Source organism: Petaurus breviceps, unplaced genomic scaffold (genome assembly GCF_028583685.1).
Source record: "Petaurus breviceps papuanus isolate PSGF00001 unplaced genomic scaffold, PetGlider_PUasm1.0 186, whole genome shotgun sequence".
Lineage (NCBI taxonomy): Eukaryota > Metazoa > Chordata > Mammalia > Diprotodontia > Petauridae > Petaurus > Petaurus breviceps.
The window spans coordinates 23,067,685-23,139,558 of NW_027185798.1; the positions used below are offsets into that span (position 1 = coordinate 23,067,685).

The 71,874-nt window shown below is 43.6% G+C and overlaps 2 protein-coding genes across 2 annotated transcripts in view; one reads left to right on the forward strand and one right to left on the reverse strand.

The window, feature by feature from the left end:
• The first annotated feature begins 2,304 nt into the window (after positions 1-2,304).
• On the forward strand, positions 2,305-42,833 carry NOS2 (nitric oxide synthase 2). Its single transcript, XM_069089182.1, has 25 exons — positions 2,305-2,386; positions 3,081-3,203; positions 5,124-5,272; positions 10,306-10,468; positions 11,286-11,377; positions 13,643-13,784; positions 13,936-14,075; positions 16,200-16,374; positions 16,984-17,085; positions 22,417-22,611; positions 24,937-25,019; positions 25,438-25,582; positions 27,827-27,931; positions 29,180-29,229; positions 29,358-29,532; positions 30,935-31,067; positions 31,845-31,923; positions 32,741-32,922; positions 35,790-35,953; positions 37,020-37,227; positions 37,734-37,821; positions 38,221-38,342; positions 39,642-39,790; positions 41,710-41,904; positions 42,488-42,833. The coding sequence occupies exons 2-25, from the start codon at positions 3,165-3,167 to the stop codon at positions 42,602-42,604; spliced, it is 3,192 nt and encodes a 1,063-aa protein (XP_068945283.1). The 5' UTR covers positions 2,305-2,386; positions 3,081-3,164; the 3' UTR covers positions 42,605-42,833.
• A 23,585-nt stretch (positions 42,834-66,418) lies between these two features.
• Positions 66,419-71,874, reverse strand: part of LGALS9 (galectin 9) — a 24,928-nt gene continuing 19,472 nt past the window's right edge. The window contains exons 7-11 of the mRNA XM_069089853.1: positions 71,761-71,808; positions 70,384-70,425; positions 69,466-69,554; positions 67,856-68,018; positions 66,419-67,414 (exon numbers count right to left, since the gene is read on the reverse strand). Of these exons, the coding sequence (XP_068945954.1) occupies positions 67,265-67,414; positions 67,856-68,018; positions 69,466-69,554; positions 70,384-70,425; positions 71,761-71,808 (492 nt within the window). The 3' untranslated portion in view covers positions 66,419-67,264. The remainder of the gene's footprint in view (positions 67,415-67,855; positions 68,019-69,465; positions 69,555-70,383; positions 70,426-71,760; positions 71,809-71,874) is intronic.

A 71,874-nucleotide genomic window follows, 5' to 3' on the forward strand; every position in this document is an offset into this window, starting at 1 on the left:
TGAGTTGTTATGAGATAGGAACTTTGCAAGCCCTAAAGCAGTTTGGAAATGAGTCATTATTAAAGAAAAAAATATTCTGATGAATGACAAATCATCTCCCAATGCATCTGTCTGATCTCCGGCTGGATTTTCCTGTCTTGGCTTTTCCTGACATGGGCACACACCTAGATCCTATTGAAGGATAACACACACTCAGTCAACATCTGAGGTGGGATTTGAATCCAAGTGCTCAGACACTGGAGCCAATATTCATTCATTGTGCCATGCCACGTCCCAGATGATCACTTGCATGTTACTGGCAACCTGGTGAAACAAGTGAGAAATTTTAAGAGGCAGAGGTAAGGAAGGAGGGCATTCTAGGCATGGGGCGCAGCCTGTACAAAGCCAGGAGATAGGAGACCAAGTGCTCTGTGTGAGGAACAGCAAGAATCAGGCCAATTTGGCTGGACCAGACAGAGAGTGGAGAGTCATTTAGAATCCAATTGGAACAGTAGTTTGGGGCTGGGTCATGAAGGACTTTAAATGTCCAACAGAGCTCATTATCTAAGTCTTTGATACTCATGTCCGTGGTATGGTAACACCTCTGAAGAGGCTGCAGTATTATGTCAGACTCTTGTTGGGTTGGCCAGGGTGTGGCCAATGGCCAGAATTCACCTCTGCCAACACCGATTACAAGTCTATGATTTACTCTCCCGAGTTAGGTGAAACACAGAGGGGGTGGGGTCTTACAGCTACTAAGTATCCGAGGCAGGATTTGAACTGGGGTTTTCCTTATTCCCTGCATCACCGTTTCCTCTCTTTGCTAAGAAAGCTAGCTTGAAACCCCAAACCCAAACCAATCACATCCACAAAGATTTCAGGTAGCATTGACTTTCCTCTCCCTTCTCAAAAGGAACGTTTCCATTAAAAAACTCAAACGGGGTAACATTTCTAGCCTTAGAACCTCTCAAAACCCTGTTGAAAAGACAGGTTAGTGTCTGTGAAGAATCCCAAGGAGCACCAGCAGCCATAGGTGAAGTGATTTGAAGGGAAGGAAGCAAGACCAGAACAGGGGACAAAATGATTGCAGCAACATAAAGAGAAAGAATGACCAAAGGAAATTGAGTGCAATAGAATGGTGAGACGGAGAGATGAGAAAACACGCCTCCCTCCCTGCCTGCCTTCCGTTATTGCCCAGGTGGCAGATGATGGGTGTGCAATATTTTCTACAGTCAGTCTCAATTAATGTTGGTTGGTCTTGTAGAACTGTTCTTTCCTTAAAAAAAAAACCCCTTTATTCAAAAGGAAGTAGAGGAGAAGAAGGATTTTCCAAAATCAATATGACATTAAAAGCAAAATATATCATTTTAAAATATTTATTTTATTTTTAATTTATGGAATAAAACAAGAAATAAAATTTAAAAAATATATATCAATTTTTAAAAACAAAAACAGATCATGCCACACTAATTTTACTTCCTTCTTTGAAAAAGAAAAAAAAACCTGATTAAGACCAGACAATTTAGATTTCCTAGGGAGGAAGAATCTGTAAGTTGTATTTCCCTATATAAATCTGGGGTTCTTAACCCCTTGTGTGCTATGGTCCCCTTGATCAACAGTCTGGGGAAGACTATGGACCATTCTCTGAATCAAGTTTTTAAATACATAACATAAAAAATAGAACTGCAAAGGAAGATCATCACAATAAAGTGATCAAAAAGTTAAAAAAGAAAAAAGTTTATGAACCCCCGACTTATGAATTCCTCCAATTGATTACTGAATATCAGTTAATATTATTGTGATTATTCTGAAACTTCCACAGATCTCTGATTTCATTGGTCTAGGTTCTCTCTCAACAAGCCTGTTCACAGTCCCTGATATACCCCCCGCCATGGTCTTCATAAATCATCCAATCAGTCAATAAGCATGCTTACTATGTGCGAGGCATTGTTCTAGTCACTAAGGAAGCAGATACAAATACGGAAATATGTCCTACTTGTTTCAAACTTCAAGAAACTAACATTTTAATTGAAAAGACAAGAATATATCTCTCTATATAATACACACATATATGAAATATATACTGTATATATATGTGTGTGTATACACACACGTATATGTGAAATGGATGTGTGTATGTATAAAGAGACAGGATTTGAACCTGAGTCCTCTGACTCCAGAATTAGCACTATCTATTCTATCACTTGGTACTTTGTGATTGATGTTTCTGTCCATATATGAATGTCAGCTCCAATGATTATTATTAGCATAATTATTCTTTCTCTTGTTGTCTTCATTATTTTATTCTCATTGCTTTCACAGTTCATTGACGGAGGATGATATTAAAACTCACAACCTGAGCAAACCCTGGAATGAACAGCAACAACCCCCTGTGGCAGAGGCAAAGGTCAGTGGTGGGGTCACAACCCTTAACTCACTCCTGGTCCAGGTTATAGACCAGCCTCCCACACCCAAGGACCCCTGGACCATGATGACATGCCCTTTGGGATGCTAGATACAACATCTCTGGATGTGATGGTAGCCACCCATGGCCATCTCTTTCAGGAAAAACATTCCCCCGAGTGCATTTGATCTTGGCACTCCCAGAACATGGCATAAGGTACAGGGAAATAGTCCCCTAAGGTTTCCAGGGAAAGATCTTAGAATGTCTTTCTCAGTTCCAGTTTCAGTACTAAGCCACATTGGCTGTTAGGTTAATTCCTTTAATCTCTGCTACTATAGAAATATATAATGAAGAAACATTTGATATGGCCACTCTGGGTCCCAAGGGCCTGGAGCTCTTACTTGGGACTTTGTACAGATGGCCTAAAGTTTCAAGGGAAGAAATGACACATGAAACTTGACCCCCACTCTGTATGCATCCTCTATCCCTATTCCTATCAAGACCTATCAGTAAGAGGAAGAGGTTTCTTGAAATTTATTCATTAGTTTGATTGATAATCATTGACCATCTTCTATGTGCAAAGTCCAGTATTAAGTGCCAATTAATCCCACAAGTCCAAAACATTTAGACCTTATCATTAGATGGAATACACTTGGCAAACCCTGACTGACCTGTCTCCTTGTTTCCTCCTATCTAGAAGTCTCCTGAGAACCAAGTGAAGGGGACCCATACCATATCAGGCTGTCCAAGGCACGTGAGGATTAAAAACTGGGGCAATGGAATGACTTTCCAAGACACTCTACACCACAAAGCCAAATCAGTGAGTAGCTCCAGGCTTTAAAACCCTTCTTCTCAAAAAGGCCTCAAGGAGGCTCCCCTGCCTGGGTTCGCTACCACCCTAAAGGCAGCAAAAACAGATACAGTTCCTGACCTTCAGTAGCTTACAGCCTCATGCCATTTAACCTGTCACAAACAGAATATCAGTGGAGAATTACACCCTATAACCACCTAGAAGATGAAGCAGATGTTAGTCTTTTTTCTTGGAGGGGGGGAAGGCAAGGCAATTGGGGTTAAATGACTTGCCCAAGGTCACACAGCTAGTGAAGTGTCAAGTGTCTAAGGATGGATTTGAACTCAGGTCCTCCTGACTCTGGGCCAGTGCTCTATTTGCTGTACCACCTAGTGGCCCCTTAGCACATATTTTTTTTTGCCTTTTTGGAGGGCAATTGGGGTTAAGTAACTCACCCAGGGTTACACTGCTAGTTTTTGTGTGGGTGTTAAGTGTCTGAGGCTGGAACCAAACTCGAGTCCTCCTGACTCCGGGGCCGGTGCTTCACTCACTGCACCACCTGGCCACCCCTAATTAGCACATCTTAATGAACTGTAGTGATGGAGGATGAGCACCCCAGAGTTTGAGATAGTCTGCAGGTTATTGGATTGTGTTCAAAGATTTTTTTCCTTCCCAGTACATTTTCATTGCTAGTAAAGTTTGCTTTAGACTACTCCTCAGATCCTTCTGGATCCCACATATGCAAACAGGCTGGGAAGTAACGAGGAGATTGTGGGGTTGTCGACATGACCATTTGAACATGAGACAGTGGTTCAACTGTAGGCACTAAACAAGGAGTGGGCTCCTGTCTGTTCTGAGCCTGAGGCTGCACAGGAGGACAGACAAGGAACTTCAGAGGTCCCCTAGTACAACCCCCTTATTTTACAGATGAGGAAACCAAGGCTCAGATAAGTTAAAAGACTTACCCAAGGTCATACAGGTAGCTAGTAGAAGAACTGGGATTCGAACCCGGGTTCTCTAGCTCCAAAACCAACACCCTTTCCACTCTACCAAGGGCCCAGAGTGGATAGAGGTGATGACACCTTGCATCCTTTTAGTTATAGCAGCTAGGTTACAATGGGCAGAGATCTGGACCAAAGTTCAAATCCAGTCTAAGACACTTCCCAGCTGTGTGAGACCGTGGACAAGTCACTTAAGCAGTCTGCCTCAGTTTCCTCACCTGTAAAATGAAGAAAATATGCCTCCTTCTCAGGGTTATTGTGAGGATCAAATGAGATATTGTAAAGTGCTTCGCAAACCTTCCAGTGCTCTCTAAATGCTAGCTACTGTCACTCTTATTATTACCATCAGCTGGGGACAACCTGTGATTGGGAGGGAGGATATTCATTAGGAAGCAGGAGACTGGTGAACCAGATGGGGGGAGAGGTGTCCCTGGAGGCAACGAAGGAGAAAGCCTTGATATGTGGGGAAGGAGCAGAGAACCTGGAACAGGCAAAGCGGAGTGAATAAGCAAGGAAGGTGTGGATGTGGGAAAGTGGTGTCCAGGAGATGCCTGTAAGCAGAGCACAGACACCTTTGGGTCACTTCCCTGACCTCCTCTCACACTCTAGGTATAGTGGATAGGGCACTGGACCTGGAATCAGGAAGACGGGTTCCAATCCTGCCTCAGGGATTATCTTTTGCCTCTTTTTTGTATCCCTGGCACACAGTAGGTGTTTTAAAAATGTTTATTGATCGACTGATCGATCAGATGACTTTTTGTCTCCCTGGTACATAGTAGGTGCTTAATAAATGTTTATTGATTGACTGATTGATCAAACACTTATTAACTATGGGATCACTTCTGTGTGCTTCATTTTCCTCATCTCTAAAATGAAGGCACTGGATGGGATGGGTGCAAAGGTCTCTCCCAACTCTACATCTCTGATCTTCCATCAACTCTTTTTTCAGGCTATTGATTGCCAGTCCAAGACTTGCCGGGGGTCACTCATGACCCCCAAGAGTATGACGAGAGGGACTAGAGACAGCCCGATCCCTCCAGGAGAGCTTCTACCTCAAGCCATTGACTTCGTCAACCAGTATTATGGCTCCTTCAAAGAGTAAGATCATTCCCCTTTCTAGCTCTCTCTCTCTCTCTCTCTCTCTCTCTCTCTCTCTCTCTCTCTCTCTCTCTCTCCAGAAAAGAGCATTCACCAGGTTATTGACTATCTGGTGCCCACCATGTGCTTAGCCCAGAAGATGCCGAAGGCGCTCAGTGGTCCAAACAAGGCTGCATTTCTCTCCAAAACACAAAGCCCAGCTAGTGCTAAAAATGAGTGTGCCTGGGCTAAGTTAGAACTGCGAGAGGGAAGAACTACAAGGTCGTGGGATTACAGATTTAGAATTGGAAGAAACCTTAGAAATCATCGAGTCCAAACCTTTCCTTATTTGACAGATGAGGAAACTGAGGCCCAAATGAAGTGGTTTGTTGCCCAAGGTCACCCAGGAAGTAAAAGACAGTGCTAGAATTGGACAGAAGGCTCCCTGCTTTTCCCATTGTCCTACGCAGCTTCCCTGAGAATATTCTGCAGATTTTCAGTTCACTTGGTGACCAAAGGTCATTCTGAGTTTTAGACTTTCTTGCTTTTCTTGCTGTTGTTTAATCATTTCAGTCATCTCTGACCCTTTGTGACCTATTTGGGGTTTTCTTGTCAAAGATACTGGAATGGTTTGCCATTTCCTTCTTCAGCTCATTTTACAGGTGAGGAAACTGAGGCAAACAAGATTAAGCAACTTGCCCAGGGTCACACAGCTCAGTATCTGAGGCCAGATTTGAACTCAGGAAGGTGACTCTCCCTGACTACAGATCTGGAAATTTCTCCACCTCATCCACAAAGATCTTTCCTCCCTAGCCTTACTGTTCTCAGGGAAGTCCTGTTGCTTTTCCTTCAGCACAAGAAGTGGTAAATATTATGAAGCCCAGGGAGACCAGGTCATGGGACAGCACAATTCAGTGAGTTTGTCAGAGGAAAACTGTTAAGTGTCTGTAGATTACACATCTTGGATCCCCAGAAGGGGAATGGGTAAAGGCGTGTAATGAATGCAATTATATAATGCAAAAATATAATAGCTCATGCCTACTATTGCAAAAGCAACCCAAATGGAGCCATCCTGATGATGAGGAGTGGTGCCATCTTTCTTCTGTCTGGATGCTAGAAGCAGCACGTACCTTGGGATTCATTGTTTGACATTAGACAGCCTTAGTGTCTTTCTGGCCCTCAGTCTTCCCATCTATAAAATGAACATTAGAATCCCTTTCTCCAGAGCTATGACATCATAGGCTATCAGAACTGGAAGGGACCTTGGAGGGCATCTAGTCCACCTCTCTCATTGAACAGAGGAGGAAAACGAGAGCCAGAGATGGGTAATGACTTACTTAAGATCTCAGAGAAAGTAAGTGGCAGAGCCAGGACAAGAACCCACAAGTCTGAAGGAGATAAGAGGCATTGTTAACATTTTGAAGTCTTTAATAAGAAAAGATTAAATAAGATGGAGGCAGTAAGGTGCAGTGGAAAGAATGCTGTGTTTGGGGGTAGAAGGGTTCAGTCCTAATACTACCATTTACTCCCTGGGCAACATAACTTTGGGTCACTTTGGGTCTCAGTTTCCCCATCTGAAAATAAGGCTATTAGACTAGATGGCTTCGAGGTCCCTTCCAGCCCTAGGTCTGTGATCCTTTTGACCAAGATTTTGTGAATGTTAACATTCCGAAAAGCATAAAGCACTATGCTAATGGAGGACAGGACAATAACAGCTATTATTAATAACAATACTAATAATGATCGCAGTAAGAGATGATGGGTGGACAGGCAGAATCCTCAGGATATAAAAAGAAAATTTGAGGAAGGGGCCCCAGGATGGACTCCCTATGGTGAATTTATGGGGAGGGTCATAGAAAATGTCACTTAATATGAGCAGGCATGAAGACCTTGGGCAAGTCATTTTGTCTCTGTAGACCTCAGTTTCCTCATTTGTAAAAGGAGAGAGTTGGATTATAGGTGTTAACTCTGAGCTCTCTTCCAGGTCTACAGCCTAGATGCTGTGATTAGAGTGAGTTCCTTGGGAACATTGACTATTGTGCCTTTTTCTGGGGATGTAGAGGGAGGGTAGAATTTAGCTCAGTATTTGGCACATAGAAAGTGTTTAATAAATACTTTTTTATTCATTCATCCATACATCCCAGGTTTGGGTGATTAATAGAAGTGTTCTGTCAATCTTTAGTATCATTCCCATCATCCACTGGGTCTGACTTGGGGTGTGGGGGATGGGAGACAAGGAGAAGAGATATTATTAGTCCTCCAAGAGTCCTGTTTTGGAGTTGATTTCCTGTTGTATGCTCTTGTGAGCCTGTGTTCCACTTGTGTCCTTGGGGATAAATATTTTCAAGTGTTTTGTCTCTGGCCTCCTTTTTATCGAGGAAAAGGAGGGTTGTCAAGACCATCTTCATTGACTAAAAGACCATTTTGTTCTGATTTGTCCATCCTGTCTGTAATCAAGGCTGACTTTGTTCTTGAAATACTTTTCCTTGTTGCCATTTCAAGTGTCTGTGTGTGAGGATTGAAAACTTCAAGGTGTGTGTGTGTGTGTGTGTGTGTGTGTGTGTGTTTTGAAGCATTTGAGCTCTAAATCCTCTCTTTCATGATACTTACTGATGTCTGAATCAAGAAAGCAACCAAAAAAACCCTTTTCTAAGCACGTGTTGAAACTAAGGGACACCATAGTCTAGAGTGTAGACTTGGCATCCCAGATTGATGGATGAAAGGGATCTTAGAGTTCATCTCTTCATTTCATAGATGAGGACACTGAGGTCTGGGGGGGGGGAGTGCCATAGTTTTAGGGCTGGAAAAAATCTCAAAGGCCATTGCATTTAACTCTTTCTTTTACTGAAGACGAAACTGAGGACCAGAGGAGTTAAATGGCTTTTAAGGTCATAGCTCTAGAGCTAGAAGGGAACTCAGAGGTTATCCAGTTGACCTCCTTCCTCCCCTCACCCCTGCCAACACACACACCTGCTTTTGTTATAAATGAGGAAACTGAGACCCAGGAAATTTAACTTACCCAATGTCACATAAATGCTAAATGGTAAAGTCAGTATTTGAACTCAGGTCCTCTGATCCCAAACTTCTTTACCTGGCTTACAAAGTTATTGAGAGGTCCAGGTCTAGATTCAACACCAACAGGCATTTCTCAGTCAGTTGGCCATAGATTTAGGGCTGAAAAGGAGCTTAGAAATTAATTGGTCCAAACCCTAAGATGAGGAAACTGAGAATCAGACTGGGGGGGGGGGGACTTGCCCAGAGTCACATAGTTGGTATGGGGCAGAGTTAAGATTTGAATCCAGACCCTCTGACTCCAAAATTAGTCCTCTTCTCACTGCACTGTACAAACAGCAGGGATTTGTAGTTGCCCATTCTGCATCTTGTTGGAAGATGGCATAGAGGGAGGGGCGGCAGTTCCTCATCTCAAGAAGCTTACGATTCATATTTGGAGTTGAAAGTCAAGACCCTAGGATTGGGAATTTGGAGGAGCTTAGAGGAAGTGTAGCTCTGTAGCAAGAGTCCTGGGCTTGGACTCGGAGGAGCTCGGGTCCTTGGCTTTGCTCCTTTTTTCCTGTGTGACCAAAGGTGAGCCATTGACTTTTCCCAGACCTCAGTGTCTTCATCTGTAAAATGCAGAAGTTGGATTCCATGCCTAAGGTGCCTTCCAACTCAAAACCCTATGAAATTCATGATGGAAAGAGCCCTGACTGTCTCGTCAGAGAACCTGAGTTCAAATTCTGACTCTGATGCTTTACTACCTATGTGACATTGGGGAAGTCAGTTTATTCCCTTGGGCCTCAGTTTCCCTAAATATAAAAATATAGGGTTGAACTAGATGGGCCCTGAGGCCCTTTCCAGCTCAAGATCTATGATCCTATGATCCTGAGTGATGGGGGCAAAGAGAAGAATGGAGTTGGGAGCAGGTTCTCTACTGTTCTAAAGAGAAGTTTCAATGAGCAGCAATTTAGTGTGGAGTGGAAATGGTGTTGAATTTGGAGTTTGAGTCTTTGGGCTCAAATGTTGGCTCTGCAGCTTCCTAGCTGTATGAACTTGGACCATCCACTACCCATCTCTGGTTCTTGGCGTCCCAGACTTTAAACTGAGGGCTTGGATGAGCTGATCTCTTACCTCCCTTTCCACTAGCTCTGACAAATATTTACTCCTCCTGAAGCCACACCTTGAGGCACTCACCAGTTTTGTATGCTAGACAAAGAAAAATAGGCTTTGGATTTTATGGAAATCTCCTGGTAAATATGCTAGGTTTTGAGGTGATGGGATTCATTAGACTGTAAGCACCTCAAGAGAGGGGAATGTCTTTTACCTTTCTTTGTACCCCCAACACAGTGCCTGACACATAGTAGGTGCTTAATAAATATTTGGAGCAGCTGAGTGGCAGAGTGGATAGGGTGCTGAGTCTAGAGTCAGGAAGACCTGAGTTTAAATCCAGCTTCAGATGCTTACTAGCTGTGTGACCCTGGGCAAGTCACTTAACCTCATTTGCCCCAGTTTCCTCATCTATAAAATGAGCTGGAGAAGGAAATGGCAAGCCATTCTAGTAACTTTGCTAAGAAAATCCCAGATGGGGTCATAAAGAGTCAGACATGACTGAACAATGAAAACAACAATAAATATTTATTGACTTACTAGCAAATGTTTCCCAGTGATAATTCTCTGTAAGATACATTTTGGTTCCAATTCTAGAAATCATACTTTGATTTCCCATTTTTTGGATTGCATTCATTTAAAATTAAAGGAATTCCCTTAGTGAAGGATAGCACAGTGTAGTGTATAGAAGTCTGACCTTGGAGTCTGAGAGCATGGGGACCATCCTGCTTCTGACACCCACTATTGTGGTGATCACAAGCTGGTCACTGAATTTCTCAGTGCCCCTCTCGACTCTCTATGATGTATGTTACAGGCAAGTTGCACATCTGCACTGGTGAAGAGAGTTTCCACACAGGGACTTCTCCCATAAGGTTGAAATCACAGATCCCCAGGGCGGGAAATAAGTCAGTTCCTATTGTTTCTATTCCTGATCTTTTCCTGTTCTGTAGGGCAAAAATAGAGCAGCATTTGGCCAGAGTGGAAGCAGTAACAAAGGAGATAGAAACAACAGGAACCTACCAGCTGACGGAAGATGAGCTCATTTATGCAACCAAACAGGCCTGGAGAAATGCCCCTCGGTGCATTGGGAGGATCCAGTGGTCAAACCTGCAGGTGAACTTCCTGGGAATGAGATGGGAAGGCTGTGATCTCAATGGGAAGGGAGGGGAAGCACTCAGGCACCCTGGGACAGCTCCCCCAGGACACATGAGAGCGGCATAGATCCTTGGTCCAAAGTCTAGGGTGCTGAGTTTTAAATATCAGCTCCCAAGGAATTTTTACTCACTTTGGCTCCCTTTTGCCATTCAGCACCTCTGACTGGATATGCATCATTGGCTATTTGTCAAAGTAGACACTCCAATATTGTAATTGATTTGTAATATTATCTAATACTAACACTGTCATCCCTATAACATCTGGATGTTAATCAAACATTCATTAAGTGCTCACTATGTAGATGGTGAGAGAAAATAATACATAGTAGAGAATTGGTCTTGAAGTCATAAAGATCTGAGTTCAAATCCTGCCCCTTATATATACTGGTTGTGTGACCCTGGACAAATCTAAACCCTCAGCGTCCCAGGCAATTCTCTAAGGGAAGCCACTCATCTGCATTTGCAAGCGTTTCCTCATCTGGAAGTTCCTGATACCAATGAAATCACAGTGGGCATTTCTCTATTTAAAAGGAACTATGGAAAAGAATGACAATGATCAGGAATGAGGTGGAATGCACTGGGAGGGCAGGGTTTTCATTTTCCAGCTGTTTAAAACATCTGCTGCTTTGGAAGCTATTCGTGCTATGATGTGATACAAACATATAGATGTTGAAGTTGCCTCAAGTGACTTGTTAGATTCTGACAATGCTTGGATGAGGACCCAGATTTATACTGTTATTGATGACCTTGGTCTTGGGTTTTGCTGGGGTCTGTAGGTGTTTGATGCTCGGACCTGCACAACAGCCAAGGAGATGTTTGAGCACATCTGCCAGCATATCCGCTATGCAACCAACAATGGGAATATCAGGTGAGATGTTTATAGGAAAGGCAGCCCAGGGATGCAGCCCGGGGTTGTCTGGGAAATGAAGATAGAAAGAAAAGGACATAAGATTCCCTGACAAATAGGATGCTTAGCCCTGCCCTGGCATTCACTATCTCCATGTCTGTTTGATTTCTCTCTTTAGCTTGGAGTCATTTGGAGGAGAGAGAGAGAGAGAGAGAGAGAGAGAGAGAGAGAGAGAGAGAGAGAGAGAGAAGGAAGGAGAGAAGGAGGGAAAGAAAATGAGAGAAGAAAGAAAGAAATGAAAGAAAGGAAGGAAGGAAGGAAGGAAGGAAGAAAAAACTTATAGTTTGGATTTTCATTTAATAACTTCTAGATGAGAAGGCTCTGAGGATGTTTAAACATAGAATCATCACAGATTTAGAGCTGGAAGGAAATGTCAAGGTCATCTAGTCCAACCCTCTTGTTTTTTATAGAAGAGGAAACTGAGGAAAGTCATATGATTGGCCTGAGGCACTAAATAACAATGCCAAGATTTGACCTTATGTTCTTTGACTCCAAATTGTGCCATGCTGCCCCAATATATTTCTTTGGAGGTGGCTATGGAGTGGATTTGTAAGCTAAGGGTGAATTGCTTTCTGCATGAAGTCTTGTCTTTTGGTCAATAAGCATTTATTAAGCACCTGCTATGTACCAGGCACTAAGTGCTAGGGATACAAAAAAAAAGCAAAAACAGTCCCTGCCCTCGAGGAGCTGACCACCTAATGAGGATACCAACATGCAGCTATGTACCTATGGCATATGCACAGTGTAGATGGAAGGTATTCTCAGAGGGAAGGCACCGACAAGAAGGGGAACCAGGGAAGATTTCTTGTAGAAGGTGGAATTTAAGCTAAATTTGAAGAAGCCAAGAGGGAGAGAATTCCAAGCATGTGGGAACAGCCAGTGAAAACAGAGCCTGGAGAAAGAGTGTCTTGTTTAAGGAACAGCCAAGCCAGTATCACTGCATAGAGGGCGGTAAATGTAAGCAGACTGAGAAGGGAAGGGGGGCCAGGCAATGGAGAGCTTTAAAAAATAAACAGGATTTTGTAGCAGTCCCTGGATGTGAGAGTGATTGGTACTTAGTGAGTAGGCAGTGACATGGTCAGAGCTCTGTTTTAGGAAGATCATTTTGGCAGCTGGTGAAGGCAGAGAGGCAAATGCAGTGACCTTCAAGGCACTTTTTGCCTGGGATTAGTTACCAGTTGGAATTCTGTCGCTTAACGAATCCAGAACTGATATGGTTGTGTTAGACAATGATTAATGCCATCCTCTGACTCCTCACACCATAAACCAAAGAAGCCAGAGGTCATACAGATACAGAGGCAGAATCAACATAACAAAATGGAATAACCAAAGACTTTTGAGTCAGGAGACATGGATTCAAATCCTGGGTCTGTTACTGACCATGTGTCCTTAGTCAAGTCAATTCATTTATATGTGACTCGGTTTCCTTATTTGTAAAAAGAAACTAGGGAACTAGATGACCACTGAGCTTCCTTCCAGCTCTGAATCTGTGACCCTGTGAACATATGAGGTTATCTCATACAATCTCCTCATTATGTGGCCCTAAACTATCTTGTATCTTTTCTATTTTTTTCATCCTATACTTATGTCTGTATGTGTTGTCTCCCTCATAGGATTTAAGTTCCCTGAGGGCAGGTACCATTTGATTTTTGCCTTTGTCTGCCCAGAGGCTAGCTCAGTGGCAAGCATACAGTAGTCACTTACTAAATGGTTAAAGATTGATTTAATAACATGGTGGAAGGAATGTTGACTAAGGAAAGACAGGATCTTGGTTTGTATTCCACCTCTGAAACTTCCCGAGTGTGTTAAGGGACCTAGATGTCATGCCCTCCCTGGGCCTCAGGTTCATTATCTGTAAAATGAGCTGGGAAGGCTGGATGACCTCTGAGATCCTCTTCAGCATCACATCTATCTGGGATCCCTCTTGAAAACCAGAGTAGGGCAAGCATCACAAGAGAACAAAAGCTGAGGAAGGCAGGCCATGAGGTCAAGTCTCCAGGGTCTTGAGCTATAACTGCTTCCTCCTCTCCAAACCTCACCCCCAAAGTAGAAATTATTTCCTTTCTTGTCACTGAGTCCAACCCTCCTTGTGAAGGTCAAGAGGGACCATCACCCTCCTTAGTGGTCTGTTTTCCTGGACTCCCATTAGTTATGTCAGTTTCCAGGAGATCTGACTGGAGGCCAATATTACTTTCCAAATAAACATTCTTCCTTTTTTCTGGGCAGGTCAGCCATTACCATCTTCCCCCAGCGGAGTGATGGGAAACATGACTTCCGGGTCTGGAATGCTCAGCTCCTTCGATATGCTGGCTATCAGATGCCAGATGGCTCCATTGTAGGAGATGCTGCCAGCATTGAGTTCACCCAGGTGTGTATATGCTTTCCAACTCCAGGGGGAAATCCAATGGAAAGGGGCAAGGGGTGGGAGGTCCCAGGACAAGCAGCAAGAGGGCCCCAAAGGAGTCTCAATGCCCAATCACCACCAATGTCAATCACTATGTTGTTCTCTCCATCTCCAGCTGTGTATAGACTTGGGATGGGTGCCAAAATATGGCCGTTTTGATATCTTGCCTCTCGTGTTACAAGCCAATGGCCAGGACCCAGAGGTGTTTGACATCCCGAAAGACCTTGTCCTTGAGGTGCCTATAGAACATCCTAAGTAAGTGAATTGGGTAGAGGGATCGGAAATCTGGAATTAACTGCATGCCCCACCCCCCACCAGCATACCTTTATAGGTTTCAAGTCTCAGCCCCCAAAGTATCTTGCAATGATTTTCCCTTAAAGCTGAAATGACACCCAATTAAAGCCAAGAGGAAATTCCTTTCATAGAATGCCATATCTCAGTTACCTTCTCTAGTAATTATGTACTTTCATCTTGGAGTGAATAAATATGAGAGTGTTGATGTACATGGGAGCAGTGGAAGATGAGGAAGACTTTGGAGAGAGGCTTCTTTTGCTCCACCTGCCACCCTCTCCTGGATCCCCTCTCCAAGCATCCCTTGGAGCCACTTTTTTTTTGGAAGGAGGAAGGCAGGGCAATTAGGGTTAAATTACTTGCCCGAGGACACACAGCTCATAAGTGTTAAGTGTCTGAGACCAGATTTGAACTCAGGTCCTCCTGAATCCAGGGTTGGTGTTCTATTCACTGCACCACCTAGTCACCCCCTCCTTGGAGGCACTTTCATTCACATTTAGCCCTCTGGGGACCCAAAATGGAGACTGCGCCTTTCTGTCAGGTCCTCTTAGAGCTGTAACCAGGGTGAGAGAGACTGTGATTTTCTGCCATGATGCCAATACGAGGGGGATATCTCCCTAGTCACTGCCTACCCTCCCTGGTCCTTGCAGCACCATGAGAATACAATCTCAGGAATTAGCTTTAAAAACCCCCATCCATTATTCCATCAATGACCCTGCTTGAGTGACCATATGCATGGCCTCATCCTGAGTACCAAGGGGAAATATGAAGAAACCAAAGATTTTTAATAGGAAAGAAAGAAAAGTGATCTCAATCCCCCTCAGGCAGCTAAAATCTCCTGGCCTGATCTTAATAACATCCAACATTTAGACGGTGCTGTAAGACTGACCAAGGGTTTTAGGTATCTTATGCCAATGGAGCATCCCAAGGACCCTGTGAGGTGGGTATTCCAAAGCATATGATGAAAACATTGTGGATTTAGAGATAAAAAGGTCATACAATCAAAGAGTTAGAGCTGGAAACATTATCAAAAGACATCTGGTCCAATCCTCTAATGTTACAGAAGAGGAGACTGAAACCCAGGGAAGTTATTAAGTGACTATACCAAACTCACACAGGAAAGTCAGGATTTGAATTCAGTTCCTCTGACCCAAAACCCTATAATTATATATATATATATATATATATATATAGATGATAGATGATAGATAGATAGATAGATAGATAGATAGATAGATAGATAGATAGATAGATAGATAGATAGATAGAGATAGATAGATAGATATACAGAGAGAGATACAGAGAGATATAGAAATATTTATGAAATATTTATTTTATCTTCCTTCTACTCCTACCCCTTTGGAAAAAATAAAATTACATTATGTTCTGTGCTCTTTCCCTATCATGTATTGTCTGTTTCTATTATTTTTATCCCCATTTTACAGATAAGGAAGTTGAGGCTCAGGGACTTGCTTAAAGTCATAGAACTAAGTAATGGTCAAGTCAACTAGCATTTATGAAATACCTATTTTGGGCCAGCCACTGTAGTAAACACTAGGGTACAAAAAAAGGCCCAAATAATCGCTCCCCTCAAGAAGATGACCACTTCAAGAGGATGTCAGAGAGTAGGATCCGAATTTATGTCTTCCTGACTACAGGTCCAGAGCTCTGGCCACTGAAGAACATTCCTTCTCTGGTCCAAAGGCAGAGAGTTTTCTTGGTGGTGTCCTTCTAAAAGTATCTCTGGCCAAAAAGGGATGACATACAATCATAGAAAACTTAGAGGTCGTAGATCAAATCCCCTCACTTCACAGATAAGAAAACTGAGGCACAGAAAGGTTAAATGTTTTGCTCACATAAGAAACACATGGCAGTGCTGAAATTTGAACTCAGGCTCCCAAACCAGGGCTCTTCCCACTATTCCACATGGCCTCCCTAGAGCCTTTAGTCCCACCTCCTTATTTTACAGATGAAGACATGGACACCCAGAGGAGGGGGAGAGAAGTAATTTACCTGGGTTTGCACTGAAAATAAGCAGTGTTTGAAGCCAGATCCTTTGACTTGCAACATCCCCTCCTTTCCCAACAGGTATGAATGGTTCAAGGAGTTGGATCTGAAGTGGTATGCTCTGCCCGCTGTGGCCAACATGCTCCTGGAAGTGGGTGGCCTAGAGTTTCCTGGGTGCCCATTCAATGGCTGGTACATGGGGACTGAAATTGGTGTCCGAGATTTCTGTGATGTCCAGAGGTACAATATTCTGGAGGTAAGAGAAACATAGCTATACCCTTGATATAAAGGAAAAGGAAAGGAAAAATAAGAAGCAAAACCCTTGTAACAAACATGCATAGCCAAGCCAAACAAATACCCACATTGGCCATGACCAAAAATGTGTATCTCATTCTGCATGATGAGTCTCTTTTTTCTCCATCTAGATGTGGACGGCATTCTCCATTATTGGCCCTTGGGAATCATGGCTGATCATTGTGTTAGGCAGTTCTTAAGTCTTCCAAGACTGTTCATTTTTATAATGTTGTTATTGTCTTAGTTGTACACTGGGTTCTGCTCACTTCACTCTGCATCTGTTAATTTAAGTCTTCCCAGGTTTCTCTGAATCTGTCCCTTTTGACATTTCTTATGGAAGAATAATGCCATAATTCACATGGTATAATTTGTTTGACCATTCCCCAACTGATGGATAGCCCCTTACTTTCCAGTCCATTGACACCACAAAAAGAGATGTTAGTAATATATATATATATATATATATATATATATATATATATATATATATATTGTATACATGGACTCTTTTCCCTTTGGTTTCTTTGCTCTAAAGGGATTAACTGTCCCCTGTCATCTTGCTTCCCTGCAGGAAGTTGGAAGGAGGATGGGTCTGGAAACACACAAGTTGGCTTCTCTCTGGAAAGACAGGGCGGTGATTGAGATCAACGTTGCCGTGCTGCATAGTTTCCAAGTAAGTTAAGCATTTATGGGGTAGTCTTTGTCCTTGCTGAGGTAAGCATTCCCCTTCCCTTTTCAATAAACAAGTATTTGTTCAGTATTTACTATGTGTCAGGCACAAAGAAAGGCAGAAACACAGCCCCTGCCCTGAAGGAGTTTATGTTCTCATGGAAAAGATGGCTCCCTTCTAAGTAAGTGCATGGGAGATATGGACAGAGTAATTGGAACATAACCAGAGAGGGAAAGACTCTAGCAGCTGTCAGGAATAAGTCCTGCCCTAGGGTTTTGTCTGGAGTCAAGGCTTATGAATACACATAATAGGCTGTTGAGAACATGCTAGAGGACCTCCAGAATAAAGCATTCTGGACCCATTCCTCACCCCAGCCCCACCTTTGGATCAAACACCTGGCAAATTCTCAGGAGAGGCCTCTGGGCAGGGATCCCAGGGTCTTAGGTCACTGGGGCTTCTTCCCTGGGAAGGAAATGGTACAGCTTGCTCCCCATTCCTCAGGAGATTTGCTCATTGGGTCACAGATCCAGAACTGGAAGGGACCTTAGAGCCCATCTAGGCCAACCCCAACTGAGTACCAGGGAGAGTAAGTAACTTGATCACCTAGGTAGCAAGCCTCTGTGGCAGGATTTGAACCAGGGCCTTCTTGGCTGCAAGAGCAGCAATCCATACACCATGCCAGGCTGAGAAATGAACTGAAATGTTCTGACATTATTAGACTGGGAGTTTCTGGAGGACAGGGTCTGGTTTTTCTTTTCTTTGCATGCCCAGCACTTAGCACAGTGTCTGGCACATAGCAGGTGTTCAATAAATACTTGTTGACTGACCGAATGACCTGCCATGATGTCACTTTAGAGAAAAGACTTCTTCCTTTGTTTTACAGATGAGAAAATTGAGACCCAGAAATTTTAAATGAATTGTCCAAGTTTATTCAGTCAATTAGACACAGAGTTGGGCTGCAAATCACTAGAACAGTGCTTTGTTGTTGTTTGTACTTTATTCTCAAAGAGGTCCATGACATCAAGAAGGTAATGTCATGACTTGCAAGTGAATTGGGTTTAAGTGAGGCAGGGCTGTGCTCTTCAGGAGCCATCTGGGTCCAGTGGCAAGACATAGATCAAGATTACTGGAGATGGCCCCAAATGCAGTGGGAGACCTTGGCCTTTTTAAGCTAAGGTCTTTCCCAGGTCTCACTTGGTCTGAGGCTATGCTCAATTAGTCCTTAAGGTTAGATGAGAAACGAGTCCATGGAACACCTAGTTCTTTCTGCTTTTTCTGTTGTTTTTTTTTAATAAGACAATGATTTATTTAAAAACCCTTCTTTTCCCCTAGTATGTTTGCTTTCAAAGGGCTTTCACATCCTTGAGAGAATCAACAGCTACAGATAAGAGTGATTCAAACTCCTTTTTCTTCTCATACTGGGAATATTGTCTCATAACAAAAAAGGGAGTCAGCTCAGTTGAGAAGCTCAAGCTTTGGACAAGTCCTATAACCTCTGTGAGTCCCAGCTTCCTCTCTCATAAGATGAAAGGAATTGGTTTGTCTTTCCAGCTTTGGATTTCTATGATTCTACCAGTCTATGAAACTGTCCTTTTCTTCCAGAAAGAGATCATGTCATAGAGTCGCAGAATCTCAGAGTTAGAAGGGACCATAGAGGCCAAGAACTCCCTCTAGGAAATGCCCAGCAAGTGGTCATTCAACCTTTGATTAAAGTCTTCCAATGAGGGCAAGCCACTCCAGACATATCTCTGCCAAGACATACCTCTGCCGAGACATAACTCTGCGGAGACATACCTCCCAATCTACTTTCCTTGATAGGAAATGTTTCCTTACATTAATCTAAATTGACCCTCTGCAATTTCCATCAAGAGGTCATGGTACTTTCTTCTCAGACCAAGTAGGAAAAAGTCACATCCTTCTTCCTTGTGACAGCTCTTCAAATGCTTGAAGGCAGTCATCATTTCCTCCTTAAGTCTTCTCTGAATATTCCCTGTTCTTTCAGTAAGGTATGGAATGGTGAGACCTTAAAGCCCTATTCATTACCTTGCTGTTCCCTTATTCTCCAAGAGTTATGTGGCATAGTGGGGGAAGCCATGTACCTTGAGAATCAGGAAGTCCAAAACTAGGGTTTAAAGCCTGCCTCAGAGGCTTAGTTGCTCTGTGACTGTGGGTAAGTCATTTGACCTGCCTAGATCTCTGCTTCCTCCTCTGTAAGGTGTGAGATTCAGTGATCTCTGAGGAACCTCCCTGATCTATAACCCTGTGTTACATACCAGTTGTGTGACCATGGGCATGTCTCATAACCTGTCTGTGCCTCTGTTTTCTTATTGATTAAATGAGAAGGTTGGACTCAGTGACCTTTGAGGACCCTTCCAGCTTGAAAGTTATGGTCCTCTGGGCCAATGACTAGACAGTAGCCCCCATAAGGAAGTGGTTTCTAGTGACTCCTTTGACCTAGGTAATAAGCTGCCAGCCGTTACTATATTACCTTCAGATGCCAGAAGTCTGGACCACAGAGACAAAGGCTCTGGCCCTTCATTTTGAAAAGATAAAATATCATCCACAGACTTTTGAAGGGAAAAGATCAAAATGTTTAGAATCTTCCTGGGGAGAAATTTTTCTCCTCCCAAGCAGACAAAAAAGAAGTCTCCTCCTCCTTCTGAGCCTCAGTTTCCTCTTCTGTAAAGTGAGGTCAGGTTCAATGTTTCAGCTTTGGTTGGGTTGTTTGTAGATGGAGCCATTTGTTTCTAGGGGGAGCAGTGCCATCTACAAGCCCCATTGGACCCAATTCAAGAAGTGAATCACTAACAGTTAACGAGCCCCTTCAGACATTTCATTAGCAGCTCTGCCACTGATCACACTTCTTGAAACAGCAGCAGATTGAGCGAGAAGTGTGTTTAAAACAAATTAGAGACATTTCTCACACCAGCTCTCCACGGCTGGGGCAACAAATAACAGCCAAAGATGCTGAGACATCCCGACAGAGAGGGGGAAAAACGTGCCAAGCCCAGCTCCCTATCAAATGGCTTCTGTCCAAGGTGCTGACGGCAGCTGGCGATGAGAGGTTGGCATCAGTGAGTCAAACCAGACGTGTCTGGGCTGAGCTTCACCTCCCTGGTTCTCAGTTTCTACCTCTGTAAAGTGGGAGGCCTATTTCAGATGACTTCTAGGGTCCCTTCCATTAAAGGCATGATTAGAGAATTTTTTTTTTTGTCTTAGGGAAGATAGTACAAAATGGTCTTCAATCTCAGTGGTAGAAACTGTGGGGTTATCCATCAGGCACTCACTTGGGATGGAGCCTCACAGTTTCTTATTTTAACTAATTTTTCTTTTTACAAATAATATTTTATTTTCCCTAGTTACATGTAAAGACAAATTTTAATATTCATTTTTTTTTTAGATTTTGAGTTCCAATTTTTCTCTCTCCCTCCCTCCCTGAGACTGTAAGCAATGTAATATAGGATATACATGTTCAATCAGGCAAAACATATTACCATATTAGTCATTTAACTAATCTTTCTAATTAAGCTCCTTCTTCCTCCCTCTTCTCTATGCTGCTGAAGGACTGTGGGTGCTATCATCCTTCTAAATTTCAGTGCCTTGAGACAAAGTCCTGGTTGTCCTTCCCTAGTTATAATTAAGGCATCCTAGGACTATGTTTCTATGAACTCCCTAGGTGATTCTAAAGCCAAGTAGGCTATTTGGTTTCAACAGAAGTAAGAAGCTGGGTGCAAACAGGAAAAAAAGGCCATCTGGTAGCTGACCTAGTTTGGGAAGAGCTGTGTGAGAAAAATCACTATCCTGGGGAATCCCAAGCCTGTTTGTGAAAGAGGCAGAATTGGGATAAGGATGGGATAATGTTCTACCAACTCTGCTTCATACTGAGATGTTGAGGCTATGCCCCTTCACCCACTTTTTAAATCCAATTGAATTCAACTGGAATTCAATCAGACAATTTCCTAGGCTTCCATTCTTCCAGGTATGGTGAGTTCCTAGTTCTTGACATCCTTTCACAAAAGGGTCCCCAAGACTTCAAGATATAATTTAGGATCAAGAAGGTCATAGATCTAGACCTGGAAAGAACCTTAGAGTCTACCTCTGCATTGTACAGATGAGGAAACTGAGGCCTGTAGAGGGTAAGTGGCTTGCCAAGGGTCAGCACCTAGCAGGATTCAGCCTCCCACCTTCCTGACTCCAGGCTTTATCCTCTATGACCTACCTCTAAGAGCTACCTCTTTGCTGAGATGACTATGGGCATACCACCAAGTATTAACTTAACCTGAAACTTAGTGTTGTCAATAATAGAATAATAGGATTTATAGCTAGAAGGAACCGTTTAGAGGGGACAAAGTCTAACTCTTTATTTTACAGATGAGGAAACTGAATCTGAGAGGGGTCAAGTGACTTTCCTAGAGTCTCACAGTTAGTAAGTGTCTGACACAGGATTTGAACTCAGGTTTTCCTGATTCCAAGTTGAGCACTCAACCTACCATGCCACCTGGTTCTTTGATGATCAGAAAACTGAAGTGAATTGCTCATAGTTTTCTGTCTTGTATCTTAGTAAACAGTAGACCACCAGGAGGTACCTCCGAGGCCACCTGTAAGCTCCTAGGTGTTGTAGTGCCTGCGTCCTGTACTTGGAATCAAGAAGACCTGAATTCAAATCTAGCTTCAGACACTTACTAATTGCATGATCCTGGGAAAATCACTCGGCCTCTCTCAGACTCTGTTTTCTCATCTGTAAAATGAGGATAATAGCAACACCTACAAAGTTGTTGTGAGGATCAAGTGAGATAACATAGGTTAAAGCATTTTGTAAATTCTGGTTATTATTATTGTCGCTGGGCTGTTTCATATAACCCCCTCATTTTACAGATGAGTAAATTGAGGGCCAAGAAGGTTAAAGTAATTTGTCCAATAGCATCTAGGTAGTAAATGACAGAGGCAGGATTAGACTGAGCTCCTTTTACTGACTCCAGAGCCAGAACACTTTCCACTGGATCTTATGCCCTTAGTAGAGGGAATTCCCATGTTGGGAGCACTCTATACTGACATAATCACACCTCCTTTGCATGTTTGTATATACTATGGTCAGAATTAGCGACGATATTTCTGGAGATGTTTTTTCCTCCCTAGGAAGTGTTTTCCAATTCATTTCACCTGTGATTCAATCATCTTTTGTTTGTTTCATTTAGCTGCAGAATAGTGCAGAATAAGGCCAAGGATGATTGTCATTCCCATTTTACAGGTAGTGAAAAGCAAGACCTGCCTTTGCTCCTTGCTCCTTGCCCCTTGCCACCTCACTGTATCCCCTTGTGCTTCCTTTTGTTTTAGAAACAAAATGTTACCATCATGGACCACCACTCTGCAGCGGAATCCTTTATGAAATACATGCAGAATGAACAGAAGTCCCGAGGAGGTTGCCCAGCAGATTGGGTTTGGCTGGTCCCACCAATCTCTGGGAGCATCACCCCTGTGTTTCATCAGGAGATGCTAAACTACATTCTTTCCCCTTTCTACTACTACCAGGTAAGCAGGCCCTGGAATTCACTTCCAGTCTCAAGAGTATCATTCAGTGCTTTGGTCACTACTGGCCTCCCCTGTCCCTAAGCCTGAAAGAGGTCAGATGAGGGTCATTTGTCCATCAAGCATTTGTTAAGCATCTATTATGGACTGGACACTGTGCTATATGCTGGGGCTACAAAAGCCAAAATGGGATAGTTCCTGACCTCAAGAGGCTTACATCTATTGGGGAGGAACAATTGGTCAAGCAGCAGGCATTTATTAAGCAACTACTGTATGCTAGGCACTGTGCTCGATGCTGAAGATCAAAAGACAAAAACAGTGAATCTGTGATTTTAAATGATTGAAAAGGACAAGAGCCTCCCTGGTTCCCTCTTACCCCAAACAACGCCCACAACAGGGAAGGCTATTATTAGGTAGCAGAGTCAATGCTGCATTCTATTCAACCTTCTTTCCTACATGGAAGTTTTTTGTTTAGACTGGCTGTCTTCTGCATATTGCTTAATGATTATGAAATAACTAAATAAAGGCAGCTCATCACGGTGGATAAAGGACTAGGCTTAGAATCAGGGAGACCTAGGTTCAGATCCAATCTTTGACACTTATTAATTTACTGTGTGACCCTGGGTAAACCCCTTAACTTTCCTGAGCCTCAGGCAATTTTCCATGTTGCAGATGGGTTGTGGGTCTGCCTTGGTAGAGAAGTATCTGTCCTTGGAGTTCCCCATATCACTGAAATCAAAGTTTCCTTAATGAATTTGTGTTAACAACTGAACTAATATTTTTTTATTATTTTTTAGTATTCATTTTTTAAAAAATTTTGAGTTCCAAATTTTTCCCTCCTTCCCACCCATCTCCTACCTATTTGAGAAGGCAAGCAATTGGATATCAATTTTACGTGTGAAGTCATGTAAAACATTTCCATATTAACCATGTTGCAAAAAAAAGGAAGAGAAATAAGAAAGTTTTTAAAAAGTGCTTCAATCTGCACTCATACTCCATCAATTCTTTCTCTGGAGGTAGATAGCATTTTTCTTTTTCTTTCCTTTTTTTTTGTACTGAGATATTTTAATATTATAAAATGTAAATTTGGTAAAGTCTTATTTCTTTTTTAGTTTCTTTTTTCTTTTTATTAATTAACTTATTTTTAGTTTTTAATATTCTCTTCCACCAGATTTTGCGTTCCAAATTTTCTCCCCATCTATCCCCTTACCTCCCCCACCCCAAGAGGCCATGCATTCTGATTGCTCCTCCCCCAAATCTTCCCTCCCTTCTAGCACCCTCCTCCCCTTATCTCATCCCCTTCCCTTCTATTTTTCTGTAGGGTAAGATAGATTTCTATACCCTATTGCTGGTATATCTTATTTTCCAGTTGCATGTAAAAATAATTTTTAACATTTGTTTGAAAAACTTTGAGTTCCACATTCTCTCCTTTCCATCCTTCCCACCCACCCTCATTGAGAAGGCAAGCAATTTAATATAGGTCATAACCTGTGTAGTCAGGATAGCATTTTTTTGTCATAAGTCCTTTGGAATTATGACAAAAAATTATTTAAAAATAATAATTAATTAAAAAATTATTAATCTTGGATCCTTGTATTGATCAGAGTAGTCAAGTCTTTCACATTTGATCATCATATTGCCATGACTGTGCACAATGTTCTGGTTCTGTTCACTTCACTTTGCATCAGTTCATACAAGTCTTTTCAGGTTTTTCTAAAAGCATCCTGCTTGTAATTTCTTGTAGTACAATAGCATTCCATCATAATCATATACCACAACTTGTTCAGTCATTCCCCAATTGATGGATATACCCTCAATTTCTAATTCTTTGTCATCACAAAAAAGGGCTGCTATAAATATTTTGCTATGTATCAGTCCCTTTCCCTTTTCTTGATCTCTTTGGCATACAGATCTAGTAGTGGTATTGCCGGGTCAAAGTCTTTTATAGTCCTTTGAGCATAGCTCCTCCAAATTGTTCTCCATAATGTTTGGATCAGATCACAACTACACCAACAGTACATTAATATCCCAATTTTTCCATATCCCTCCAGCATATGTCATTTTCCTTTTCTGTCATGTTAACCAATCTGATAGGTATGAGGTGATATGTCAGAGTTATTTTAATTTACATTTCTCTGATCAATAGTGATTTGAAACAATTTTTCATGTGACTATTGATAGCTTTGATTTATTCTTCTGAAAACTACCTTGAACTAATTAATGTTTCAAATTAAGTCCATTCCTAAACTTTACCGCCAAACCTTTTGATTCTCCAAGTAAACCCAGATTAATGGACCTTTTCTCCCTTGTGTCACTTTTTTTTCCTAGGTGGAGGCCTGGAAAACCCATGTCTGGCATGATGAGAAGAAGAGGCCCAAGAAAAGAGAGATCAAATTAAAGGTCTTGGTCAAGTAAGTATAAGAGATCAGGATTTTAAAATAAGAATGGAACTATCTCCTTCCAGTAAATTCCTACCAGCCTCTTCTCTCACCTCTCCCCACTCCCCAAGCCTTGGGGTGGGAGGGAATCAAAGAAGAATGGTTATCTTTTGACACTATCTACTAAATTCAACTTTATTGGCTAAAATTCACTTTTGGAGTTGCCATCTGATCTATCTTCCTCTATTCTCTTCCCCAAAGTGACTAGGAAGAAAGTAAGAGGAGAGGGAGGAGAGGGAAATAATGGTCAAGGTTTGTGGGTGAGCAATCATTTGAGTTACTAACGCCTGTCACCTCAAGCCTCCTCCCCCCATCAACCTCTCCCATCCCCAAGCCCTCCCTGTTTTGTGTGTGACACCTCACCTGGGTAATCTGTTGTCCATCCCCACAGAGCAGTGTTCTTTGTCTCTGTCCTGATGCGCAAGACCATGGCAGCCCGGATCAAAGCCACAGTGCTCTTTGCGACAGAGACAGGAAAATCAGAAACTCTGGCTAGGGATTTGGGAGAGCTGTTCAGCTGTGCTTTCAATACCAAGGTAAGTTTTTGGTTCCTGGACCCACATAGGGCTGTTCCTTTTAACCTTCGTGCCTATCCAACCTGTCGAATTATCTGTACTGAGTAAATGGAAGGTGTATAGGGATGGGAAGATGTGATATTTGGGGGATAATTTACATTTTTCATTTTATAGCCCATTCACTCTGGGGTCCACATCAGCCACCTTTTGTGAAGACTCCTTGGGTATGGGCCAGACCAAACTTTATGAAATGTACACAGGAATTAAGTCGTTCTACAAATAGAATCACACAATTCACAGTTGCAGGATAATTTAGAAATCATCTAATCCAGTGGCACCAAATTCAAGTAGAAAAGGATCCCTGTGGGTTGTATCTTGATTTAGAAAACCACAAATTATCATCATCTCTGGTTTTTTTATTGTTAAGAATTTACCAATTCCATTTTAATCTGGCTTGGGCTACACTCTGGAGTTTTGCAGGCCTCTTGGCTAACTGGCCTTGAGTTGGACACCTCTGGATCCATCCTCCACCCAAGTCACAAATCCAATCTAAGGCATCCTCAGGTGGTCACTGGTCTCTGCTTAAAGGCCTCTACTGACGGGCAACTTGCTCCATCTAGTGAAAACCATTTCTGAACAGCTCGAATTGTGGAGTGTTTCTGTATGTTGAAATGAAATGTGTCTTCCACTACCCTTCACCCACTGAGCCCAGTTCTGTCTTCTGGGGCCAGGATGAGCAAGTGAATGAGGACCCAGTTAGAATAAGACACATATTGTGATTATCGAATGATGAATCTGATTTTTAATATTTTTAAACATATGCTTCATAACTTAGACAAGTGCAATGTTCCAAAATATTTTTAGAATGCCTCTCTTGCAATGGCCTTCAGGGTCTCTGACACTTTCCCATGAAACACCTCAATGGTGGCACATCTTAATACTTTGAACTTGGATCAGAGAAGATTCCAGAGTCATGAGTTTTGTGAGAGACATAGTCAAACCAATGGGAAAGATATTTTTTTTTCAAGTCTTAATTATGAGCTACATCATACAAGTGAGAGAGGAAAAGAGACTTTTCTTGTGGCTACATTGTTCTTTGGGAACTATTACTATGGATAAGAACTTTTCTTTTAGATGCATTGTTCTTTGGGCACCATTGCTATGGATGGGGACCATTTCTCATAAAGCATTATTCTTTGGAAATCATTACTATGAATAAGGACCATTTCTTATGGACACATTGTTCTCAGGGGACCATTACTATGTCCCTTAATACACTATGAGGAATGGTTCAGGGGAAAGAGTATTGACTCTAGATTCAAAGGACTTAAATTCAAACTCTATCTTAGATGCCTATTACCTGTGTGACCTTGGTCAAGTTGACCTCCCTGGTCCTCAGTTTCCCCATCTGTAAAATAAGGACCAGATAACCTCTGAGGTCCCTTCCAGGTCAAGATCAAGGATTCTATGATTCTTATTCATGATTATAGCAGTGGCTAGAGAGAAATCATAGGATTTCAAGCTGTAAGGGACCCTAGAGGTCATATAGTCTACTTCTTTCATTTTACAGATGGGGAAACTGAGGCCCAGAAAAGCTAAGTGACTTGCCCAAGGTTGCACAGGTATAAGTGATAGAGACAGAGTTTGAATTCAAGTCCTCCTATGCCCAAGTCCAGCATTCTTTCCATGACATCTTATGCTTTTGAGTGTCTATGTTGTCTGAAGAAGATCAGGGAAGTCACCTCTCAATGGTTAGATCAGACCTCGGCTAGAAACTTTGGGTAAACAACACATTGTTGCCTTTAGGCCAAATGTTTGAGTTCTAAAGATGCTGAATGACTCCCATTCAGGCACAGTTGACTTAAGGTGACCTCTTGGGTCACTTCCGACACTGAGATCTGGGATTATGGGATCTTTATTTCTGATTGTTTTACCATGGCATCAGTATCCAGGATGTCATTCATAGATTTGATGGGACAAACTCTACTTTTCCTTGGATACTCATATCAAGCAGAGAGCTAAGACGATTCGGTATAGACCCAGATCAACAGCTCTTGGAATCCCTGACAGGCTGCTACTCAGCCTTCCCTAGTTCCCTTCTACCCCCCAGACTCACCAGCTTCCACAGTAGGACCAATACAGAGCCCCAAGCCACTTACTGGGTCCACACCCTGCTCACCTCTCATGCCTCGCTCCACATTGGAAAGCATGACTCTGTAAAGTTGGCCCCTTGAAGGCTAAATTTAGGGTCATTGTTTCTTTTAGATTCTCTGCATGGATGAATACAGACTGAGTGACCTAGAGAAAGAGAAGCTGCTTCTGGTGGTTACCAGCACTTTTGGAAATGGAGATTCTCCTGGGAATGGTGAGGTAAGTTTCACCAAAATGGAAAATAGAGAATTCCTCCATTCTACTAGGATTATGGGATGCAACCAGAAAGCATTAGAGTCTTAGAGCTGCCTAGAAGTTTAAGTGACTCTCCCAGGGTCACACTGTCAGTGTGCGTTGTAGATGGGATTTGAGGCAGTCTCAGTCTTTCTTAATTTGAGGTCAGTTCTCTCTCCTCTGGGCCACACCACCTCTGATTTGTTAATGATTCATTTGCTTTAAAGCAGTTCTAGTAGTGGGCAATATTCCACTGGCAGAGAGCTGGAAATGGCTTTCTTTGTAGATATGTCCTTCCCCTAGGAGGTCCACTACAATTCACCTGAATATGCTGGGAGATAATTCTCAGGTTATTGACTTCTGGCAATGGCAGTGGCCAGAAAGGGTTTGAGTGCTGTCCAAATAGCAGTCAGTCAACAAACATTTACTATGTGTTTACTACATGTCAGGCATTGCATTAAGCATTGGGGCTACAAAGAAAGGGCAAAAAAATGTCCCTGCCCTCAAGTAGTGTATATTCTAATGGAGAAGACAATAATATGTAAATAACTAGGTACATGTAAGATATATTTAGTGTAAATGGAAGGCAATCAGAGAAGAGAAGTGACTAGCAGCTGGAAGGACTAGGAAGGGCCTCTTCTAGAAGATGGGACTGAGTGTTAATAGAAACGAGAGAAACCAGTAGGCAGAGGTGAGGGCTTAGAGCAGTGATGTAAAATTCACAAAGAAATAGGGGCCATTAAACCATACATAAGGACCCCTGTGGGCTGCCCTGTGGGGCCACTAGGTAGCACTGTAGTGCATAGAGTGCTGAACCTAGAGTTAGGAAGACAGATCTTGAGTTCAAATCCTACCTCAGACAGTTCCTAGCTGTGGCACCCTGGGTAAGTCGTTTCACCCTGCTTGCCTCAGCTTCCTCATCTGTAAAATGAAGGGGGTGGACAGGATGGTCTCTGAGGTCCCTTCTAGCTCTAGAACTTATTTCTAGAGGTAGACTTGTGGACCCAGTGGGAAAATGAAGGGTTGAGGGTGACTGCAAGGTTGTAGACGTGAGGACCTGAAAGGATGTCAGCATTCTGGACAGAAATGGAGAAATCGGAAGAGAAGTCAGCTTCTGAGTAGGGAATAAGATGATAATTCCAGGTTTGGACATGTTGAGTTTATCATCCTCTGGTAAGCATTATTTTATTTGATTTTGGAGTCTGATAATTCTGTGATGTTCCCTCTCTCTAGAAACTGAAGAAGTCCCTGTTTCTCCTGAAGGAGCTAAAAAATAAATTCAGGTAGGTCTTTTTCCTGCTCCCCCTGCTGTTTGGTATCAGGTCAGGTCCCTCAGTGAATCCCCCCTCCCCCCACCAAATTCTGACCTCTTGCTCACTTTCCCCTATATGTCTGTCTCTTCTGTGGATAGATATGCTGTGTTTGGTCTCGGCTCCAGCATGTACCCCCAGTTCTGTGCCTTCGCCCATGATATCGACCAGAAGTTTTTGCAACTAGGCGCCTCTCAACTTGCACCCACCGGAGAAGGAGATGAACTTAGTGGCCAAGATGAGGCATACCGCAGCTGGGCACTGAATACCTTCAAGGTAGTTTCCTAGCTGGATTCTGGAGAGAAGAGTAAACTGCATTTGTAGGAGATGCCCAGGGTGGCATGATCAGGCTTGGGCAGCCAGGGTCTCCTGTCTCCCAGCTACAGGAGGACAAGTCTCTGGGCATTACCCCATTGCTTTTTGTTTTGTTTTGTTTTGGCTTTGAAAGCCCCATCCTGAGCAAAGCTTGAGGAGCTTGGGGAACAATTATGCTCATGACAAAGTATAAAGTCATTTTATTTTATATATAATATGATATGAAATGATATCATATAATATAAAAAATATAAAGTCATTTTATTTTATATACTATATATAATATGATATGAAATGAAAAGAAATGAAATGATATAATATAACATAAAAATATGAAGTCATTTTCATTTTTAAAATGGATATAGATATGGAAAAGGTATCAGGGATTTCGAATGACATCCCTATGGGAATAAAATCTTTCATCGACATTCTCAGCAAGTGGTCATCTCACTTCGGCTTAAAGGCCTCCAATAATGGGGAATTCACTCTCTTTGGAAATAATCCATTCAACTTTAGATGGCCTGGAGGTTTTTTCCCCTTATATTGAGTCATAAATTTGCCTAAATTTAAATACAAATAGCCTAGTCTTCCTAATTATGTCCTGGACTGGAAGTCAGAATCAGAGCACCTACCAAACACACCTCACAGTTTCCAGTTCCATGCCTTTGCTGACACTTTGCTGGAATAGCCTCCCTTTCTCATTCTTGGAGGTGATTGGGGGACGAGCTCAAGCAAGTTTCTGCTTTTACTCTACCATCTTGGCTCTTGCCCACCCCCCTCCCCACTTTTCATTCTTTAAAGCCTGGCTTGAATCTGTGATATAAGCTTATTGAAGGCAGAAACTGTTCTTTTTTTCATCTTTGAATTCCCAGGGCTGGAGCACAATGCTAGGTACATAGTAGGTGCTTAATAAATACCTGTTGATTGATCTGGGAAACCTTCCCTGACAGTCCCCACTGGCCAAACTCCCTCCCTCTGAATCCCTATAGGACCACCTGGTTCTATTCACTTAGTTTTGTCCTGTCCTGACATGTGACATCTCTCCTGTCATTCCTTAATCCTTGTACCAACATTTAATCTTTGGGTGTTTATAGTACAGCCCCACTATCTACTCCCCAAAGCCTGGAATCTCTCTTGATCCTTCTTGGGACACTCTTATCCTTCTTCTCTTTGGTCTTCTCTTTTCCAGGAAGGATCATCCCCCATCTCTTTCCTCACCTGCCTAAGTTCTATTTTCCTTCATTGTGCCAAGAGCATGGGAGGTGCTCAATAAATGTTTATTGACCCCTCATTAACACCTCTATGTCAGAGAACTGGTCACTGAACTAGGAAAGGTTGCCAATGTCTCCCTCTCTTATCCCAGGTGGCCTGTGAGACTTTCAACATCCAAGCCAGGCAAACAATTCAGATCCCCAAGTTGTATACTACAAATGAAACTTGGAACCCTGAAAATTACCGCCTTGTACAGGATCTCCAGCCCCTGGACCTCAACAAAGGTATCTGGCTTCTCTGTATCAAAGGAGTTTCCCTCCTTTCCTGAACTGGAATTTTAGAGGGTCTGTGCCATACAATTGAGGGTTCCCGGACCTAAGGTGTGCCAGTCAATTTTGAGGTTACTTGGCATAATCTTGGTGAGAAGAGCCAAGTTAATAGTCCATGGGAACATGTTAAGTAATATTTCAGAAAATTTTCACTGTTCATCCCTTTAAGGATAAGGGAAAGGTGATGGAGTTGGCATGAAAGGAGGGGACTATTCCATAGATATGCTGGTAAATATTTAACTGCCGGCTCTATGGGGGAAAAAGTATCCACATGACACACTTTTAAGTTTAACCTGCATCATTGGCATTTTCTCCATCACTTTTTAAATCAAGACAATCAACAAAACAATTGAGCCTCAATTTATAACATTTATTGATTTCGAAGGTGTAAATGTTCACTTTGAAATTTTAACAATCAGCTCTTGAGCTGCCTAGCTCCAGCCTACCCCTGGCGCCATGTGACAAATGCTAGCTAGGTTTTAGTAAGGAGGTGTGTATTAGGGCACTAACCATCATGATGAGATGAGTCTGCAGTCTCTAGATTAGATGACTTTATCCTCTGCCTCTTTAATGAGTCTGTCCCTCTCCTACCTTCTTCCAGGGACCACCAAGATCCCTCATTTAACAGTAGCCTTAGAAAATAGATTCAGACAAAGGACTATTAATCCCCATCCCTTCCCTCATGCAATACATGAGCAAATCCTGCATTCATCATATTTCTTTCCACCACAGCCCTCAGCAGTATGCATGCCAAGAATGTGTTTTCCATGCGGCTCAAATCGAGACAGAATCTGCAGAGTCTCAAATCCAGGTATAGTGAGCAGCACTTTCTGATACAGAACAGAATTTCCAAAGGGATGTTTAAGGAGTTTAACTTTTTTTTTAAAGCAATTGGGGTTAAGTAACTTGCTCAAGGTTACATGGCCAGTTATTTCTGGGTGTGGTGCTAAGTATCTGAGCCCAGATTTGATCCCTAGGTCATCCGACACTGGAGCCAGTGCTTTTACTCGCTGAGCCACCTGGCCTCATTTAACTTTTTAATGAACAAAAGCAAAGAGAAATCAAGTTAGTCCATCAATCGACAGGCATTCATTAAAAGCCTACTATGTGTAAGGCACTGTGCTAGGTCGTAGGGCTACAAAGAAAATTAATGAAACAATCCCTACTCTCAGGAAGCTTATACTGTAAAGGCAACAAGCACATATAGAAATATATACAGAATAAATATAAGGAAAAAAGATGTGAATAAATGGAATCAATCAATAAGGAGGAAGAGATCTCTATTGGTGGGGAGGGTAATCTGTTCCTAGAACTTGTGAACCAAGGCTATTATTCACTTGGGGAAAATGTCCAGTAAATGGCCTTTGGCTCTCTCTGGAAATCCCCAAACCTACCCAAGCAGCACCTTCTGGAAGCAACCCCCTGAACCCATAAGACTCAGATGTTTCTTTAACTATCAGGTATTTGGAAGTAGCTTCTTGTCTTTACTAGACCAGCGGGGGGTCAGGCTGATGGGTGAAGGGATGGGCACATTTCCTGGGGAAACTGGAGCCAGAGGGGTCCACCCATCCCCAGGCCATAAAGGAAATCCTACTGATGTCACTGTGGCTTTTACATTTCTCTCTTAGCCGGGCAACCCTCCTTATTAAACTTTCCTGTGAAGGAAACGAGAATCTGAATTATGCACCAGGAGAGCATCTTGGGGTTTTTCCTGGCAACCAGCCCACCCTCGTTCAGGGTATTATAGAGCGAATTAAGGATGGCCCATCACCTCACCAATCCATCCACCTTGAAACCCGTGATGAAAATGGTAAGTTCTTTCCCAGAGAGTAAATCTAAGACACTAGTCCCTTTCCGAGCTCTCTTCTTTGTCCAAGAGTTCTAGGCTGTCACTCTGATATCTAAACTGGTTCTTCAGCCCAAAGGCTTCATTGAGCATTTGCCAGAGGTGAATTAGGTAGGGACTCTTCCCCAGGCTGGGGCAGCTAGACCAGTCTTGTAAATAACCACCTAGTAAAATTCTAGCAAAACCGCCTAGGAGGCCAAAAAGAAAGAGTATCCCATTTGAACCACCTGCCTGCCAGGGAGAGCTGGTATCATAGATATGGAGCTAAAGATCATAGATCTTAGATAAAGGGATCATAAGATCTCTATAAGATACAAATCACAGATCTAGAGATTACAGATATAGATATAGATCTATAAGATCATAGATAATGACCTAAAGGGACCTCATAGGTCATGGGGTCCAGCTCCCTCGTTTTACATAGGACAAAACTAGGAGCTAAAGGTCATAAGGGACCTATAGAAAGCATCAGAGGTGGAGGCTGTGCATGGGTCCTTTTCAGTCCAGAATTCTCAGTCTCTCCACTGCACCATGATGAGTCCCAGTTTGGACTGAGCCAGCCACACACTCCTACTCTGTGAGCCTGCTGACCAGCGGTCTGTATTTGTCCAGGGCTTGGAAGAATCACTTATGACTGTGGAATTAAACAAAATGGTTTCCCGATCTGTAAAATGGAAGGACTCATTCCTTCCCCTGCCTATTGGGGGACAGATGACATGAGACGCTAAATGGGAAAGCAACTTAAAATTCATTGTTTTAAGGTCATATGGAGCCACAATTTGAACCTAGGTCTTGACCCCAAATTCAACTCTCTTTCCATGGGGCCATATTGCTTTTAAAGTAGACTCAGGGGGGCAGCTAGATGGCACAGTGAATAAAGTGCCGGCCCTGGAGTCAGAAGGACTTGAATTCAAATCCGGCCTCAGACACTTAACACTTACTAGCCATGTGACCTTGGGCAAGTCACTTAACCCTAATTGCCCTCCCATTCCCCCTCCAAAAAGCAAAATAAAATAAAATAAAATAAAATAGACTCAGAGGGGGTGAACTAATTGAATGCAAAAAATGAAAAGGATCTTTGAGCATGGAGGACTCCTGATGTGCAATCTCTCTCAGGGCAACCCATCTAGAGCTAGGAAGTTGTCCAGGATTACTAGATGTTAATGACTCACCCATAGGCATATAGGTAATAACTCTCCAAAATGCAATTTGAACCCAAGTATTTTTGACTGTAAATCCAACACTCTATCCGCTAGATCCCTTGTCTCTTGAAATGAACCAACCACATAATTTTCCAAGTAGATTACTCTCATCCAATACTTCATAGTTACAAAGTCCCATATCTCAGTAGTCATTTGGGATCCTCACAAGGATTTTGGGAGGGAGCACAAAGATTAAATTCGTTTTCCACTCAACTGGTTGATGATATCTAATAAAATGAGGCTATCTGAACTAGTGGATAGACAGTTGGCTTTGGCATTATGAAGTCCCGGGTTCCTGTCCAATCTCTGAGACCTGCCAGCTGTGTGACCCAGGACAAGTCAAGTAACTTCTCAGGGACCAGACAACTTTCTAAGACTAAATTGCAGAAACATTTCTTTCTCTCTTTTTTGGATTGGTAATTTATAGCATTTCATTATATTTGGTTTTTAAATTTTTATTTTATTTTAATAAATATTTAACTTATTTTCTTTTTAATTTAAACTGCATTGACAGAGAAACTTTCCTTATTGCAAGCTCCCTACACTACTAAAATTATGGGTTTATATAATTTTAATATAGTACTTGAGGTTTAAATTGCTTTCCCATCATATCATCTCATGTTATCTTCATACCTTGCATACGACATAGACAAGAGAATGGATGATAATTTCCCTTTACAGATGGGGAAACCATTTTGTTTTATTGAAGTCTTGAGCGTTACCTCGTCCCTGGTTTATTGTCCTATAAATGTAGGCCACTTGTCAAAAGGAAGATTGAATTATAGTGTGGCTAGGATGCAGCATGGTATAGGAGAAGAGAGAGGATGCCCTGTGTTTGAATCTTGCTTCCAATGCCCACAACCTGCATGACCTAGCCTAAGCTGCCCAAATTTCCTAGAGCTCCAGATCTTCCTCTAGAAAATGAAACTGTTGACTGAGAAGCTCTCTGAGGTCCCTCCCAATTCTACATCAATTTTCCTATGATTCCCCCACCAAGGGAAAATACTAACTTGATGAAACATTCTGTGATGGGTCAGTAGCATCCCTTTGTCACCCAAAGGACAATCTTTCTTTATGGCAAAATCCTTATAGGAGTACAGGCTGGAAAGTTCCTTCTTTTCAAGCTAGGATTAAACAAGGTTCTTAACACCATGGGGACTAACACATTGGACCTGCTTCACATCCTAATGGATAGAGGAGAGGGCAAGACCTGGAGTTAGGAAGACCTGGGTTCAAATCCAGCGTCAGACATTTACTAACTGTGATCCCGGGCAAGTCACTCAAACCTCTATGCTTCAGTTTCCTCATCCATTGAATGAGCTGGAGAAGGAAATGGCAAACTACTCCTATATCTTTGCCAAGAAAACCCCAAATACAGTCATGGAGAGTCGGACATGACTGAAAGAACTCATCAACAGTCATTAGCAATAAGTCAGACCCCTCTGGGTGATGGATCAAGTTCTGGCAGAAACCAGATTTCCTTCTCTTCCTCTTAATTAGTGTGTGGGTTAATTCCCACCTATCAGGATGGTCTCATGACAGCAGCCCCTCCTTCTCTGTGGGGTCTCCAGAAGCTCTGGTGAGTCATGTATTGGCCCTGTCTGAAGGTTTCCTTCCTCCCCTCCTCAGGTGACTACTGGATAAGTGATAAGAAACTTCCCCCCTGCTCGCTCAGCCAGGCCCTGACGTATTTCCTGGATGTCACTACCCCCCCAACCCAGCTGCTGCTTCGAAAGTTGGCTCTGCTGACCACCTCAGAGGAAGAGAAGAGGAGGCTGGAGGCGCTGTGCCAGGTGCTGATGCGACTGGGGACAGGGATGGAAGGAATAACCCCCCAGGGCTGGTCTTTAACACCTTAGTTCCACCAAGGCATAAATGCTTAACTTTCTCTGGGTTCTGGACCCTTTGGCAGGCTGGTGAACCCTTCTCAGAAGAATAGTTTTAAATAATTGAAGGAAATGCTTAATTTCATTTAGGGACCTGTGAAAATAAATGTTACTTTTTTCCAACCCAAGTGCAGAGCCCTGCCCTCAATTAGTGTCAACCTGGGCTCTGTGTTGGTAGGAAGTAAATATTGAGGGGTTCCCTGCAGGGAGAAACGATGCAATGTCCAACTACTCAGAATGCTCTCCTGTTTGGCCTTTTGCAGGGGGGCATGAGGGAGAAGTCATGGTCTGAGACCAAGGGGGATTCACCTCAGGGCACTACAGTGATGTCTGCCTGAGCACAAACTTTATATAAAGCTGCTTTACAAGGCCCCAGTTCCTGCTTACCAGGAGCCATCCAAATCAAGACAGATACAGGAAACAAAACCTGGCTGGACGATAGTCCTATTTTTTGTGGAAAGGACAGGAAGGAAGGAAGTTAAAACATTCTATAGGAAGTCTTGATATTCCTAGGGGAAGAAAAGGAACAAAAGTTATTTCATGCCTGGCCTGAATTTATGTAGCGCTTAAGGGGGATTGGGGTGGGGAGAGGGAGATTTTTGAAACAGGTATAAGAAGCCCTTTTCCTTTGTATTTATCTCCAATACCTAACACAATGCCTGGCACGTAGTAGGCTCATGATAAATGCCTTTGGATTTGTGATATTAAAAGGAATTATGGGAGGAGAATGGAATATTTTAATTCAACTATTGAGAATGTATTAAATGCCCACTGTGTGCAGAGTTGTGTCCTAGGAAAGATGTAAAATTTAGGTAAGATATAGGCCTCCTAGACTGTTAGCACACTCTAAATTTCAGCACCCTGAGGCAGAGCTCCCATCACAATGGCTTAGTTAAAGTTCCAAATGACCCCGGATGATTGCTCAGTACCAAGGGGATTCCAGTGAGTCTCTAACATCACCTTTGGATTTCAGACCTCTGAGTACAACAAGTGGAAGTTTACCAACAGTCCCACATTCCTGGAGGTGCTGGAAGAGTTTCCCTCCATCCAGATCTCAGCAACTTTCCTGCTGTCACAATTGCCCCTGCTAAAGCCCCGCTACTATTCCATAAGCTCATCTCGGGACCTCACCCCCAAGGAGGTCCACCTGACTGTGGCTGTGGTCACTTACCGGACCAGAGGTAAGCGCCCCGAGGACTGAGAACAAAGGCCACCCAATTGGAGACAAAAACAAGCCCTGAGGGTCGAAGGGGGGATTTCACTGGATCTAGAATGTTAGAGTTAGAAATGACCTTGGAACTTAGAATGTTAGAACAGAGAAGGCTAGATCGAGAAAGAACTTCTAGAGATCATCTCGTCCAATTTCTTGATACTATAGAAAAGGAAACAGGCTGGAGATGGGAAATGACTCGCCCAGGTGGCAGCGGCAGGACTTGACCCCAGTTCTCCTGACTTCCTGGGCAGTCAAGTGTTCTTTGAAACATGTGATGCACTCTCCCTCTGGCAGGTCAGCAACATCACTGGGTAGGAAGGCTTGCAAATAAAAGTCTAAAAGGGGTGAGCAGGTAGTCTTTGGAAGGTGAGAAACAGTGTGAGCACCCTTCAGTCCATTCTGGACTCCCGGACCTTGTAGGAAAGGCTAAGGCACCACGCCACCTCACTGATCATTTTCTCCTTTTTCTCTTAGATGGTCAGGGCCCCCTCCACCATGGGGTCTGCAGCACGTGGCTCAAGAACCTGAACCTCCAGGAGACTGTGCCCTGCTTTGTACGCAGGTGAGGCCCCTGACGTGGGCTGAGGGTCCAGGTGAAGGAAATCTAGGATGGTGCTAGCCCTCCAGGTTGTCCAAAAGAAGTCAGATCGGGAGGAATGGACACAGTGCTCTCTCTCCCTCTGCCCCTCCCCCTGCCCTCCCCTCCCCCTGCCTCTCCCCCTCCCCCTCTCCCTTCTTCCCCTGCTTTCTCTACCCCTCCCCCCTTCTTAGTTCCTTTTGCTAGGATTTTTTTAGGACAGGCTGGGTCCCCTGTCTGTTACAGAACAATGCCATTTGCTCAAACTTCTTCGATCTTCTCTTACTTTAATAAGGTGGAGAACCAGGCATGGAGGGAAGGATAGCAGGGATGGGGCTGGGGGACATGGACCTTGAAACTCAAGCTTATTTCCCCCCACTTTAGTGCCAGTGGCTTCCAGCTGCCAGAGAACCCCAGCCACCCCTGCATTCTGGTGGGGCCAGGTACAGGGATCGCCCCCTTCAGGAGTTTCTGGCAACAGCGACTGGTGGACAGAGAGAAGAAAGGTAAGGGTCCCAAGACCCTTTGTCTGGTGGTAGCTCCTATTTATTTGGGTGCTCTACAGACTACAAAGGGCTTTCCTCACAGCAGCCCTGTGGGGGAAGAGGGAGGATGATTATCCCGTCTTACAGAGTGGGCAATTGAGACCAGAGATGTGAGCTGATTTGCTCATGGAAGCACAGCTTCTAAGAGCCAGAACCAGGACTAGAACCCAGGTCTCCTGACCCTAAGGCCTGCACTCCAATCACTATGGCACACTCCCTATCTGGTTCTTTCCATGAGCCCCTGAGGGAAGGTACAGAGTGAGGTTATCACCACCAACCAGGCAAGCAGCAATCACTTACTATACACCTGCTGTTTTTAGGTCATTGGAGATAAACCCTCTGATTACTCCCAAGGGTTTTACATGCAGCTCCCAGTTCCTCCTGCCCCCCTTTCAGAGTTGTTACTCCAGGCCCTGCCCACTCCCAACCTCCCCCCCACACACACACACAACATCACCACTTCCTTCTCCACCTCCTGTACCCCTAAGAACAATGGCCTTATACTAAAGTCAAAGTGGCTGGATTCAAATCCTACTTCTGCTATGTAATGCATGTGTGACCTTGGGAAGGTCACCCAATCTCTCTGTGTCTCAGTTATCTCACTTGTAGAATGAGGTAATGGGATTAGATGGTCTTCAAGATCCTTTATCTATGACTAGAACACCTCTGAGATCCCCTTCAGCTGAGAGAGACAGAGACAGAGACAGAGAGAGGGAGAGACAGAGACAGAAAAACAGAGACAGAGAGAGAAAGAGACAGAGAAGAGAGACAGACAGTGAGACAGAGAGAGACAGAGGGAGAGACAGAGACAGAAAGAGACAGAGACAGAAAGAGAGAGAAAGAGACAGTGAGAGAGACAGAGAGAAAGAAGGGAGATTGAGGGGGGGGAGAGAGAGAGAGAGAGACAGAGACAGAGACAGAGAGAGACAGAGAGAAGAGAGAGGGAGAGGAGAGACAGGGAGAGACAGAGAGAGAGAGAGAGAGAGAGAGAGAGAGAGAGAAGGGGGAGAGAAAGAGAGAGAGAGAGAGAGAGAGAGAGAGAGAGAGAGAGAATGAGAGAATGAGAATGAGAATGAGAATGAGAATGTAAAACTGGACTTGAGCATTGCAACCCTTCCCAGATTCCCTCCCCCTCTCCCTCGGCCAAACCTTTATTATTTCACTATATCCAGCCCTCTAGACCGCTAGACCTCAGTCTTTCTTGGGGTACAGCACCCTCTTGTGCCTGCCTTGGTAACTGCAGCCTGTTGCCTCCCCTAGGTATCAAGCCGGCCAGCATGACGTTGGTGTTTGGATGCCGCCATCCCGACATGGACCACCTGTATCGAGAGGAGATGAAGGAGATGATCCAGAAGGGGGTGCTCCAGGATGTCTACACAGCCTACTCCCGCCAGCCTGGGCAGCCCAAAGTAAGCTGCACTTTCTCTGAATGTCCAATGCCAAGGGTTGCCCTCATATTCCAGGGCGTGATACAATGGAAGAAATACTGTCCCTGGGAGCAGAGGAGCTGCTGCTATGACTCTGGGAAATCCACATAATGTTCCTGAGCCTCCGTTTCCTCCTCTTTAAAATGAAAGGTTGAACCAGATGGCCTCTGAGGTCCCTTCCCATTCTAGGTCTCTGAGCCTTCAGACCAGCAACATTCTCAGCCCATGCCCACCCCCTCCAGCCCTGTCCCTATTAGATGGGCTTCCTCAGCCTGGCATGAAGTTGACCTCAAAGTTCCAACCAGCCATGTGTCCCTGAGCAAATGAGCATTGGACACTAGCCTAGGGGGTCTTCATCTTTTTTGTGTTCTGGCCTCCCTAGGGACCCCTCCTCAGAACCATATTTTTAAATAGATCAAATAAAATACACAGGATACAAAGGAAGTTAATCATATTGAAATATAGTCTTCAAAATCTTTTGAAAAGTCAAGTTCACAGAGCCCAGGTTCAAAATCCTTGCATTGGAAATCTGGGTGAAGGACAAACAACAGGGAGTTCTTCCAACCCTCCCCTCTAAGGAAGGGTGGTCAGGAAAGAGGGTTCAAGTCCTGACTTGACAATGATTGGTTGGGTAAAGTTGGACAAGTTGGGGCGGCTAGGTGGTATAGTGAATAGAGCACTGGTCCTGGAGTCAGGAGAACCTGAGTTCAAAAGTGGCCTCAGACACTTAAGACATACTAGCCTAGCTGTGTGATCTTGGGCAAGTTACTTAACCCCAATTGACCTGCCCTTCCCCCCCTCCAAAAAAAAGCAAAAAAACAAAACAAAACAAAAAAAGTTGGACAAGTCACCTCCCTTCCCCTCTTGGAATGGGAGTTTCCCTCTCTGTAAAATGGGCATGGTCATTCATGCCTTCTCTGCCTCCCAGGAAAACTCTTTGAAAACAGTGATCTGACCAGGCGTGGTCAGGAGAACCAGGATACATCTGGAGGACTGGGTTCAAGTAAATACAAAAGCATAATAGCAGATTAAATACTTGTCTCAGAATTGTTTCTATCTGAATTCCCTTGAAAAAGATACACGATACTTTCCTCACATAACCCCACCAGGGAGGTAGTGTGCGGCCCCATTTTACAGGTGAGGAAAGGGGCTCAAAAAGATGAACATGACCCACTCAGTCACAAGGCTGGGAAGTATCACAGCCAGGACTCCAAAGTGAGCTTTCTGTAGGAGTTTAGTGCCCTCCCCACTCTCTCAGATCACAGACTCAATCTTCTCTATAACAAACACTGGAAATACAGGGCATCCCAAAAAGCTTGGTTTAGGTTTAAGGTTTTTGTTGTTTTGGTTTCGGACATGTCTGACCTCTTTGTGACTGCATTAGGGGTTTTCTTGACAAAGATACTGAAGCGGTTTGCCATTTCCTTTTTCAGGCCATTTTATAGATAAGAAAAGCGAAGCATGAACAGGGTGACATGACTTTCCCAGGGTCACACGGCTAGTAAGTGTCTGAGGCAAGATTTGAATTTGTGAAGATCAATCTTCCTGATTCTAAACCCAGTGCTCTAGCCACCACACCACCTAGCTGTCCCAGGCTTATTAAAGCTTAAACTTTCATTTATTGAAGCTTAAGTTGCAATAAGCTTGAACCTGCACCAAGACTTTCAGAATATCCTGTATATAAGAAGAATAAACACTCAGTCCTTACCCCTAGGGAGCTTACCCTATGGGTGTGGCCATGGGTGGCACCACGTCCTTCTGCAGCACGTGTTTGGGGATGTGGGAGCCTCACTAGGGAAACAAAGTCTAGCTGAAAGTGTCTAGAAGGGCAAGGGCAAATCCAAGGGGGACCTCTCCTGGCAGCAAACCTTTCTCTATAAACGACTATTGTTCTTTCCCAGGTCTATGTTCAGCATATCCTGAGGCAGAGATTGGCAGATGAGGTGATCCGAGTACTTCACGAGGACAAGGGGCACCTGTATGTCTGTGGGGATGTGAGGATGGCCCGGGATGTGACCCAAACTCTGAAGGATCTCTTTGCCACCAGACTGAAGATGAATGAAGAGCAGACTGAGAACTATTTCTTCCAACTCAAGGTAGGGCCCATGCCAAGAATGCTGGGCAAATGATGCCACCCACAGCAACTTGGGAGGAAGGGTAGAAAGAGACCTGAGTAAGGGCTTAGCTTAATTGTGTTACTAGGTCACTTTGGGACCTGCAATGAAGCACTTTTACTTTCTCAGCTATAAAATAGGAAGAGAAATCTCTCTCCTCCACCCTCCAGCCCCTACCTTGTTTCAGAGAGGAAACAAAATGTTTTGAGAGCTTCCTCAAAGAGAACTGCTATAGAAATACAAGGGAATGGGGTGAATCATAGATTTCAAACTGAAAGTTTGGAGGCTGTCGCATCCAGCTCCCTTGTCATTGGAAAGGCCCAAAGTCACAGAGCTAGTAAAGAGCAGAGGCCTAATCTGATCCCAGGTCCTCTGACTCTCACCCAACTCTCTTGTCATAATAAGCCTTGTACTTCCTCTTTCTTGGGGCCATTGTTCTGTAAACTGAAATTTGTTATGTCAAAAGGCTCTCTTATCATTGGGGTTTGTGGTACTACCAACACTTCCCCCCATTCATGCAGCTGACCCAAGGGGTTCATTTATTCTTGGTCTCTCTCTCTTTAAGAGCCAGAAGCGATACCATGAAGACATCTTTGGGGCTGTCTTTCCCTATGAGGTGAAAACTGACCCAGCAGCATCAAAACCTGAGGATGCCAGGATCCCTAGGGCGGGACTCATCTAGAGCTGCTTTGGAAGGATGCAGCCACTTCATTATCTGTGGCCACAGAGGGAAGGAGAAGATTCAACCTCCCCCTCCCTTTCCCCCACCCCTGACTTCTGCCCCCATTGACCTCTGCCTGCTGCCAGAGGAGGGGAACAATGTGAGGTTGGCTCCTTCTCCATCTCCTCTTCCTGCCCCACCTGCCACCTGTGGTTGCTGCTAGCCTGCCAAGAATGTGGGCAGTGGAGAGGAGGAAGGGCTGTGCTGGAACCTCACAACACTGCCCCCCAACTAGGTCCACTGCTCCCCCCCTCCCCCAGCCCCAGATAATGGACAGTTGGCTGTATTTAGCCCACAAGGCCCCAGTTACACCTCTGGGCAAAGACTGGGCAGGCACATTTGGATCCTTTTAGACAAAGTGACCACGCAGGTCAGAAGACAAAAAACGGAGGCAAGCTTTTCTTGTAATTGTGGTTAGGGCCTACACGTGATTATTGTGTTTACAATGGGTGTATTGTACTGTAATTCTCAGGCTTGCCAAGAGCCATTCTATTGCAAGGGACTGAGGGCAGGCTGATTATATGTACAGTTATTTATATTGTCTTTATTTAAACCCCCTAACCCCACCTGGGAGAAACTCTGCTCCTAAGTGACCCTTGGGCTTACCCAGAATGGTCCCTAGAGATGACTTTTTTGGGGGGAAGGGGAAAGGCAGGATAATTGGGGTTAAGTGACTTGCCAAGATCACATGGCTAATAAGTGTTGTGTCTAAGGCCGGATTTGAACTCAAGTCCTCCTGACTCCAGGGCCAGTGCTCTATTCACTGTGCCACCTAGTCACCCCAAGATGACTTTTTTAAAATGAATTTTGGATACTCAGACAAGTCCAGTCTCTGACCCATATGGGCTTGTGATGCCAGAGAGGTAACTTAACCTGTCATTGCTCTGGGCAAGTCTCTCAGACTGAGTTGTAGAGAAGGTCCTAGCCTGCATTGGTGAATGGAGTTTACTCAGCAAAAACTCTCTATCAATGAAATCCTAGGTTCATTTTCCATCCCTGTCCCTTAGACGTAAAGGGAAAAGCAAGCACAGGGGGCTTGGAGACTTTAAAATCTGGCTTCAAGTCCCACCTCTAATACTCTTAGCTGTGTGTGACCTTAGGAAAAGTGAGCCCCCAGATAATTGTGATCTGTGTGGATATTCAGACCCCTGAGTAACAAACACATCCAAAGGCACTGAGTGAACTAACAGCTGATGCTGAGTTGAGTCACAACCAGCACGAAGGTCACTTGTGACAGAGATCTCATTCTTGAAGCCTGTGCCCCTTGGCATCATGGGATCGTCTGTTTAGAGTGGGAAGGAAGCTTGAAAGTCAGCTGGTGCAACTCCTTCATTTGAGAGAGAGGACTTCTCAGACTCAAGGGCCAAAGATCACATGGACAGAATGAGCACTCGAATGCAGGTCCTCTAACTTCAGAGCCAGTGTATTATCTGCAATGCAGAAGTGAGACAGAAGACAAAGCATCTGTGTAATGGGAACATGATAAGAAGGGAGGGGGGAGGGGTGGAAAAGAGGAAGCATAGGCTTTCCTTTGGGGTATGGCTGGGAAATGGGCTTCATCTCTCAATGGACAGCGTCTTCTATTTTTTTTTAAAAGTAGGGTTTCTTCTCTGTTACGATACCAACACTAAGGCTGGAGGCTGGAATGAAATGGACCAGGTTCTCAACTCTGCACTTTCTTTAGGAGTCAGCTTGGAATCTGTTAGATTCTACCTTTAACAATAAATGACTTTGCACTTAGAAAAAGAGCCAAAGGTCTGTGTGATGGTTTCTTGGAGGTGGGTGGATGGGCCTTGATCTCCCAATAATAACTGTTTTCTTTATAGTAACACTTGTTTAAAATGAATGAAAGTTAATGAAAGTTTTAAAAGCAGTTTATATATATTAGCCTACCTGTGAGGAAAGCACTGTTCATCCATCTAATCATTGACAAGCATTTGTTAAGCATCTAATGCATACTAGGCAATGTCCCTCCCTGTCTACTTAAATGAGAGCAACCCTCAATCAATCAACAAGCATTTATTAAGCTTTTGGATACTCAGACAAGTCCAGTCTCTGACCCATATGGGCTTGTGATGCCAGAGAGGTAACTTAACCTGTCATTGCTCTGGACAAGTCTCTCAGACTGAGTTGTAGAGAGGGTCCTAGCCTGCGTTGGTGGATGGAGTTTACTCAGCATACCAAGCCTTGGGGGAGAAATAAAGATATGTCTCTGACCCACTTTCCCCTAAAATGAGGGGCACACTTTACTCCAATTCCTTGCTGAGCATTCAGTGGGAAAGATGCCAGGGCAAGAACCCCTGATCCTTGGGGGGTATGGGCATGAGCCTGGGAGAGTGGTGGAGAAAATGGGCAGATTTGGACTGGGTGGGTGGAAGACGCTTCATTAGATCTGGACGTGAATCAGATGGATGTCTCCAAACACCTCCAGCTGGTTGATAGATGGCAGGTTCTTCACTCGGTGGGTGTAACTGTAACAGGTGCTGCCCATTGACAATCACCTTGAAGCAGTGTGCTTCACAGACGATCCACACCTGGAAGACAAGCAGACAAGCCCTTGAGGCCACCCTCTGGGCGGGGCTCAGAAAAAAAAGAGGCTGAAATGGTGTGGTTCTACTTTTCTGATCTTCACTCTCCTCATCTGTCAAATGGGATAATACTTTTGGGAAAGAGGAGGTGGGAAATGAACCTGTGATTTCACTAATAAAGGGACCTTCCTCAGGAAACTCCTCATACCAGTGTAGTTCTGCTATAAACAGTCAGGGAAACTTGCCAGGGGCACCACTGTGAGGCTGGATGACTTCCTCAGGGCTTTCCAGCAGAACTTGAACCCAGTCCTTTCTGACTCTGAGGCTGGCTCTCTATCCACTATGGACATACCTCCTCTCCAGATATAATAGCTGACATGCAAACCATGCTTTAAAGTATGTGAAATACCTAAATATATTCTCTCATCGGAGTTTCCTCAACACCTTAAAAGAGGGCCACACAGCTGGCTCTTTATCAGCTCCTTTTTTATAGAGAAGGTACCTGAAGTTCAGAGACATCACATGATTTACCCTATGGTCACACAGCTAGCAAGTGTCAGAGATGAGATCTGAACAGAGCTTTCCCTGGTTCTGCGTATGGAGCTTTCTCCCTTGGCCACAATGTCTCTCTTTCATAATGTTTTCAAGACCTGCCGTTTACAGCTATGGGAAGGAGAGCACATTCTTAACTTTAAAACACTCTATTAGCATAAGCTTGGGATAACAACACTTTAGCACCAATTGGAGACCACCGATTATATGATCTGTGTCAGTGGAGGGGAGTCCAAACTGACGTAATCCCTGAACGTTGTAGTATTGAAGTCATGCTGTGATCATTCAATCTCTTTAGAGATATAAATTAGATAACTTCTCAGTATTAGCTCCACAAACCAGGGCTAGAAGCTCCCCTGTGCCTGATCTTACCAATGAAATCATTACTTTCCCAGAGGCCTGGAAGGGAATTTTCCTCATCCCTGAAAGGGTCTCTACAGGGAAGGACTGGAAAACGAAGAACCCCTGCCTTATTGAACGCCTTTCCACAGCTCTGTACTCTGTACTCTGTAGTGGTAGCATTGAAGTTCAAGGTTCATCTCCTTCTCCTATCCAAGCACCCTCCCCCTTCTCATGACTTACCATGAAAGTCTGGTCTCTGATGAAGGGCATAACACTGAGCAGACCACGCTCCTCACATCCCCATGAGCCACAGATCTGACTGTTGAGGATAATGAAATTCTCTTGAAATCATGGGTTCAGATGAAAAGCAATGTCATTCCCACTTCTCAGGTTGATTTCAAACCTGAAGGACAGAGACAGTAAGGCATTGTCCCTCTACAAATGGAGATCAGCAGCTTCTCTGCAACTTTCTGTCTTAGAGAGAAGTCTGGGAAACAGCGGTGCAGTTACTGGCCCAGGGTCACACAGCCAGTATGAATCAGAAGAAGGAGTTGAACCTGGGTCTTCCTGATTCCATGGCCAATGTTCTATCTACTATATCATGCTGCCCCGGGCTTAGTTGGCATTTAATATTCATTGAACTAATTTTGCTGAATAATTCAGGATGACTCGAGAATGTCATTCTTTTGCTATCCCACTGGAAAACCAAGCCTGCAGTTCCCTCTTGCCTAGGATTTATGAAGGGGGTGGGACCTTTATAACCCTGTGACCTCAGGTCAGTGACTCTCTCTGCCTGTGAGTTACCAGTCAGCAGAAGGCAGGATAGAGCCAAACACAGTCATGGATCTGGCTAGGCAGAGTCCCCCACAAATCGAGGCACGGAAAGGTAAGGTCTGCAAGAAAACAAAAGACACCAAGGATTAAGTAAGGAAACTCCTACTGCCTGGAGAAGTAAGTTTGAAAAGGTGCAACCCAGGCTATAAGCAGGGGGTGGGAAATAGGGCAGTACCTTCAGAGAAGGATGACAAAAAGACAGACAACCTGAACAACATAAGACCAGAAGAAAATGGGTATGTGGTGGGCTCAAGGGAGGGTGTTAGGGCCAGGAAAGTGGAAGCAGGAGGTTGCTGCTCCCCTCTATTCTTCACACTCCCACCCCTAGCCCCACCATGTGAATTCTCTGTATCATTTCCAAGTCTGGACCCGTTTTTGACTTTCTGGGTTTTTAAACTCCCAGGTCATCAGAGATTCTATGCTACAGTCTGACGCCCAAGAGCTCGGGCGCGCACACACACACACACACACACACACACACACACACACACACAACTTCCTTACACCTAGAAGTAACTTACATCTTTGTGTTCCGAGAATGATTCAAATGAAAAAGAAGATGCCTGTTGAAGAGAACAGAGAATATATGAGTCAGAGGACCTGGATTCAGATCCCACCTCTGACAATAAGTGGACCTTTGGTAAATTACTTCTTCTCCCTGTGCATCAGGATTTTCATTTGTAAAATGACTTGTCTGAGGTCACATAGGTAAGCCCTTGCGGTGGAACATGACTCGTTGACTAATGTGCCCTCCTTCAACTCAGTGACTTACTTATTCTAACAGACCTATCTGACTTACTGTTCTTCCTGATCAAATTGGCAAGGATAATGTTACTATACCTTTAAATTGGAATAGAACTTGGGCAGCTACGTGGTGCAGTAGATAAAGTGCCCAACCTGGAGTCAGGAAGACTCATCTTTCTAAGTTCAAATCCAGCCTCAGATACTTAATAGTTAGGTGACCTGGGACAAGTCACTTAGCCCAGTTTGCCTCAGTTTCCTCATCTGTAAAATGAACTGGAGAAGAAAATGGCAAACCATTCCAATATCCCTGCCAAGAAAACCCCCAATGGGGTCACAAAGAGTCAGATACAACTGAACAAAAATAGAATCTTGGGAAAGACAGTTTAACTACTATCCTTAGAGATGGTTTAACTGTCATGGTTGGAGAAAAATTATTTTATAGAAGAGTCTAAGAGAGCTTCCCTTCTGAAATACTGAATTTAACTCATCCTGAGAAGAAGGTTCTTGAAGAGAATTTTTGAGAAACTGCCCTCCTATGAGAGCCGAATGGTGGGACTGTGCTTCCATAACTGAGAAGTAAGCAGTTGCAGTGAACAGTTAGAGATAACCTCCTGGCTGTGATCCTTCTCACTGTAATACGTTGTTGAAATCGTTGAATATATATTTTGTTATGTTGTTAATAAGTTGTATAGCCAATAACATTGATGTTTATTTAAGCATTTAAGACTTAGGAGGAGTTTTAAATTTAGAGACTGAGTGAAAGCATATGGAAAAAAATATTTTATCCAGTTTACATAATGAAACAAGGTAGACACTCAAATTTAACTAATGAGGAGTTTCTATTCATTTAAAAGGGAATATCAGGCCATAAGACTTGGACTGCATTTGAAAGCAGAACAAAGATTAATAATGTAATGAGTTAGATGGCAGGCTAAGAGGAATGTGTTCTGTGTCACACACCACACAGGCTATTGAGCCCCCACACAGACTGCATGTGGGATGTGAGAGACAACAGAGTTAATCATCTCTAAAAGACTGCTCTGCAAGGTTTTTTTTGTTTTGTTTTTATAAAGCAATCGGGGTTAAGTAACTTGCTCAAGGTTACACGGCCAGGTGTTTCTGGGTGCTAAGTGTCTGAGCCCAGATTCGATCCCAGGTCATCCTGACACTGGAGCTGGTGCTCTTACTCGCTGTGCTACCTGGCTGCCCCAATGCTCTGCAAGTTATGTTGGTTCTATCTTTATATCTTTCTGATGGGTTCCCTTGTCTCCATTTATCCTGCATTTGGACTATCCCCTAATCAATCAGTCTCCCTACATTCAGCCTCTCCTCTTTCCAACCCATCTTCCACACAGTTACCAAAGTAATTTTCCTAAGGCATAGGTCTCAGCTTGTCACTACCGTGCTCAAGAAGCATTAGTGATTCCTTATTGCTTCTAGGATTAAAAGTAAATTCCTTAGCCTGTTGTTTATAACACTGCATACTCTGGCTTTAATATAGCTTTCCAAACTTATTTCATATCAATCCTTTCCAAACTGGCCTGCCTCTATGCCCTTGCCCACAGGCATGTGGGCTGTGTGCCTGGAATGTGTTCTTTTCTCACTTCTGTCTCTTAGAATCCTTAGTTTCCTTAAAAGTTCAATTCAGGATGCCATTTTCTATAGGAAAACTCCTTTGACCCTAGTACTGGTACTTTCTGCCTTTCTAAATTCTTTTGTATTTACTTGTCTGTGAACATGTTGTATCCCCCAGTAGAAATTCCTTGAGGGCTGAGAATATTTTAGTTTTGCCTTTGAATCCAAGGTGCCCAGAATGGTATCTTAAACTCAGTAGGTGTTTAACACTTGTAGAATTGAATTGGTTTAGGGATAAACATTAGGAGAATCTGAAGCAAGAATCATAAAGGAAACCCTCTGTGTGATCTCTAGCTCTGGATTGATGACCTGCTGTGTCAACACCTCCTCCTTTGAGTCTCTACTGTATTTGTTAAGTGAAATGAGCCTATGAAAAGATCTGAAAATGAAACCTTTATCAATGAAACTATCAGTGTTTGCCATGGAGTCAATCCATGGAGCTGGATTAGTGAAATTTGGTAGGGAATTCTCTCTGGCTAGACTATAGCCCCAAATTCAGCACTGAAAGACATCAGGCACTGACCACTGGTAGTAAGGGGCACTATCTGATGGGCCCTCAGCTTAGATAGGGAAGAGAGTGGATGGAGGAACCTGATGTAGGCCAGGTGTACTATGCCATTGATCATAATAGTATCCACACATTGGAAAGGGATCCGGTGCTGATGCTGGACAAAGGGGTTCCCATTCACAGTTACCTGCCAACAGAAAGAAACTGCATTAGCAAGAATCCAGTGGGATGATGGGAGCCACAATGATGAGTCCTTGAGGTTGGATCTGCCTCCACCCTATACCATACTCATCATTCCTCCATCATTCCTACAGCTCTGACTTGTAGGCCTATTACTGAAAGGAGAAGTGTGATTGAACTGCCACCATCCATGCCAATAGATAGCATCAATGACATGATCTACCCAAATGGTGAGTAACCCAAAGGTCATATCCATTCACATGACATATACCATACACTCCTGCTACCTTTTTGACTGTCATCCCTCTGCAGATACTTACCTTCAAAACTCTCTCCCACCCAGCTCTGGTTCCATAATCAAATCAATGTTGCCATTGGAATAAAAAGTATGTGTACTGTGACTCCCTTTACCATCCCTGGTTTACTCTCCAAACCAAATCCTTCCCTAGCCACCTCCATTGAGATAGATAGATAGGTAGATATGTATATATGAATATATGTGTATGTATCTGTGTATGTATATACACACATACACATATGTGCATATATTTATATGTGTGTATTATATGTGTTTGTATGTGTATTATTTTATATATGTATACATAGTCTTCCTCTATGAGAATATATTCTCCTTAAGGTCAGGAAATGCCTTGTTTTTGTATTTGTACAAAGCATAGTGCTTGGCACATAGTAAATGTTTAATAAATACTTTCCCTTTTTATTTTCTTTCTTTAAATCTTTTTTTACTTCTTAATATAGAATATAAACATACATACATATGTTATATTTAATTGATATTTTTCATTTTCATATCACACAGATTTCCCAACATATCTTCCCATCTCCTATTTAGAGAGCAATCCCTTATAACAAAAAGTTAAAAAGAAGGGGGGAAATCCTATTTATTTATATTTGTTAGTATCATATACAGGGCTGCACATCCAGAGTCTCCCTCTTCTGCAAAAAAACAAAAGTAGAGGGAAGAGAAGGTACCTCCTCACAGTTCTTCATTGAGGCCAAGTTTGGTCTTTATAATTCCCCAGCATTCAGAATAGATAGTTTGGTTCTTAACTGTGCTATTTACATTGTTGTGATCATTCTATTTATTGCTTTCCTGGTTCCGCTTACTTTTCTCCACATCTGTTCACATAAGCCTTCTCATGTATTTCTGCATTCATCATACACATTATAATATTCCATTAATTCAATCCCAGCAATATCCTACTACATACCTATGTCACAATGATGTTTGGGTTTTTTTCATTTATTCACATATTTTCTTAAAAATTTACAGTAGACTTCTCTTGCTAATTCTATCTGCTTTGGATGAATTTTAAAATGAGATCGAGCTCCTTTCATGTATAGCACCTGACAGTGGGGAAACCAGGTGAAGGAAAGTTAAGCTTTAGACTCTGCACAAGTCACTTGACCTTTGCCTCAGTTTCCTCATCTGTAAAATGGGGATAAGAAGAGCACCACCTAGCTCCCAAGTTTTTAGTGAGGATAAAATGAGATAATTTTAAAGTATATAGTAGCATAATGTCTGGCACACAGTAAGTAGACATTTAAGAAATTATTGTTTCCTTCCTTCCTCTGAGCCAGATAGGTGGCAGGGGGTATAAAACACTGGGTCTGGAGTAAAAAAGATCTGAGTTCAAATCTGGCATTACTAGCTGTATGATCCTGAACAAGTCCCATAACCTCTGTCTTCCTCAGCTTCCTCAACTGTAAAATGGAATAATAATAGCACCTCTCTCCCAGGGTTGTTGTGAAAAGCAAATGAGATGATATTTGTGGAGTGCTTAGCGCAGAAAGCTAAGGGGAAAGGAGATGAGGAAGAGGGAAGAAGAAGGAGCTCATGACGAATGACTTTGATTTTTTTTCTGTAAAATATGAGGCAAGGTTCTCAGTTAAGAGGCTTGGAGGAAGGGAAGCCAGAGGAGGTTTGTGAAGGGATGAAAAGGCTTAGAAGAGCCTTTGGGAAGAGCAAGGGAGTGAGTTGAAAACGGGGGTACAGTAGGATTGCCTAACAGCAGTGAGGGCCCACTTGAGGTTGTATAACACAAATTGGCAGTGGACTCATCCAAAAAGGTTGTGTGATTTTTCTCCACCTTCATTCAGCAGCACATGTGTAGGAATGAAGGCAATGAATGATGGGAGTGATCCAAGGATGAAACTTTATAGTTAATAATCAGTGAAATGGTAATAGGGCTAGTGATTCAAGAGAGGAGGGCAGTGTAGAGTTGAATTGGTTCACTGGGGGGTCAAGAGAGGGAAAAGGAGAGGGAGAGAGAGAGAGAGACAGAGAGAGAGAGAGAGAGAGACAGAGAGAGAGAGAGAGAGAGAGAGACAGAGACAGAGAGAGAGAGAGAGAGAGAGACAGAGAGAGAGAGAGAGAGAGAGAGAGAGAGAGAGAGAGAGAGAGAGACAGAGAGAGAGAGAGAGAGAGAGAGAGAGAGAGAGAGAGAGAGAGAGAGAGAGAGAGAGAGAGAGAGAGAGAGAGAGAGAGAGAGAGAGAGAGAGAGAGAGAGAGAGAGAGAGAGAGAGAGAGAGAGAGAGAGACAGAGAGAGAGAGAGAGAGAGAGAGAGAGACAGAGAGAGAGACAGAGAGAGAGAGACAGAGAGAGACAGAGAGAGAGACAGAGAGAGAGAGAGAGAGACAGAGAGAGAGAGACACACAGAGAGAGAGAGACACAGAGAGAGAGAGAGCACAGATCCTAGCACATAGTAGGCACTTAGTAAATGTTCTCTTCCCTTCCCCCTTTAAGGAAGAGGAGATAGTAATGTTTGAGGGTGTCAGATAGGTGGTAGAAAACAAGAGATTGAAGATTAGAGAGAAGGCAGTTGAGAGTCAATCTGCTGGAAAAGATGGGAAGAGATTGAATCAAGGGCATATGATGTGGGGGTTAACCTTGCCATGGGGAAGGGCCTTCTCATTATTAAAGAGTGGAATGAAGAAGTAGCAGGTGATATCAATGGGTTTTAAAATGAAGAAAAGGGATGAAGACAACACTCACCCAGCAGATAAACTCAATTTTCCCAGTAGAGGATGAGTCCAGGTCCTCAGTTAAGAGGAAGAGGAGAGAGGAAGATGTTTGAAGCATGAGAAGAGAAGAGCTTCTATGGAAAATGGGATGGGGAATCTATTGGGGAGGAATAAAGGGACTGCCTCACTGCAATAAAGATCCAGTTGAGGTTAGATAATATAAATGCGTAATAGGCTCAGTCAGCACGGTTTCCAGATTTTGTCTCCCTTTCCCCCCTGTTTCAACACTTCTCTAAAGTGTGACTGACTAGAATGAATTGGAGGTCATGGCATTTGAGGAGATACAGGAACTGGAGAGAGAAGAGAACTAAACATAATACTACAGATGAGAACTGAACAGAGCAGAGAGTTCTGCAGAACCACCACTTTCTTATTCTTAAAGGCTTCACCTCTTTTAAATACAGTCTAATATTACATCCAGTTTTCTGGCTTCCATGTCACATTGCTGAGCTTCCAAGTTAAACTAAGTCTACTAAGAGCCCCAGATCTTTTTCAGACAAACTGCTGCCTAACCATGCCTTTCCATCTTGTACTTCCAAAACTGAAAGGGTGCTTTACTTACTTTGAAGGCTGTACTCTGGACCTGAAAACGAATTTCAAAAGGTGTCCCCTTTTGGAAAGTCATCAGCATCTTACTCTCTTCATTCCCCCAGGAACCGTTTTGCTTTGTGTTGCACACTACATAGCCACCATCTTGAAACCGAGGGTTGAAATGGAAGGCAATGTCATTTCCACTGGTCCCACGCTGAAAATCTACATGAAACCTAGCCCAGGAGTCAAGAAAACAAGACCAGTTAGTGGATGCTGGTCATACTTTTTTTTAATGAAATTTTGTGTTTATTTTTAGTTTACATCATTCATATCCACAAGATTTTGAGTTACAAATTTTCTCCCCATCTTTCCCCTATCCACCACCCCAAAGCAGCAATCCCACTGAATACCCCCTCCCCCAATCTGCTCTCTCCTATATCCTCCCCCATCCTCTGACTTTCTGGTAGGGCAAGATGGATCTCTATGCCCCAGTGCCTGTATATCTTATTTCCCAGTTGCAGGTAAACACACACACACACACACACACACATATATATATATTTTTTAAACATTTGATTTTAAAACTTTGAATTCCAGATTCTTTCTCTTTCTCCCTCATCACCCACCCTTACTGGGAAGATAAGCAATTCAATATAGGTTGTACATGTGTAACTATGCAAAGCATTTCCATAGTGGATATATTGTGAAAGACTGACTATATTCCCCTCCATCCTATCCTGCCCCCAACTTGTTCTATTCTCTACTTTGACCCTGTCCCTTTTCAAAAGTGTGCTTCCCTCCCCCCCAACCTGCCCTCCTCTCCATCACACCCCCCTCTCATCCCCTTCCTCACTACTCTCCTATAGGGTGAGATACCCTATTTAGTGTGGATGTCATTCCCTCCCTAAGCTAAATTCAATGAGACTAAGGTTAACCCATTCCCTTTTGCCTTCCTGTTCTTCTCCCCATTGTAACAGTTTTCCCTTACATCTTCTATATGAGATAATTTACCCCATTCTGTCTCTCCCCATCTCCTCTCATTATATTCCTCTCTCACCTCTCAATTTTACCTTTTAATTATCATCCCTTCTTATTTAGTTGGTCCTGTGCCCTCTGTCTATGTATACCTGTACACATATATGCACACATTCACTTATGTATTCATACAGCCATATACCCTCCTATATAGACATATATATGTATGTGTATACACACACACACACACATATATATATATATATATATATATATATATATATTCCCCTCAACTATTCTCATACTGAGAAAAGTTTTATAAGTTACAATTATCGTTTTTCCATGTAGGAATATAAATAGTTCAACTTTGATAAGTTCCTTATGATTTCTTTTCCCTGTTTACCTTCTCATGATTCTCTTGATGCTTGTATCTGAATGTCAAATTTTCTATTCAACTCTGGTTTTTTATCAAGAATGCTTGAAAGTCCTCTATTCCATTGAATGACCATTTCCCCCTGAAACACATTACTCAGTTTTGCTGGGTAGGTGATTCTTGGTTTTAATCCCAGCTCCTTTGACCTCCAGAATCTCATATTCCAAGCTCTTTGATCCCTCAGTGTAGAAGCTGCCAGATCCTGTTTTATCCTGATTGTGTTTCTACAATATTCAAATTTTGGATTCAAATTATGGAAAGGTGGTGTGCTTCTGTATTCACCATCCTGGGTGGTGTAGCAGCAAGCACCCCAAGCGCGTCCTCAGGGTTTGCTGCCCATACAGGTTCTTGGATCTGCTTTGTTAAAGGAAAGCAACTCAAAATGGGTTAACAAGCTTACTTTAATCAGTCAGACATATATCGTTTACCTTGTTCAGGGGAAAGAGGTCAGCACCCCGAACTTCAAAGCATACAGGCAGAATTATCAAGACAGAAACAGATCAAGTAGACAGATTTCCAAACTGTCCAACCATTACATCCATACCAAATCAGCATCTGGGTTTTTCAAAGCTGGGGGACTCTCAACAACGGCTTCCCAGAATTCAGATCAAATCACAGAACACTTCTCAAAGTGAGTCCCAAAACAAAGCTACACATCAGGGCTTATATAGCCTTCTCCTGCCTCAGAGAATGTAACAACCTTATTGACTCACTGGCCAATCAAGAAGTATCTACTGAAAAACAAGCCTCCCTCCTCAGGCTTCAGGTGCACTTTAGCCTAGGGGCAGGGAAGATCTTCCAAATTTGCATTCCCATTACAGGTGGTTAGCCCAGGGCCAGTAGTTCAGTAAATTAGATTGCTAGAATTAGAGTCAAGAAATAATTTATTTACCACCAACTGTTTATAGAGCACAGAACTAGATGGTGGCAGAGAAATAAAATTTAGTTCCTCTATGGTCCCTTCCCTCATGTACTTTACAGTAGACTAATAATGAGGCTAAATTCCAGAATTTCATTCTACATGGGGCAGGAGTCAATTGAAGTTTGACTAGAGAAAATACCAATCTCTTTCCATTTCCAGTTCAGGGCACTCCTTCACAGGCTGGTCTCCATGCCTGGAATGGATGCTTCTTAATTTCTACTTTTCAGAATCTTTATCTTCCCATTTCAAAGGTTGGCAGAGATGTCCCCTGCACCAGACAGTCTTCCTGAACCCATCCTCCATACCTCTTCATCAGGATTCTCTTCCACTTCAAAAATTCCTTGAATGACCATAAAGTCTGCCTTGGAGCCAGAAAGACAGGTCCTACTTTTAACACCCATTGGTGCTTGAGTCACCTAAATTGAAAGCAATTCTCTAAGTCAAAGGGGTCTCACCTTCCTCTTGCGTGTCCTGGACCCCTTTGGTAGCAGTCTGGTAGAAACCTATGGACCCCTTCTCAGAAGAGTTTTTAAACAAATCCAAAAAATTCATAGGATTACAATGAAAACCAATTCTACTGAAATAGTTATTAAATTTTTTTTAAACCACATTCATGGATCCCAGGTTAAAAACTCTGTGCAAGTCTAAAATCACAGAGAAGTTGCTTATCTGTATTGATAGTGGGAATTTCCTCATCCAAAGAATTTCTTATACCTATGCAAATGCAGGTCTGGTCCCTAAACCAGATCCTGTTGTTCAGTGGTCATTCATATCTGACTCTTCATGACCCATAGACAACAGCATACCAGACCCTTCTATCCTCTACTATCTCTCCAAGTCTGTCCAAGCTCATGCTTGCTGCTTCTGTGACGTTATCTCTCCATCACATCTCCTGCCATCCCTTTTTCCTTTGGCCTTCAATCTTTTCCAACATCGAAGTCTTTTCCAATGAGTCCCATCTTCCCATTATGTGTCCAAACTCTTTAAGCTTCAGCTTCAGGCTCTATCTGACTTTATCTGTATTTCTCCTTTGTATTCCTTATGCCCAACCTTGTATCTACTCAGCTCTGTGTGCTAGTAGCTCCTTCCTTCTCCTCCCCCCCCCCCCCCCCAATAGAAAGTAAGTTCTTTGAGAGCAAATACTTTAAAACTGCATCCAAAGTTCCTAGCATGGTGTGTTAAGTTGAGATGAAAAACTGTTTCCTGGCTAGAGACCACACCCTGGTCAGTCACCTCTCAGGTGAGGACAAATCCAGAACCTGGGCTAAGAGAGTGTTTGTGATGCAATTCCACTCTTTGGATCATAGGGTAGATCAGGCTATCATCATCATAAATGATTCTCTGACCCTTGAACCTTTTAACACCCTGAACAGCTTCAGGGAACAGAAAAAATCATCAGGAATAATTTTGGAGCTTTTCTTAAGCCACAGCCTGCCTGGTTGACTGTGCCTCCACCTGCTAATGCATGCCCTGATTTGCAGAGAATAAGACAAATATTTCTGAATATCGCCAATAGGGGAATTTGTTTTGCTTGACTTTGCCTACTTTTTAAACATGAGTTTTGTTTTTATTTTTCCAGTGGAGGGGGAGGGGGGGGCAGGGAAGGAAAAAGTAGAAGGAAGAGAAAATAAAGACTGTTTGGTTTAAAAAGATAATGTTTTAACGCAAGCCACCTAGAAGACAAACACAAACAGTACCCATTTTCAATGGAAGAAAGGACCATCCCATTGACAATGATCTCGAGTCCGTCCTGGAGTCCGTCCTGGAGTCCACCTCGAATTGATGAGCTGCAAAGAGGGGGAGAGATATAGCTAAGTTCTAGACCAAGACAAAAAACAATTCCAACTCCAGCCCCCTCAGTTGTAGGCTAGCAGTCAGCGGTAATGCCACAAAGACAAAGGGGCCATCCTGCATTTTATCATTTTTTCCACCAGCCTTGCCCAATGGAATGTCAGGGAGGAGCAGATTCTCTTCTAGATTCTTGGGTTAGCAGTTTTCTTCTTTGAATTACTAAGTACCTACCACATACCAGGCACTGTGCTAAGCACTGAGGATACAAAAAGGCAAAAGCCAGTCCCTGCCCTCAAGGAGCTTACAATCTAATTGGGGAGACAATATATAAATTTATGCAGAGCAAACTATATACTGGATAAGTAGGAAATAATTAAAAGAGGACAAGACCTAGAATTAAGAGGGATTGGAAAGGTTTCCTGTAGAAGGTAGGATTTTAGCTGGGATGGAAGAAAGCCAAAGGCTTGAAAGATGGATATTACAATTATTCCTGGCATCCAGAGTTACTCTTAAGGGGAGAGGGAGAATTTTTGCTACAAATAAGTTCCAGTTCTTATTCTACCATTTTTACTTAGACAGCTTTAGGCACTTCATAAATCTTCAGATATTCAGTTTCTATATTTGCAAACAAGTGACAAGATCTGTCTCACCCACCTCACAGGGCTGTGAGCAGATCTAGCCAAAGTTGGGCTGATACCAGGGTTCTTCCCATACTCAAGTCCACACAGAGGAGAGTGACAAGAGAGGACCAGAGTAGAGAGATAATGTGAAGCAAAACAAGCTGGGACTGGATTAAGGAAGATCTGAGGTTCAGTAACAAACCCTTACTGTCCAGGTGACCCTGAACAAGTCACTACTCTGAGTCTCATTTTCCAAAAGTGAATGAGGGTTTTTTTTTCCTAGACAACTTGAAATCCTCCTTCCAGCTCAGAAACAAGGATCCTATGTTTTATGCTGCCCATCTCATGGGTTTGATTTGGGGATGCAGATATGGGAAGAATCCATGAGAACTCTTTTCATCTATGCCACCTATCCTGTTTTTTGCCCCCCCCTTTTTTTGGAGGACAATTGGGGTTAAGTGACTTGCCCAAGGTCACATAGCTAGTTAAGTGTTAAGTGCCTGAGGCCGGATTTGAACTCAGGTCTTCCTGACTCCAGGGCCTGTGCTCTGTTCACTGAGCCACCAAGCCACCCCACCCATCTATTCTTTAGGTCCTAAGTCTTAGGAGATAGGTTTTGTGGTGCTACATGAGTAAAGGGACATGCCCTGGGTCACACAGTCAATATATGTCAATGGTGGAACTTGAACCCAGATCTTTCAGATCCCAAGTCCAGAACCCTTATACTGCATACAGACAGCATAGTGCAATGGACAGAAGGACGGACATAGAGTCAGAGGACCTTGGTTCACTCCTATGGCAGCTCTGTCCCTTAATGCCTGTGTAAACTTGAGTAAGTTTCTTGACCTCTCTGTACCTCAAGCCTGTGACCCAAAGGCTCAAAAGATCCCTGTTGTCCCACTGTCCATTCTTGGCTTCCAAGAACTCTGGTATCAAGCAGCCACAATTTCAGGGATGGGGTCAGAATGTTGACCATGACAAGTAAATATGGGACCAGTGGCCACATCCTACCTGGCTCATTGACTGCCCCTCCCTCCAAAGTGCAAACAAAACGAGGCATTCTCCCCTGACTGTTTATTCTAATATCCCTAGATCCAAGTCCCCAGAGCTGACTCCTCACAGGGTCATGGAAGTAGCCCTTCCCTGCCCCCCTCCACCATGGTTCCCACTCCAGATAGACTCACAGGGCTTAGGTAGAGGAGCTGGCCACCCCTGAAGTTCATGCTGCTGCTGCTGCTGCTGCTACTGTTGGTACTGCTACTATTGCTACTGCTACTGTTGCTGCTGCTGCTGTTGCTGCTACTGTTGGTACTGCTACTGTTGCTGTTGTTGCCTCTAGTGCTGCTGCTACTACTGTTACTGCTACTGTTGTTGCTGCTGCTGCTGCTGCTGCTGCTGCTGTTGCTGCTGCTGCTGCTGCTTCTGTTGCTGCTGCTGCTACTGCTGCTGTTGCTGCTGCTGGGGGTCTTCAGTCAGAACAGCTGAGCTGTGCATTAGTATTGGAATAAACCCTGCAGATCAGTGAGTCCAACTCACTTATTTAACAAATGAGGAGCTAACCTAACCCAAAAGATTTGCTTGGAGTTATATAGCCAGGATATGTCAGAGAAAGACCTGAACACAGGTCTTCTGGGCTTCAAATCCGCATGGATCAGTGTGACCCAGCAGTGGCCATGGTGCTGGGCTTGAAGTCGGGGAAATATGGGTTCAAATCCCCCCCTTTTCAGGTGCAGACTTTCATTGGTAGAAAGTGTGTCCTAACAGGGGTCAAGGGGAGGAAGGAGGGTAAAGAGAAATCTCTATAGTGTGACCTCACAAGTCACAGGTACAGTACTCACCCTATATCCCAGTGATTGTTGAAGTATAGTCTAGGACCCCAGCATCCCTAACACTTTCACAGGTTCCATAAAGTTAAAAAAAACAATTATTTTCATAATAATACTGTTTTAATTTCTAATACAGTAAATATTGAGAGGTAAGGGGCAGCTAGGTGGCACAGTGAGTAGAGCACCAGCTCCAGAGTCAGGGGGACCTGAGTTCAAATCCAGACTCAGACACTTAACATAAAACTAGCTGTGTGACCTTGGGCAAGTCACTTAACCCCAATTGTCCTGCCTTCCCCCTCCAAAAAGCTAAAAAAAATATTGAGAGGTATAATCCCCACAGAAACAAAAATTCTTTGGGTTAGTCTTTAATAATATTTAAAAGTGGGTTCTGAGATTAAAAAGTTTGAGAATGGCTACAACATGCAAAGAAATTTCAAGGAGCAGGAGGTGCTTATAATGGGGGTGAGGAAGTGGGGAATCAGGACAGGAGGAGACCCTGAATCTGGGCTTTGAAGGAAGGTGGTCATTGATCTGAAGCTGGAAAGGTCTTTAAGTGACAGAAGCAAGTTTCAAATCCAGGTCCTCGACTCCCAATTCAGAGCTCTAGCCACTGTTTCACACTGTCTCTGCCTCTACAAACAGAGAACCCACTCTCTTCCTTATTCATTTGGACACTTTTCACAAAAGCTGACTGGTTGAGTTGACTCTTCTATTTCCAGGTAGACTGTTAACCTGAGGACAGGACCTGCATGTTATACATTCTTATATCCACACGTGGTACCTAGAGAAGGCTCAGGAACACAGGAGATGTCTCAGTAAAGCAGAGTCATAACACTTGATTTTTGTGCCAGGGGCAAGCAGCACCCAAATGAACCCTCAGAGCAACTTTTGAAGACCAATCTTGTTATGGGGGCTAGGGATGTTGGGGGGGGCCTAAGATGAAAGACCCAAGAAGACAACCCTGTAATGGGAAGATGGAGACCCTAAGACTCCTTGAGGCTGCCTTTTGGAAAGCTATTGCCAGGAGAGGGTGATGGTAGGTATTGGGGTAGAATAACCTTCCTATTCTAACTACTTTTGGGGGCTATTGTTGCTCAGTTGTTTTGGTCCTGTCCAACTCTTCTTGACCTCATAGGGGATTTTCTTGGCAGAGATACTAAAGGAGCTTGCATTTCTTTCTCCAGCTCATTTTACAGATAAAGAAACCAAGGCAAACAAGGTGAAATGACTTGCCCAGGGCCACCTGGCTAATAAGTGTGTGAGGCTGGATTTGAATTCATGAAGATCAGTCTTCCTGATCCCAAGCCTAGTGCCACTCAGATGTCCTGAGCTTATTAAAACTGAAGTTGCAATAAGCTTGAACCCGCACCAGGACTTTTGGAACACCCCATATGTAAGAAGAATAAACACTCAGTCCTTACCCCTAGGGAGCTTACCATCAAGTCCATGGTGGGCATCATGTCCTTCTGCAGCACCTGTTTGGGAATGTGGGAACCACACTAGGGCAACAGACTTCAGTTGAAAGCTAGAAGAGCAAGGTCAAACCCAAGTGGGACCTCTCCTGATAGCAACCCATTCTCTATAAATTACTGCTATTCCCGCCCAGGTCTGTGTTCAGGCAACAATGAACAGATTAGGTAATCCAGATACTGCAGGAGGACAAGGGGCACCTGTGTGTGTGGGGGGGGTGAGGATGGCCCGGGATGTGACCCAAACTCTGAAGGATCTCTTTGCCACCAGACTGAAGATGAATGAAGAGCAGACTGAGAACTATTTCTTCCAACTCAAGGTAGGGCCCATGCCAAGAATGCTGGGCAAATGATGCCACCCACAGCAACTTGGGAGGAAGGGTAGAAAGAGACCTGAGTAAGGGCTTAGCTTAATTGTGTTACTAGGTCACTTTGGGACCTGCAATGAAGCACTTTTACTTTCTCAGCTATAAAATAGGAAGAGAAATCTCTCTCCTCCACCCTCCAGCCCCTACCTTGTTTCAGAGAGGAAACAAAATGTTTTGAGAGCTTCCTCAAAGAGAACTGCTATAGAAATACAAGGGAATGGGGTGAATCATAGATTTCAAACTGAAAGTTTGGAGGCTGTCGCATCCAGTTCCGTTGTCATTGGAAAGGCCCAAAGTCACAGAGCTAGTAAAGAGCAGAGGCCTAATCTGATCCCAGGTCCTCTGACTCTCACCCAACTCTCTTGTCATAATAAGCCTTGTACTTCCTCTTTCTTGGGGCCATTGTTCTGTAAACTGAAATTTGTTATGTCAAAAGGCTCTCTTATCATTGGGGTTTGTGGTACTACCAACACTTCCCCCCATTCATGCAGCTGACCCATGGGGTTCATTTATTCTTGGTCTCTCTCTAAGAGCCAGAAAGGATACCATGAAGACATCTTTGGGGCTGTCTTTCCCTATGAGGTGAAAACTGACCCAGCAGCATCAAAACCTGAGGATGCCAGGATCCCTAGGGCGGGACTCATCTAGAGCTGCTTTGGAAGGATGCAGCCACTTCATTATCAGTGGCCACAGAGGGAAGGAGAAGATTCGACCTCCTCCTCCCTTTCCCCCACCCTTGACTTCTGCCCCCACTGACCTCTGCCTGCTGCCAGAGGAGGGGAACAATGTGAGGTTGGCTCCTTCTCCATCTCCTCTTCCTGCCCCACCTGCCACCTGTGGTTGCTGCTAGCCTGCCAGGAAGATGGGCAATGGAGAGGAGAAGGGGCTGTGCTGGAACCTCACAACACTGCCCCCCAAACCAGATCCATTGCTCACCCCCTCCCCCAGCCCCAGATAATGGACTGTTATTCAGCCCCCAAGGCCCCAATTGCACCTCTGGGGAAAGACTGGGCAGGCACATTTGGATCCTTTTAGACTTAAGTGGCCACATAGGTCAGAAGACAAAAAAAGGAGGCAAGCTTTTCCTATAATTGTGGCTTTTGTAGTCCAGATTCTCATCCACGGCACCACACTGTTCCTCAAGTCAGAAAGCTCATTCTGAATCTGAGTAGCATTCATTGTCCATAACAGAAAATAATTTCAGCCCTCCAATCAAGATGGTCCACAAAGCAACCCTCAAGCTCTACTCTGACCATTTGTTTTACTCTGAACCCTTCTCCTGCCATGCCAGAAAGAAAATGAAATGGAATAACAATCTGGTCCTCCCCTTTGGGGCTGCTAGGTGTCAAAGTGGATAGAGTTTTTGGCCTGAAGTCAGAAATATCTGGGTTCACATCTGGCCTCAGACACTTACTAGTTATGTGACCTTGGGCAAGTCACTTAACCCTGTTTGCCTCAGTTTCCTTTTCTGCAAAATAAGCTGGAGAAGGAAATGGCAAACCACTCTAGGATCTCTTCCAAGAAAACCCCAAATGGGGTCACACAGAGCTGGACAGGACTGACCTCCCCTCTCCCTCCCACTGTCCCTCCTGCAGACTGGCTGCTGATGCATGCACCCCACCACTGCAGAGTGGAGGGAGAGAAGCAAGACCATCAATAAAATGAATCCTCCCTAGCTGGCTGTCTTGGGTAGGCAGTTATGTGGATAGTGTTATATTAGAGGTTTTTCTTCCCTGTCTATGCAGCCCTGAAGGAAGCTGGATTCCCGACTGGCTTTGCTATATGAAGCAGCCCTGTCATATGGATTTTCTGGTTATCCTGTGTCCTTCATCTGCATTGAATGGATGTTTGCTAACCACCCAGACACTTAGCTGATGCAGCTCTTCACCCCTGTGCCACTTATTGCTGGGCTGTATTATAAGATCCTAGCATCAAATCATAGGATTTAAACTAGGCAGGTTAGACATGGTCTGCTCTGGCCCTCTTACTGTGGGGAATAGACTAATTTCGGTTGCTGATGGAAAGTTAGGTAAAGGTCACCAGTTCTGCTTGGGGTCTTTTCAGTCTTGTTCCCAAGCTGATTTACATAACAACCTGAGGCATTGTGGGGGAGTGTGTGTGTGTGTGTGTGTGTGTGAATCCCTTCACCCCAGGTCTTTTGCAAGCTTGTCATTCAGCATCCCAAGAAGAACTTGAAAAGCTGCCAGACTACTAACAAAGGAAAGGCTTAGGATCAAAGAGTAGTTATGGACTATTACTCAAATAAATAAAGGGACCCAGAACAAGCAAGAGAATAAAAGCAGAAAGACACATTTAAAAATTCTTTGAACTCTTCTGGTAATATGGCTGAAGGTCATTGAGTAAGCTTATGTATCCCAAAACAAAAGGCGATCCTCAAAGCTATCCCACTTCAGAGCAGCTCCCCTTCTTCCAAACAGTAACTGAAGATCAGTAGCAGTAGCCATGGAGATGCCCAGCAGAGAAAAGTGTGACTCCAGCTGGACAGAGACAGCAGCTTCCTCAGTGATATCGCCAGAGACTTCATCAGCTCTGCAGTGTCAAAAAATGAGTGTTCCTAATGTATGTGGCCTTCCATGCATGTGTTCTTTGTGTGTGTCTCTTCCCCCACTTATGTGGTAACCTGTGGGAGAATTTACTCCTGGGTATATATACTCCTTGCCACTACCTTGCTTTGTGGGTAAAATTATGGGCGCCAGTACAAATTAGAACCAGAACTAAGTTTAGGAACCAATGATAGTATATTGAGTTGGTCAGAAAGGGGACCTTCACACACACAGGTAAGATTTCTATAGATTTCAGTTCGGTGGGAGGTAAGATGAGAACAGGGTGCCTCTCATTGGACAACATTTGTTACTGGGGTTTGGGTTCATGTAACAGTAAAGGAAATTGTTTGGGTTAGCTGTTTCTCTAACCCTGCCCTAATAGACAGGACTGTTCTGGAAACTTGCTGTTTCAGCAGAAAGAAAAATTTCAGGCAGGGCCAGGAGTTACAGCACAAACAGAGACAAGATAGAAGACCTGCAGACAAAATGGAATTGCTTCAGTTTTCTCAACTACTTACATTCTGTTATTTAAGGGTCCTTTACTTTGAACTAATAATTATTGACTTGGCTGGTAAAAGAAACACATTGATGGGGGCTCACACTGCGTTTTTCAAGTCTGTTCTTATTATAAGTACAATGTACCCGAACCCAGGGAATAATTTGTAAAAGCCTATGTCTGGGGAGGGGGTGGGGAGTGGGGAAAAAAGAACAGAAGGGCAGCACAACAGGGACTGTCTACAGATAGGATAATAATAACATTCTTATAATATATAATAATTTGTATAGGGCTTTAAAGTTTGCAAAATCCTTTGCAAATGTTATCTCATTTGATCCTCACAACAACCCTGGGAGATAGTTGCTCTTACTATCCCCATTTTGCAGACGAGGAAACTGAGGCAGAGGTTAATGGTTTGTCCAGGTTTAAAGAGCTAACAAGTACCAGAGGCAGCATTTGAACTCTGTTCTTCCCAACTCCAAGCTCATCACTACACCCATCACCTAACTTTCAAGTTTCACTCCTTGCTCCTCCCATCCGTGGAAACTCTGTTCCCCCTGCCCTACTGTGTGATGTACAGAAGTGATACCTGGGCTCTGGGCCCTCACTTCCAAGAAGCCCTTGCCCAAGAATGTACTTACCCTCACCCTTAACCTCTGCAATGCTGAGTTGGTAAAAAGAGCCATAAGTAATATTTGTATACCACAGGCTGGTTTCACAAAATGTTCCAGGGCACATTATCTAAGACAAATTCAGTCGATGTGTGTACTTATAGAGATGAGAAGAGGTATCAGGGACAGCTCACTGGGGGCACAACAGCCAGGGGAAGCAGCTTCCTATTTTAACTCTTTATTCTAAGCTCAGTTGTTTCTACCTAAGTCATAAATGTTGTGATGGTCTTTTATCTTGAGGAGCCTGGGGCAAAGGCCCTGGCAACATACCTTAGTTTCAGTTCTGCAAGTGACTACTTTTTCTCAAGGCCTTTCCAGATTTGAGACCATCCATGAAGTTCTCATTTCATCACTCTGCCAATTGACAAAGGCATCCAGAGACTAATACAAATGTTTCTGGTCTTTTTCAGTACAGGTGTGAATTAGAGAGCAAAGACAAAAGCCAGGAAGTCCTGGGTTTGAATGCTCCCTCAAACATATACTAGCTATGTGATCTAGAGCAAGTCATTTTACTTTGCTGAGTTTGTTTGTCCATTTGTAAAATGGGGATAAGGACAACAGTACCTATCTCCCAGCACTGTTATAAGGCTCAAAGGAGATAATGTATATAAAGCATTTTACCTAAAGTACTAAACAAAGCCCCAATTCTTTCCCCACCTAACCCACCCCTATTTTATACTCTAAGCCAAGAATCTCACCAACCCCTGACCCCCAAACACAAGTGTAATAAACCACAAATGTTCTAAGCTCAACTCTACAAAATAGACTTTTATTAAGCACCTTCGGTTTGCATGTGACTGGGTTGGGCAGCAGAGAGATACAAAATATAGGTAAAACATGGCCCCTGGCCTCAGGAAGTAGAATCCACATAGCAAGAGTTAGAGTGTACAAAAAAAAACAAGCAGGTACTGTTTCATATTCTTTGAATACTGTGGTCACAGAGATCAGACTAGGGTGGCTTGAGTCATGCAGGTAGAGAGGGGTAGGAGGCTACAGCTGACTCCTGCTTATCAGAGCATACTCCCCAGAGGAAGAAGGCTTCACAAGGAATAAGGAAAGCTCTGGGCAAGTAACAAGGCACTGAGGAGGTCCAAGATCTTAGAGGCACTGGGAGGAGCAAAGGGGATGTTGGGGCCACAGCAGAGGAAAAGGGAATAGGAGAGAAGTGACTGGCTCTATGTGGAGACAGGAGGAAGTAGGGCCTCCCATCTGAAAAGACATTGAGGCGAGGGCTCTGTTCTGGAGTGAGGGGATGCAGAACCCCCTATTCTGCATCGAAATATCTCATCTAAGGCAACAGCAGGCAGTTGTTCTGCCATTGTTGAGAAGTAAACAGCCCTGCCTCCAGACTGACTGTGTACAAGAACCCGGGGAGAAACAAAGATAGGTCCCCTCTCTACCTTCCCCCAGAGAGGTGAGCATATTGCTCCAACTCCTCCCTGAATGGGGGTGGAGGGAAAGCTTGGTGCTTAGAGTCCAATCTGCTAGGAAGAAGTGAGGATGAGACAGAGAGAAGGTGGGAGACCCTTCATTATCAGCTGAATGTCTCCAGATACCTCCAGCTGGGACACCTGGGTGGGAGGCCTTCAAGAGACCTGTACATGGATCAGCTGGATGTCTCCAGACACCTCCAGCTGGTTGATAGAGCATAGGTTTTTCACTCGGTGATTATAGTTGAACTGGTGTTGCCCATTGACAGATACCTTGAGGCAGTGAACTTCACATATGATCTGTACCTGGAAGATAAGGGGACAATCGATCAACAAGCATTTATTAAATACCTACTTTGTTCCAAGGACCACATTAAGACTAGGGATCCAAAGTCATAATCCAACAGTGACTCTTAGAACCTTGTGTCAGAGACACTTTTTTTTTTACTGGAGGCCTGAGCAGACTTAAGAAAGCAACAAATGCATCCATATGAATGAGCAGCATGGTGCTTCACATCTCCTTCACATGTATTTTGTATGGATCTGGACAGATGTACAAAGTCTCTCCTGCGAGACTAAACTCCCTGAGGGCATGACTTGTTTCATATTTTTGACTGGGAAATCAATTACCTAGTGTCTTGGATCATCAGACTCCTTCCCAGTTCACTATTCTCTGAAGGAATCTCTGGAGCTCAAGGTTCACCTACTCCCCACCCACCAAGCCTTCCCTCCCTCCCCATGCTTTACTGTGAAGGGCTGGCCTCGGGTGAAGGGCATAAAGCCCGGCAGACCGCGCTCCTCCGAGCCCCACGAGTAGTTAATCTGGGTGTTCCGGACCACCGCTTGCTCCTTAAATCGCGGGTTCAGGTGGAAGGCGATGTCTTTCCCACATTTCAGGTTGATTGTGAACCTGAAGGAGAGGGACACGAAATGTGTACGTGTTATTTGCTTTGATGGAGTCCAAGCTTCTGGAGGGCAGGCGCTGTCTCATTTTTATCTTTGTGCCCCACCATCAAGGACAGTGCCTGGTACTTGTGTAGTGATTAATCCACTCATCTCCTCTCTCCCCTCCACCCGACCTCTGTTTATTGAAATATTCCTTTTCCTTCAAGACCCTCTTCAGGTGCCCCCTTCTCCATGATACCCCCACCCTCCAGGTGAAAGTGACCTCTCCTTCCTCCTTCTCACTTTGTCAGCATCTCTCTTTTGTGCTTACAGCTAGGTCCTGATAAGTTCAAATAAGGAATTCTGTGAAGTGATTACATTATTCAGATTCATCATACATATTTCTATAAGGCTGAAATCAATGACCGCAGTTTATAGAATTGTAAATTCAAATCTATATATTTGAATATATGCAACCACCATTTTTTGCTTTCTCTTGTTATAGCATTGTGTGCACCCAGATCTTTTTCCCCATTAGATTGTCTGCTCCCTGAGAGAAGGTCATATCTGTTTTTGTACTTCCCAGTTCCAGGCACCTTTTACATAATTGGCAAACTAAGACTTATTCAACTGTTTCTGTTGGTGATCCTCGGGGATGACGCCATTTCTTCTTCCCTGACATCTAGCTGGAAAAAACACTTCTGTCATTCCTTTCTGTCCCCCTTCAAACAAAATTGCTCTCTCCAATGCTACAAATAGTCTCTTTTTAAAATACATAATATTTTATTTGTCCCCAATTACATGTTAAAACTTTTTTACATTTGGGGTTTTTTTTTAAGTTTTTAGTTTCAAATTCTATTTTTCCTCACTCCTTCAGATGGTGAACAATCAGATATAGGTTATGCATGTGCAATCATGTAAAACCTAATGATCCCTCAAATGCCAAATCTATGGATCTTTCCCCAGTCCTCATCCTTCTTGAGCTCTCTGCAGCCTTTGACACTGTCAATCACCCTATTCTCCTTAGTACTCTCTTCTCTAGGTTTTTGTGACACCACTATCTCCTGGTCCTCCTGGAACACCTGCACCTTCTGACTTTCTTGGCTTCTGTCAAGTGCCAGCTAAAGTCTGGAAGCTTTTGCAGATCCCCCTTAACATTAGAGGCTTCCTTCTCTTGATTATTTCCAATTTATCCTATATACCATTTGTATATCATTGTTTGCATGTTGTCTCTCCTATTAGACTGTAAGTGCCTTGAAGGCAGGGACTGTCTTTTGCCTTTCTTTGTATACCCAGTGCTTAGCACAGCGCCTGGCACATAAAGGTTTATTGTTTGTTTATTTTGTTATTTATTATTAAAATAAATATTGATTGACTGACTAGTGATAAGGAAGGGATAGGGCTGCCCAGAGAGGAGAGGAATAATAGATAAAGGGAACTACTATCCCTGTGAACTTAGGACCAATGCTCACTTGTCAGCAGCAAGCAAGACGGTGCCAGATATGATGATGTTCCTGGATGGGTAGAGTCCTCCAAAGATCGTTGTACTAAAAGGTAAGGGCTGCAGTGAAATGAGAGATAAAGGGTTAAATGATACATTGAGCAATTTGTTTTGCAAGAAGGATAAATCTGAAAATGTGTAACTTGGGAAATTGACAGAGGGTTTGGGAAACAGTTTGGTGCCTTTGAGAAAGGTTAAGGATGGAGACTAAACCTGTGATTTCATTGATATGGGGAACTCCCAGGTGAGGATACTCCCTTTACCAAAGCAGGTGAATGCCTTTTCTGTAACTAGAGTCTTAAAGAGCCCAGATGGGTTTTGACTTGCCCAGGATCACATGACCAGTATGTATCAGAGGCTGAACTTAAACCCAGGCCTTCCTGACTCCAAGGCCGGCTCTTTATCCACCACATCATGCTGTTTCTCATTTTAGAGAAAAGGGTAACAAAGACAACTTCCATAAAGAAGAAAAGTCAGAGTAAGACCACCAGCCCCAGAGTCCGGATGATCTGGGATCGAATCTGGGCTCTGATACTTAGCACCACACCCAGAAATAACTGGCCGTGTAACCTTGAGCAAGTTACTCAACCCCAATTGCTTAAAATAAATAAATAGTAAAGTAAAAAAAAAAAAGAAGAAAAGTTAGAAGAAGCTGGTCACATGTACTACAAGGCAGGGCAGAGGGTAGGGTTTGAGGACCATCCCAGGGGGTTGGGAACATGGCCCCAGGTAAGGGCTATTGGTCATTTCTAAGTATGGGGATGCCTTTGGCTTCCTGAGTGTTCTCAGGCCCCCTACAAGTCAGAGGACCTTCTCTTAGGCCACAGGGTCTGAGGCTCACACCATCCTCCCTACTGCCCTTCACCAAGAGCACAAGGTGACAACTTACATACAACTTATTGGAGAACACTTGACGTGGGAAAACAGGCGCCTAGAAAAAAGAAGAAACAATGGAAACATCCAGAGTCAGCAACACACAATCACAGACGCACACAATCACAGACACATGTATACAGACACACACAGTTGCACATGCAGATGCACACACACGCATATACACCCCCTCCCTCCTCCTAAAAGCTGGAGAATATCAGTTCAGTTCTGAAACTTAAAACAGAAATTCTTCCAGACCCTGTTTCTCTGCACGGCGCTTCTCCATTGCCTATGCTATAGGTGGAGAGGTGTTGTGCATAGCTTTTCCTTCCTTTTCACAACTTCTTTAGGCTGCTTCCTCAATACCCACTGTCCCTTGCTCACAAATACTGCCTAACACCTGAACACAGCCCCCTACCTTTCAATTTTCACTGAGCCAGGAGAAAATACATCAGAACTAGGAGACCATGCAGGGTGCCTACTCCACAGTCAGAGTACCTGGGTTCAAATGTCATCCCTTTGACCCATGTGGTCTTAAGTAAGTTACTTTTCTCAGCCTCAGTCTCCTCATCTGTAAAATCAGGGACTTGGACTAGATGGTCACTCAGGACCCTTCCAGCTCTATTCCTATGATCCCAGGAATTCTAGGGACTCCCTGGGATTCTATAATCCTAGGATTTCTGCACCCTGAACACAGGGAGTGTGGGACATAGGCAGACACTCCAGCTGCTACTCTTCAAGCTACAGCTTCAAAAGAAAGGCAAGCTCCTCCCCCCTTACTCCCACCCCCAGCCTCTCAGTACATATCCCATTCTTTCCTAGTGAAAAGGAAAACACTGGCTCTTGGATCAGAGAATGAGCTCAGATCCCACTATAGACACTTACTACTTGTATGACCTTAACCCAGTCATTTCAACATAAGATCATGTATTTGGAACTGAAAGGAATCTTAGAGACCAGAGAGAATAATGTCCTTACTTCACAGAGGAAGGAACTGAAGTTAAGTCACATAACTAAGAGTCTGAGGTAGGATTTGAACCCAAGACTTCCTCACTTTGAGGTCAGCTCTCCCTATAGTTCTTCTCTATAGATTTAGAGCTGGAAGAGACCTTAGAGATCAACAAATCCAACCTTTCTGGACCTCACTTTTTCTGTAAAATCCCTATCACTTAGCACAGTGCTTGGCACATAGTAGGAGCTTAATAAATATTTATTGACTTAGAGGGTTGGAGTAGAGAGCCTTAGAAAATTCTTCTAGTTCTAGAGCCATGATCTTGTGTCTAGCATTCCCAGGACCCTGGCTATCACAACACACAGATCAAAGAGCTCAGTCTATTTGAAGGGTGGGAGATGCATGGTGAGGCCATAGAATGGTCAGCAGTTTAAGTCTTACACTGGGCATCTGTGGAACAGAGTGGATTCCAGGGAAAACTGTTTGAGTCTGAAAGGAGAAACAAGAGAGGGAAAAACTCAGTTAAAACATCAATCATGAAAACCCACTGCAGAC

Coding starts and splice junctions, on each gene's coding strand:
- NOS2 (XM_069089182.1), top strand. CDS start 3,165: ATGACTTTCCAAGACACTCTACACCACAAAGCCAAATCA. Junction 5,273..10,305: donor TATTATGGCTCCTTCAAAGA/GTAAGATCATTC, acceptor CCTGTTCTGTAG/GGCAAAAATAGAGCAGCATT. Junction 11,378..13,642: donor ACCAACAATGGGAATATCAG/GTGAGATGTTTA, acceptor TTTTCTGGGCAG/GTCAGCCATTACCATCTTCC.